Raw genomic sequence first — 72,089 nt, forward strand, 5'->3', positions numbered from 1 at the left:
GCATGTGCACCATTGTAAAAACAAAATAAAAGTTTTGCAGTTTTATATATGCAATTATCAAAGAAGATTAGGACAAACTTACGAGAGTTGTAAATAAATACTAATGATCCCAATATTTCTTCCTCAGTATCACCTCTTCTTGGGGCACATCAGGTAAAGAGTTCCATCAATTACCCACATAGAAATAGATACAACTCCTTTCGTTGGTTCTGTGGCTACTAGGTAACTGGGTATGTCTCCATTCATAAAGTCTGTCAAATATTAAAAAATTTACAACTTGTTTTAGAACCTCCTAGCATAGGCACGTACACAATATCATGAAAAGGAAGATTTATTTAGGTTTCAGAAATAGTTTAGATAACTTTCAAAGTACTTAGCAAACTATTTCACTTACTTCACGTAAAGCATGGTAAGTCATCCCATTTGAGTCTGCCTGTTGTAGGTACTAACGCCCAAGTAAAATATGCCGTTGTTTAATATCAAGTCAATGTCAGATAAACCCTCAAGGACAATAGTTTGCCTTTTATGCAGAAGATTTCTTTCCAAGCTATAGGTTTGGACAAAATATTTGCTTTTTCTATACTGCAGGGCTACTAGCCATAGTTGTCCTCTATAGATGAAGTGCTAGAGAAAAGAAGCCATAGGTATGAAATGTTCAGTCATAAGAGGCTAAACGTATTTTTTGCATTATGAATTAACTATCCATTAAGTTACGAACATGAAATAGGCAAAACCAAAATGAGATTTTGTCATAGAACTCCCCTCCCCTCAAAGTATAGTTGCAGTACCTTAACCTTCACAGCGACTTCATTTCCATCCACGGTAGTCCATACATTGAAGTAATGGTTATCAAATTTCAAAATGATCAAGCTTCCACTGTACGTTGCTAATATCAGCAAGTCATTTTCACGATGTCCAACAGACGTTACTGCAGATATATTAAATTTAGACAGAGGGTGGGTCCTTTCAGACTTTGCATCTTTCACCATGTACTGATCTTCCTTGATCACTAAAAAAGATTGAATAATTGTGAAAAGACATTAGACAGGAAAGAGGTTCACAAAATATAAAAAGTCAACACTACAGATGTTGTCACAAGACACGCATTTTAGACTTTCTAAAAGAAGTACCAACCCATTGAACAAACAAACATTCAGAAAAAGCAGTTCACGCAACAGACATACCATCTCTCGCGGTTATTTCATATAAAGCATCAGCACTTCTCTTATTTCTGATCCGGTCTCGTTCAAAAGCCTCGTGTAGACCAAGTTTTAGCTCGTTTACTTTAATTTTCATGTACTCTTCCAATTGCTGTACAAGTTCACCCGTGGCTGGCGTTGTGATGGGCAATAAGCTACCAGAGATCCTCATTGTTAACGTCAGAAACACTAATGGCAAAAGTGCAACTCTCCCCATCGTGAAGAGAAGACTGGAAAAGTTAAAATATCGTACATTACATTCACACATCTATTACGAACAAGACACTAGAAATAGAGTCTAGCCACAATACGATATCCCTTCAACAATTATTTGAAAGCTCATATTCTTCAATTCATACTCGCAAGCTTGTATACTAGGTAGATTTGACGAAAGTAACACGTATTCAAAATAAAAAAAAACAGTTAACTCATGAATGAATAGCTACTTCTAGCGACAATTCAGGAAGTGAGGAATAAAGCTTCCTCAGTACGTAAAGTTAGTTGGGAACTTCCAACCACAGTTTACCTAACACTATTAACCAGAAATTTATTTCCGCCCCTACGAGACACAAATAATAAACATGTCGTGTTAAGATATGAAACATAATTGAATTAATAATCTTTCTCTACCTACATCAGCCGTTTTTACATATGTAATGCAATTAATAGTCGCAATTACTAGCTAACGCACGCTTTAAAAAAATCCAACTCTTACCCGTCTGTCGATAACAAATAACTTTGAAAAACAAAATAAATTAACACTTGACACAAACCACTAATTACAGTTGCGTCGTTTGCTTGTTTAAATACCTTTAATCTCTGAATGACCATGACGTATTTGTTTCACGTGCATTATGATCTGCATGCAAATTACGTCCATATTCGTATTTACCGCTGCTATCAGTGCGCCACCTTCGAAACTCGAATGGAAAGGAAAGGTCATGATACTATTGCTTTGTTCGAGTATTTCGAAAAGATACTGCGTAAATAATCCGGAAATTCAAAAAAAGCAAAATGAACTAATATGCAAATAACTTAAGGAAACCTATCCAAAGACAGTCAGCAACTGTTAATTCCTGGCTCACGCCAGTATCTCTATATATTTTGTTTTAAAACTTCATATACAGTTTTGCCCTTTCACAAATTTCCATTTAACATTTTTCCACATTTATCGAATATGCTTGTGTTATGCTTAAAACTTAAATTAGACAAATTTTTTCAGTATCTCTTCACACATGAAACATACGCACGGAACCATGCTAATCTTTTGACATTGGTGTATATGGAATATTCAGAAGGTATTTGACAAAGTTCCACGTAAACGGCCTGTCGATTGAATGACTGAGTGCGAGACGAACGTTACCTCATTGGATAAATGAAAGCAGGGAGTTCAGCCAAATTGGATTAATGTCTTATTTCATCGCTCAATTTTATGAGCGTTGCTCTTTATTAATGTATTTATATCGATAATATTGATGAAGGAATGCCTCAGCAAATCGTTCAAATTTCCTAATGACATTAAGGTTTGGGATGTTGCTTTGTTTTATTTTTTTACGAAACCATTTAGACTATTTGGAATGGTAAATCTCTTTTGATTATATTAAATGCAAGGTAACACATGTGAGATACAGTAATTTCTATTGTGTTATTAGTGTAATGATTTGTAGGAATAACCTTATTAGAGTTACGGAAGAAAAGTGACGTTTCCTTACTATTGTGTTATTAGTGTAATGATTTGTAGGAATAACCTTATTAGAGTTACGGAAGAAAAGTGACGTTTCCTTACTAGTGGGCCCGGCATGGCCAGGTGGCACTCGACTCGTAGTCCGAGAATTTGAATCCCCGTCCCACCAAACATGCTTGCCCTTTTAGCCGCGGGGACGTTATAATGTGACTGTTAATCCCACTATTCGTCGGTAAAAGAGTAGCCCCAAGAGTTGGCGGTGGGTGGTGATGACTAGTTGCCTTCTATCTAGTCTTACACTGCTAAATTAGGGACGGCTAGCGCATATAGCCCTCGTGTAGCTTTGCGCGAAATTCAAAACAAATCCTTACTGGTGGCAGAATATTTTAAGTTATGTATTCATAAATAAAGGATTTATAACTTTGTTGGCTAGTCTCACATTTAGAGTATCGTGTTCAGTATTGGGATCCGAACCGTATCTGGTATTTCAATGACTTCTCTACGGTGGACTGAATGAGAATCTCTCGAAGGAAAGAGATAGATGGGATCTGATTGAGTTGTTTATGGCTGCTGAGGGTACTGACAGTGTTCATGCATCGTCTTTTGCTTATTATTTGATAGCGATAATGGGAAAGAAATACAAATTTTGGCTGACTGGGAGCCATATTCACCTGAGATGGTTTTTTTTTTTTGTTGTTGTTGTTTCAGCGAGGGACTTATGGAATGGACTGTTTTCAGACGTGTTTGATGCGGTTCATTTAACTAGCCGTTGAAAGAAGGCTCGACAACAAGCAGAATTGTTTAATTTTTTTTTTAATTGTACCATTGCATCAAGGGAATTAGATAGTATCGTTGCACCAGTTTTTATATTGAGATGAAAACATAATATGAAATGTTGTTAGTGCTTCATTCACAACATTATGGTTACAGAAAATATTAAAAAGACGCACAAAAATGAATGCGTTACAGTACGGAGTAATACTAACAAATGTTCGATGTGAACGTCTTATATACAAAGGTGGCCCATTGTGTGAGATTCTCTCTCTCTCTCTTTCTTTTGCCTCACATGTTATGCAATATCTTAATAATCTCTTATGTGGTGACTAACAACACTTTTCGTGTAAAATGTTTTTGGTGATGTGTAATTTTTTGGTTATCCTTTCCATGTGAGTGAAATGACTACACACTGTATTTCACAAATGAATCCTTCGTTATATCTATAGTAGCGTCATATAAGCGAGATTATTTGCATTTGACCTCTGACCCAGAATGGTGAAATCGACTCCCTTCTTCAAGGTAACTACTGTGTCTAACGATGTCCACAGAGAAAACTACTTCTACTGGTAATAAAGAGAATCGTTAATTTGTGTAGTGCATATTATGGTATACAAGACGTATCAATACTAGTGAAACAAAATCAAACGGCTTTATAACACCGGTTGTTTTCATTCAATTAAACACTCAACGTTTCAATTTGCAGCTTTTTCGGAAGCATTCACTTAAACGCAACCTATACTCATAATAATCATTTCCCTTCGAATCTCTAGCGTGCATTTGTACAGCGTGCTTATTGTTGAAATAATTCACTACTTCTTGTAGTAAGCAAACGTTCCAAAAAGGTTACAGAGTGAAGTAACAAACAATATAAGTTTAAAGTAAAATAAAGTTATTGTATTTCCTCATTCTTTGTTTCTCTTATTTATGTTCTCCTATCCTTGTGTGTAGTGTTCTTCCGATTTGTCGTATGGTACGTATTGATAGCAGATGTTACAAGTCAGCTGGTAAACAACACTGGAGACAAGGCACCCATCACTAGATTGCAAACACGATTTTCTAAGACAGTTAGATTTATTTGGTCGAAAGGTAGTGTACTGAGATTTTTAAAGCCTTTTATATTTGTTAGGTTATACCTGTCCGTTACGTAACTTAAATCGGCATATCAGATTTCCTGATTATGGTTCTTATATTCTTGGTTATAGCTTTGGTAATTATAGGTGTTACCTTTAGAAATATCGTGTTTTTTTTTCTTTTTTGTTTATTTGCATTTTCTCATGTTGAAGTGCGATTCTGATGTTTGCACATCATTGTCCTGGAAAATTTGTTCGATGTAGAACAATGGATATTCGTTGCTCAAAAACGTGAATTTAGTTCGGAGCGGCACGTATTGTTTGTTTCACTGAAGTTGCGATCGAATCTGCTTAATTCCCCAATAATTGCACCTTTCTTGGAAGCTTTGGGATGATAGGAGTTGAAGTTAAGGGAGAGGGGATTTGTTATTAGTTTGTAAAACAACGATATATATATATATATATTCTTGTAACTGTTGATTTTCAAGATAACGTCAACCAAACCTATGTTCTTAGTGTCATAGAATGATTCAGGGTAAATTGGATGTCAGGTATATGGAATTTAGAAAGACTAAAAGAAGATAGATTGTGGTTCCATAAATATTAGAGCATAAACACTTGATACTCTATTACCCACTGAGTTGGAGATACAGTTTCTTGTGAAAACGAAAATATCCATTGTTAAGGATGAAACGTAAGATTTCTGTCAGTGTCTACTGTCAACCTGTACATCTCAAAATATTTGTGATTCGCTGTGATTTCACGCAATGTATTAAAGCCATTATCCGCTTGCATAGATGAGTAGATAGTTACGACATTCAACATAAATAAGTATTGTTGTGTTGGCCACTAATTGAGGCGCATCTTTCATTTGCGATAGCAGGTCTTGTGTTTTATTTAAGTGGACTGGAAGGTAATTCGGTAACGGCACTGAAATTGTATACATAAGCCAAGACAGAATTTCAGTAGCCCTGCCCTGTGCTGAGACCACAGTTCTAACTGGTAAACCGTACAATTCTGGTAATGCGGCTAAGTTTATCCAGAAGCTTCTATAGGTAGGTTATTTCTTTTGTAAGTTCATAAATACTCTTTTAGTTTTAGTGGGGTCGTTGTTGAGTATTTGAAATTTATTTTCTTCTTTCATTAAGACGGTCACATATTTTTTGCTCATAACTACTAAATCTTTACTTTTATCCGATTCTTTCGTGATGATGTTTTAGTTTTTCTAAGGCCTAGTTGTCTCGGGCATGTAACTTTGACTTATCTTGATCATTTCTATGAAAAGTTAGGCTTCCTTGAATTCTCCCATGTCTGATCTTCTTCCTCCCACCCGCGATTTTAATTTCAATACCTTTGTCAGCGCGAGTAAATTGTCGCTTCGTGATATCGAAAAGGTGTTTAGTGAGTATGAAAGCTACATGAGTTGGCGGATCTGTAGTTGAACAACTGTTAGAAATAGAATTAACGTCCGAATCAGTGTTATCAGTTTCAATGTTGAGTGTGGTAGAGGTGAGTTTGTGATATTTTTGCTGGGTTTCAGTAGCTTCTCTATCTTCAGAAAAATGATTCCATCGAATAGAATAAAACGTTTGTTCAAGAATAGACGACGCGTTTAGTCCTTTAACTAGTAGCTTTAAAACTGAGAACATTTTCTACTGTACAAAGGTACACGAGGGCGAGCATGTTTGGTTTGATCGGGATTCTAACCAGCGATCTTCAGATAACGAGTCGAGCGCCCTAACCTCTTGACCCTGCCGGGCCAAAACTGTTAATAACAATATCAATCGTAATTGTAACACAACATACAGTGTGTGTGTGTACGTATGTACGTATTTGTATATTTATATATTTTGTTTTGGTCAGTGAAGTAAATTTTGTATTTTAAACACTGTCGTAATTTCTTCAATAACAAATCGGTAATTAATTGAAATATTGTTATTTTATAACAACTTTACTTTTGCCATCCTGGTGTAAATATGTACCATAAAATATCTTTCGATACTATAAATTATGAACGTTGTACTGCCGCCACATTTTGAGGAATACAGACCTTTGATCCTTCTGAGACCTACATTCGGCGTCACAGTTACAATGACGAGACCGGTTTTAATTGAGCTATTTTATGATGTGATTTCACCATATTTATGGATAGCTTATGAGGTATAATTTATGCGTACATTTATCTCTTTTTTTTTTAACCCAGTCTTTCTTGCAAATATATTACATTCGAGGTGTTACATTTCAACGTGTACTAGTATTACTACTAGAGATGTTACGTTACCAACACAGGAATGATTCAAGGTACCGGTGTATTTATTCCGCTGAAGAAATAAAATAAATAGAATTTAAAACATAAACTTGTAAAAACATTCACACAAACTACATGTAAAACTAACACCCGCAACAGTAGTATAGATATGTTACGTTATATATGCAGTTTTGAGCGTCGTTCATCCAACCTACATCTGATGAGGTGACAGTTGTATACAAACTAAAATTAATAAATTCCCACAAATATTATTTCTACCGTTTTAGCTTTACTAGCTTACATTGGTCAAGTAAAACGAACAAATTGCATAAAAAGGAATGTTTTTCTTATTTGCAAGATTTTTGTTATTTTATATATTGTGTTTCAAAGTTGTTAAATTATTTCTTTCTCAATACCTATTGCGTTTTGTTTTGTTGTTGTTTTTTGAAATATAATTTTAAGTACAGCTAAGTTAAAGACAAATACTTTTAAATCTAATGCCATGAGATGAATGAATTAAAACTTAAGTAGATGTTTTCATAATTCTTGTTACACTTATAAAAACAGTTATATTTTCAATCAGACATTGTGTAGGTACAAAACCAGGTGGAATGTAACCCTTTCATTGAAGCCATTTTTTCTTGGAGGAATTATGAAAGAAACTGGTGGGTCTTGAAGAATTTAAGTTATTTATATGCAAGCTGTCTGTATCACAAGCCAGTTTGGTATTTTTAGGTATTTCCTTTAGTACATATGATACTATAAGTGTACTATCAAACCATTTCATCTGAACTTTTAATTTTCCTTTTTTTCTTCAAATTATGATAAAATCTTCATAATATTACAGTTAGAACTGTTTTCAAACGTGTAATAATATCAAAGAGTACACTAACACTAGATAGAGGAACTAGGAACATAATGTATGTGGTAAAACATCATAGTGGACAACAAAAAGGCTTAAGTGCTGTTAGAACTAATGTATATATTGTCAGAAGCGTTTATTCACAAAATGAAGAACCTAGCTTGAAGGTTGTAAAACAACAACAATAATGATTCTTTAGCAAAATAATATGTGCCAACTGCAAAGAGTCACTACCCGTCACAAAATGATGAGAGCAGTTATTTCCCAATAATGTATTCATACATTCAAACAGACGAAGTAAACTGTACCATTCATAAGGAAGTAAATGAAAGTCAACATGAAATAGATGTTTTAACTCTTCCACATGTATTTTGTTAGCTTTTGGAACATTCTAAATGTAAATGTATAGTTATGTATGAAATATATGTGGTTAATACATTTTCATCATACTTCTTTTATGCATTATATTTTTATCAGGAAACCATCCCCTGCAATGGTTCCTAACAAAGCAAGTTACATGATAGCAGATCTTAGCAGACTCGAAAATTCTACAAAGTTCCAATATATCTGCCAGAAGTATGTTTTAGAAATAAAAAGACTTTGATAATTTCCATATTTATATGTAATATCACTTGTTAATGTTACTAATGTTTGGGAATATAAACACTGGTAAGTGTAATAAAGAAATTATTAAAAATAGTTATGTCTTTCAAGATATTATTTTGTGTTTTAACTATTTCCAAGATATTCATGTTTTAATATCAACTCTGAGTGGTATATAAGTAATTCTCTTGTGCCTGAAGCTTGTGGATTATATTAATATTCTTTAAGGTACTCTAGAGAAACATTTCAGAAAGTAATTTGTTTTCCAAAGTGCATGAGATCTTATATGACCTTCAGTTCTGGTCATTATTTTTTTAGTTTCTTTTTTCATTTTCAAATTCAGATTCTTTCTAGCTAGGTTGATTTATTGTTAACTTTGATGTATTTGTTTTAGAAAGTATATGATAGGATTTACATCAAAAACACATACTTTCCAGCTTACAGTAGCATACAAAAAACTGTTCTTATTAGCAACCAACTATTTTATAACAATATGTATGTAACTTAGCATATATCACTTAACTCTGTCAAACAAACTGTTCTTGCTTACAAATGTAACAACATTACATTTCAGGATATATTTGATGTGATGTTCAAAAAAAGGGTCACTCTCTGCTCAGCGATTTCTTACAGCTGTGGACATGAAGAATCTAGAGTTCACTGAAAACCTGTCTAGAGTCTTGTGGACAAGAGTATTCCGAATGATTTGTTAAAAGGGCAATGCATAACAATTGATTGTAATTGAAGATACAGTATGATATCAAACACTTGAGCCAAATAAAATGTGAAAGTAAAAGTACATCCAGCTAATTAAAAATGAATACTTGAACAACAGCAAAAGAACTGGTTTCTGAAAACTACACTTGACCTCCACACAACTATTTGTTTTGTACTCTGTGCCTGCTTTATTTTAGGCATCCTTTGATGCTGTTGTTAACTGTTTCCAAAATGGTTCCTCCCTCTTCTCCCCGCCGTTACAAAGTTAGTTTCTTGGATCACAGTAACGCATTTCTATTTCAAAATTGATTAAATTTCCATACATCTCAGACATAGTTCCGCTTTGTGAGATATTATAAAATCACTTTCAAATATGATAAAAACATTATTTCACCAGAGATTACACGCATTGAATTAGTGTTTTGATTTTTATGAAGCAGAAAGGTTAAGATGATATCAGTTACGTGGCAAAATTTAAAATTATACAACCCTTTGAAACAATACAATTTAAGTTTTAAGACATAGCAACAGATACTTGTGAGAGATCATAAAGAAGTCCAACTAGCAGGCATCGCTTTCTAAGCAACAAGAAGCACAGAATTAAAAATTATAAACTGAATAATACTTAAATCTGACCTTACTGAACGTCCATTCTCATCGTTGATGATGCAGTTCCATGTAAATTAGTTATTTGGACAATGTCTCAATCAAATTGTTTGTTGTTGTTTTAAATAATTTGGCTTCTTATTTATTTGTTATTGCTTTTGTTGAAGACTTCTTGAATTTTTTTTCAAAGTGACAATGTAATTAGGTAGGTAATCGTAACTTTTATTTTTCAAAATGAGAAATTACATATTGTCGCACGAAATCGATGTCTCATTAGAAAGAAATGGTTCTCTTTGAATAAAACAATTGTAAAACAAAATTGCAGTAGGATACAAGAGACTAACGATTATGTTTTGAAACGTGATTGGAAATCACAGGAAGAAAATACAAAAAACAACATTATGATTCAATTCATGTAAAGACATACCTAGAGCAATTGCACAGAATTGAAACATTGTTTCAATAAACTTCTTGAATATTTATAAAATTAGAGAAATTTTGGTGGTTGACTTCCTTTGATTACCACATTCAAGTCTTATAAGTTTTCACGATGTATGCATTTTATGCTTTATCAAAGTAATGCCAATTTTCTGCAAACATCTATATTTATGAAGAGCAATGCAGTTTGTTTCAAAGCGAGAGTCAGTAATCATGGATGTAACACATTGTCCTGGATCCTGTATCTTGCATAAAATGTTCTGCAGCTGCATGATCCAGTTATTTTATCCAGTTATAAGTACTTTGCACATTATTAATGTTTCTGTGTGAATAAGTGATTAGTTGGCTGTAGTTTATTAGTTAACGCGACAATTAACAAGTTCCTCTAAATTGCCCAGCTCTTAGTAGCTTGTCAAATACATTCCCTTTGCTTATTCATATATTTGAAATTGAGCTTTTATTAAACATTCCTCAAATATTTGTATATATGCTTACACGGATCTTGCTGTTGAATTCATGAGAGACAAGTATGTATACATTGATCTGTATTAAGCCATTTAATTGTCTTTCATTTCTACCACAAATATTCTTTGTACACCCATGTAAGCTACAAAAAGTTGTAGATATGCATCAGGTGACTGAATGTTACTATCTTTTCTTTCAGCATCAAGATATAACTGAACTTGAAAGTTTTGAACAGGTAAGATTTGATATTATGATTTTGTTTTCTTTGGTTTCCCTGCAAATTAATTTCACTAGTTACAGATCCTTTGTGCAAAAAGAAAAGACAACTGGGTATAACATTTTCATTTTTCACATTTTATATAGGCTGGCAAGGAAGCAGGACTAACCAATGGCATTCTTCAAAATTCGTTAGCTCGTATTGTTGCACAGGAAACCAAAGACAGGCTTACAGAATTCACTAACAAAGCTTTACAATATGGAGTAAGTCAAATGCTATTGTACATGTAAGCTTTAATAAATAAAATTACCCAAGTCTGTTGACAAGGAGGTATTTAAGCATACTAATTTTGGTTTCTAACATCTCATACTTTTTGTTCTACTCAGAAAAGAATGTTTGTAGTAGATACAGCTGCAATGGATGGTTTGTCAGTGGCACTTAATGTAGTTATTTATTACTTAAAAGAAACCATTTCAATTGAAGTTAATGGTTTATCTCTCCTGCCTCCCCATTGGTGTAACAGAAAATTAAAACATCAGAAAGGTTGACCGAAAACTTAATAATTAAGAGTAAGGATTGAATTAAGCACATGAAAGATAAACAAAATGTTAGAATGGAAGTAGGACGGCAAGCTACCTGATAATGTTGACGAGTTAAAATCAGTTTTGAATAACTGGCAATACAGAGATTGAAATAAGTTATTTTTCTACACTGATTAAAATTCCCTACTTAAGACTTCAAGAGAGTTTAAAGGCTTCTCCCCTCCTTTATAATGGTAGGGTTTTTTTTTCCGATATAGTGTGGTGAAAAAAATAGTTTACAACTTTATTACTAGCTCACGAAACCCTGGCGTCGCTGCAGTGACCTTATATGGCAATGTAGTGCGTCCTCTCGTAGAGTTCCATGGGGGTGAGATCAGTGGGCACCGAAATATTGTTTTTTTATTATTGATACCCCTCAAATAAAAAATAAACAAATATGACAGCATAGAGAAACATCCGACTACTAGCAAACGACCGCGCATTGATGACTCTGTACGGTCAAACTCACAACTTGAATCTGTCCCGCCATTTTTAATTATACATTCTTTTACTGAAAAACCCTTAGGCCAGATGTCTCCATTTTTTATTCAGAATGGTTTAGAAGTGCTCGCTGGCTCACTTAAATCAGTAAAAAAAAATTACGGTCTGGGGACATTTTAGTGGAAACAGCTTCATCACAACATTCCAAACTCCTCTTGAAATCAAAGGCCATTGGGGATATGCCCATTCAGGTTACTCCTCATTCTACTTTGAATTCTTCCAGAGGAGCTATAATTAAGAGGGGATTTAAAGACCATTACTGAATCAGAGATTCTCGCAGGTTTCACCAGCCAAGGTGTTACAGCCGTGCACCGAATTTTTACTCGAAGAGATGGGTTTATGGAGTTGACAAATGTTCTAAAATTAACATTCACAACATCACGTCCTCCTACCACAATCAAGGCAGGATATTTGAATTGTGAGGTACGGCCTTATATTCCTAACCCTGTTAAATGTTTTCATTGTCAACGATTTGATCACTCGAAAACATCTTGCCGTGGTTCCTTAACATGTACCTGTTGTGTTGGTAAAGACCATGATGCTTTTGAATGCCAACTAGAACCACATTGTGTTAACTGTAATAATACACATCCTTCCTATTTTACTTCTTGCCCCTAAATGGGTAGAAGAGAAAGAAGTACAACGTCTCAAGACAGTTCATAATATTACTTATCTAGAGGCTCAGAAATTACAATTCCCAATTCCATCTTGGACTTATGCTGCTGAAATCCGTTTCACTGCTATAGTAGGAGTCCAGACAGATCTTTCTCTGCCTCCTACAGAATTCTTAACAGCGCATCTTAATCTAGTACCCTCCAAAATCAACAAAGTTAACGAATAAATTTCTACTTCTATCTCTGTCCCTACCACATCTTACAGTTATTGTCCAACTTCATCTTGTTCACGCCCAGGTGTTTCCATGGGGTCTTCCTCTCTTGACATCTCAAAAATTAAACAACCTATTCGTTCACGTTCTCAATCACTGGAACATTTGTCTACAAATAATGACCTGCCTAGTAGATTCAGAGCAGGATCACTAAAGAGTGACCGACTCACATCCAAGAAAGAAAAAAAGCACGGTCGCAAGAAGAATGTCTCCGTACATCATTCTCCTCCAAAATAAATAAAAATGGCAATATTAATCCAGTGGAACTGTCGAGGTTTTCAAGTAAATGTGAATGACATCAATGATTTGATTGGCTTTTATCATCCCAAATGTCTTTCTTTACAGGAAACATTTTTAAAACCTACTAATGTAGTCACAATTCGACAATACTCGTTATACCGTAATGACAGGTCATATGTAGGACAAGGACATGGGTGAGTATCACTGCTGGTTGATCAACATGTGCCCACCTGGTTCTTGCCATTGAATATGCCCTGGGAGTCTGTAGCCATCTGTATCTCATTAGGTCATACTATCACTGTTTGCTCTGTGTACCTGGAAAAAATTATCATCCCTCAGACCTTGATGCCCTCATTGAGCAACTTCCAACCCTCATTTTAATTTTGGGGATCTCAATTGGCATAATCCCTTCTGGGGTGGTTCTAGTATTGATGTGAGGGGTCGTGCTAAAGAGCATATGCTCCTGAATCACAACCTGTCTCTCTTCAATACTGGCTCTTACACTTATTTTTATGCAACCAGTCAGTCATTTACTGCTATCGATCTTTCTATCTGCTCCCCTTCGCTTTTTATTTGCTTTTCTTGGGAGGTTGACATCAGTTCACGGGGTAGTGATAATTTTCCTATCATATTAAGAGATTGGCCGTGATCAATGCCACCTGACTCGTGTGCCTCAGTGGCAGTTGGACCAAGCCAACCGGCCCTCTTTCACTGCTCTCTCGGAACTTGATCCTGCCATCTTATGTAAATCAGTTTCAGTTATTCCCGTTACATCAGAATCTTCTGTTCCTACCAGTGGTATAAAGTCATCTATTTTATTTGTTTTATATTTCGAGCATTATAATAATAACAATTAAGCTTATTAGTAATTATAATTCCTATTTCCTATAGTAAACATGTCTGTCCCTTATATTTTCTTTCAATTTAATTTTTCCTGGTCCTCATTACTATTTAGTCCATTTTTAAATATTCTCTTAAAGCCGATTAAGTAGCCTTAGGAAACAAGTCAGCTCCAATCCTATTGAAATGTAAACCATCCATTCAAATAATCTCCTTATTTTCACTGACTTGATTTCATAAGTACAACCAGCCTAAGTGCTCATCCTTACGTACCAATTTTATCCCAGCATTTAGCCCTAGTGACCTATTTATAGCTTTATTCCACAGTTAGCTTTGCAGAGTATCCCTGACAAATTACCTCATGGTTTTTTTCTTTAAATTATTTTATGAACTCACGACACTTCTGGTAGTCCTCTTTATTAAATTTTTTTGCTTTGTCAGGTACATTCTACATCTGTACTTCTAGGTAGTGTAATCTTTTTTTTTCTCCTATTCACCACACTGGTTATTGGCCCTTCTTTGGGTAATCACCTATAGCTGATAGCCTCCTTGTCATCCACATCTTTCTTTGACCTTTTGGTTTTCCTTCCATCAAATGGTTTTCATCTGCAGAACCAAAGGCTGACATTTATTATTTAACAGAATAGACTTATTATAAATAATTTCATTACTTTTCACTCTAATAGTGCTCTTCCTGCCTTCCTGAAAATCATTGTCAGCTGATGTATCCCTTCCATGTAAAGTTTAAGTTACTTCTGAAATCGTGCTTTCATTTCCCACAGTGTGTTCTTCTCTTTATCTATTACCTCTACTTTATTAGGATAGACTTTAACATCTCCTCCCTCCTACATGCTGCATATAAAAATTGTATATCTTTATCACGAGCTTCCTTAAAAGTATAGGGGAGACTCGCATTTCTAAATAAAATATATCACACATTGCACTCGTTACACCGAACAAACTGTGAACATTTTACTCGTACTAGTCTCAACCACTGGATTTATACTTGTGGCTTGAAAATAAGTCGCCAGTACCAAATGCTAGTAGCCTATTTTTAACACTGTTACTGTTAAGACTAATGTTTAAGAACTAATTGCCCGGGATGACCAGGTGGTTAAAGTTCTTGAGAGTTGTAATATGAGAGTCGCGGGTTTGAATCCCAGTCGCACCAAACATGCTCGCCTTTCCAGCCGTGGTGGCGTTATAATGTGACGGTCAATTCCACTATTCGTTGGTAAAAGAGTAGCCCAAGAGTTGGCGGTGGGTAGTGATGACTAGCTGCCTTCCTTCTAGTCTTACACTGCTAAATTAGGGACGGCTAGTACAGATAGCTCTCGAGTAGCTTTACGCGAAATTCAAAAAACAAACTAAATAAAACGTAACGGAAGAAAACGATGGCGAAGGGGTAACTAATGAAACATATTCGACAAGCCGTGGTTGATTCTTTCATTTTAAAACACGTTTGAGGATTCGTAATGTTTGTACTGCAGGCAAAAGTTCAAGTGCAGACGAAGATGCTGCTGAAAAATTTCATAATGATTTTATAGAAATTATTTAAAAAGGTCAGTACACTGATAACTTAATTTTTAATGATGATGAAACATTGGAAAATATTTTGGAAAAAAAAAATGCCTTCTAGAACTTTTCTATGAGAAAATGAAAAAAAAAACACGCCAGGTCATAAGACGTCAAAAGATTGTTTGACACTTTTGTTCGGCGGAAATCCATATGGAGATTTTAAATTAAAACTTATGTTTGTGTTTCATGCGGACCCCCCCCCCTCGAGCACTCAGTGGCTGTGCAAGGAGACTCTCCCAGTTGTTTGGCGATCAAATAAAGAAGGTTTAGTCACTAAAACTTTGTTTGATGTGTGTTTAAAAAATTACTTTAGTCCTGCAGTTGAGCGTTACTGCAAAGAAAACAGCTTGGACTTTATAGATTTGTTGTTATTAGATAATGCATCAGGCCATCCAACGGGACTTCGTGACTTTAATGAAAATGTTAAAATTCATTTTCTTCTACCCAATACAACATCTCTACTGCAACCAATGGTTCAAGGTGTCATAGCAATGTTTAAAGCTTATTATTTGAGGCGAACTTTTTCTAAAGCAATAAAGGCCACAACTGGAGAAACTGCGCGATCTTTGACTGAATTCTGGAAAAATTACATCATCAGAAATGCTATCAAAAACATCAACGAAGTGTGACTCGAAGTTAACGAGAGTAGCATGAGATGGAAGCACGGAATGTTTCCGAAGATGTCGTCAAAATTGAACACAATCATGGATTCAAGTCTTTGGAAATGGCTAATGTTCGAGAGTGCTTTTGCGCACATTCTGAAGCTCTCGACAATGATACGCTCTTTAATTCAGATCAGGATAGGGCGTATCAAGAAGAAAAGTCCACAATGTAACGAACTTACTAGTGAAGAGCGGGAAAAAGAATTTCTCTAACAGGAACTTGAAAAAATTTTTAGGGCAGTGGAAACTGCTTCAGACTTAATTAATTAAAATTATGATGCAAACATAGGGCGCAGTATTAATGCCAGACGAGCGTTAGAAAATGTCATTTGATGTTACCGAGAACTCAACGACAAAATGAAGAAAAAGAAAATGGTGAAACTTAGATCAGATAGATTTTCTTTAATCAGAAAATTTTACACTTTTCATTTTTTCAATACAAAATTTTCATTGCTTTAATTCTTCAAAATAAAGTTTGTCAATTAATTTTGTTTTTATTTTATCTCATAAATGTTTGTTGTTTTTTTTCTAACTAATCAGGCTTAATTATTTCTACTATGAAGAAATTCCTTATGATAACCACGTATTATTTTTTTCCTATTGAAACTATTCCCCGTTGAGTGCTGATTCAATCAATGCGGTAGTTTTAACAACGCATTAATCGCCCTGTGCGAGTTATTCCTGTATGTTCTATTCCGTAGTTTTGAACATATCAGGAATAAGACTAGTCACGTGACCTGTGAGTTTATCGTTAGAAGCGAACTGAAATTAATGAACTTGTTAGTAGATATCCGTTCAATAGGTACTCGGTATAGAAAGTTTGTTTGTATGTTTGTTTTTGAATTTCGCGCAGAGCTGCTCGAGGGCTATCTGCGCTAGCCGTCCCTAATTTAGTAGTGTAAGACTAGAGGGAAGGCAGCTAGTCATCACCCCCCACCGCCAACTCTTGGGCTACTCTTTTACAAACGAATTGTGGGATTGACCGTCACATTATAACGCCACCACGGCTGGAAAGGCGAGCATGTTTGGTGCGACTGGGATTCAAACCCGCGACTCTCATATTACAACTCTCAAGAACTTTAACCACCTGGTCATCCCGGGCAATTAGTTCTTAAACATTAGTCTTAACAGTAACAGTGTTAAAAATAGGCTACTAGCATTTGGTACTGGCGACTTATTTTCAAGCCACAAGTATAAATCCAGTGGTTGAGACTAGTACGAGTAAAATGTTCACAGTTTGTTCGGTGTAACGAGTGCAATGTGTGATATATTTTATTTAGAAATGCGAGTCTCCCCTATACTTTTAAGGAAGCTCGTGATAAAGATATACAATTTTTATATGCAGCATGTAGGAGGGAGGAGATGTTAAAGTCTATCCTAATAAAGTAGAGGTAATAGATAAAGAGAAGAACACACTGTGGGAAATGAAAGCACGATTTCAGAAGTAACTTAAACTTTTACATGGAAGGGATACATCAGCTGACAATGATTTTCAGGAAGGCAGGAAGAGCACTATTAGAGTGAAAAGTAATGAAATTATTTATAATAAGTCTATTCTGTTAAATAATAAATGTCAGCCTTTGGGTTCTGCAGATGAGAAACCATTTGATGGAAGGAAAACCAAAAGGTCAAAGAAAGATGTGGATGACAAGGAGGCTATCAGCTATAGGTGATTACTCCAAAGAAGGGCCAATAACCAGTGTGGTGAATAGGGAGAAAAAAAAAAGATTACACTACCTAGAAGTACAGATGTAGAATGTACCTGACAAAGCAAAAAATTTAATAAAGAGGACTACCAGAAGTGTCGTGAGTTCATAAAATAATTTAAAGAAAAAAAACCATGAGGTAATTTGTCAGGGATACTCTGCAAAGCTAACTGTGGAATAAAGCTATAAATAGGTCACTAGGGCTAAATGCTGGGATAAAATTGGTACGTAAGGATGAGCACTTAGGCTGGTTGTACTTATGAAATCAAGTCAGTGAAAATAAGGAGATTATTTGAATGGATGGTTTACATTTCAATAGGATTGGAGCTGACTTGTTTCCTAAGGCTACTTAATCGGCTTTAAGAGAATATTTAAAAATGGAATAAATAGTAATGAGGACCAGGAAAAATTAAATTGAAAGAAAATATAAGGGACAGACATGTTTACTATAGGAAATAGGAATTATAATTACTAATAAGCTTAATTGTTATTATTATAATGCTCGAAATATAAAACAAATAAAATAGATGACTTTATACCACTGGTAGGAACAGAAGATTCTGATGTAACGGGAATAACTGAAACTGATTTACATAAGATGGCAGGATCAAGTTCCGAGAGAGCAGTGAAAGAGGGCCGGTTGGCTTGGTCCAACTGCCACTGAGGCACACGAGTCAGGTGGCATTGATCACGGCCAATCTCTCTTAATATGATAGGAAAATTATCACTACCCCGTGAACTGATGTCAACCTCCCAAGAAAAGCAAATAAAAAGCGAAGGGGAGCAGATAGAAAGATCGATAGCAGTAAATGACTGACTGGTTGCATAAAAATAAATGTAAGAGCCAGTATTGAAGAGAGACAGGTTGTGATTCAGGAGCATATGCTCTTTAGCACGACCCCTCACATCAATACTAGAACCACCCCAGAAGGGATTATGCCAATTGAGATCCCCAAAATTAAAATGAGGGTTGGAAGTTGCTCAATGAGGGCATCAAGGTCTGAGGGATGATAATTTTTTCCAGGTACACAGAGCAAACAGTGATAGTATGACCTAATGAGATACAGATGGCTACAGACTCCCAGGGCATATTCAATGGCAAGAACCAGGTGGGCACATGTTGATCAACCAGCAGTGATACTCACCCATGTCCTTGTCCTACATATGACCTGTCATTACGGTATAACGAGTATTGTCGAATTGTGACTACATTAGTAGGTTTTAAAAATGTTTCCTGTAAAGAAAGACATTTGGGATGATAAAAGCCAATCAAATCATTGATGTCATTCACATTTACTTGAAAACCTCGACAGTTCCACTGGATTAATATTGCCATTTTTATTTATTTTGGAGGAGAATGATGTACGGAGACATTCTTCTTGCGACCGTGCTTTTTTCTTTCTTGGATGTGAGTCGGTCACTCTTTAGTGATCCTGCTCTGAATCTACTAGGCAGGTCATTATTTGTAGACAAATGTTCCAGTGATTGAGAACGTGAACGAATAGGTTGTTTAATTTTTGAGATGTCAAGAGAGGAAGACCCCATGGAAACACCTGGGCGTGAACAAGATGAAGTTGGACAATAACTGTAAGATGTGGTAGGGACAGAGATAGAAGTAGAAATTTATTCGTTAACTTTGTTGATTTTGGAGGTACTAGATTAAGATGCGCTGTTAAGAATTCTGTAGGAGGCAGAGAAAGATCTGTCTGGACTCCTACTATAGCAGTGAAACGGATTTCAGCAGCATAAGTCCAAGATGGAATTGGTAATTGTAATTTCTGAGCCTCTAGATAAGTAATATTATGAACTGTCTTGAGACGTTGTACTTCTTTCTCTTCTACCCATTTAGGGCAAGAAGTAAAATAGGAAGGATGTGTATTATTACAGTTAACACAATGTGGTTCTAGTTGGCATTCAAAAGCATCATGGTCTTTACCAACACAACAGGTACATGTTAAGGAACCACGGCAAGATGTTTTCGAGTGATCAAATCGTTGACAATGAAAACATTTAACAGGGTTAGGAATATAAGGCCGTACCTCACAATTCAAATATCCTGCCTTGATTGTGGTAGGAGGACGTGATGTTGTGAATGTTAATTTTAGAACATTTGTCAACTCCATAAACCCATCTCTTCGAGTAAAAATTCGGTGCACGGCTGTAACACCTTGGCTGGTGAAACCTGCGAGAATCTCTGATTCAGTAATGGTCTTTAAATCCCTCTTAATTATAGCTCCTCTGGAAGAATTCAAAGTAGAATGAGGAGTAACCTGAATGGGCATATCCCCAATGGCCTTTGATTTCAAGAGGAGTTTGGAATGTTGTGATGAAGCTGTTTCCACTAAAATGTCCCCAGACCGTAATTTTTTTTTTACTGATTTAAGTGAGCCAGCGAGCACTTCTAAACCATTCTGAATAAAAAATGGAGACATCTGGCCTAAGGGTTTTTCAGTAAAAGAATGTATAATTAAAAATGGCGGGACAGATTCAAGTTGTGAGTTTGACCGTACAGAGTCATCAATGCGCGGTCGTTTGCTAGTAGTCGGATGTTTCTCTATGCTGTCATATTTGTTTATTTTTTATTTGAGGGGTATCAATAATAAAAAACAATATTTCGGTGCCCACTGATCTCACCCCCATGGAACTCTACGAGAGGACGCACTACATTGCCATATAAGGTCACTGCAGCGACGCCAGGGTTTCGTGAGCTAGTAATAAAGTTGTAAACTATTTTTTTCACCACACTATATCGGAAAAAAAACCCTACCATTATAAAGGAGAGGAGAAGCCTTTAAACTCTCTTGAAGTCTTAAGTAGGGAAACCAAAGAAAACAAAATCATAATATCAAATCTTACCTGTTCAAAACTTTCAAGTTTAGTTATATCTTGATGCTGAAAGAAAAGACAGTAACATTCAGTCACCTGATGCATATCTACAACTTTTTGTAGCTTACATGGGTGTACAAAGAATATTTGTGGTAGAAATGAAAGACAATTAAATGGCTTAATACAGATCAATGTATACATACTTGTCTCTCATGAATTCAACAGCAAGATCCGTGTAAGCATATATACAAATATTTGAGGAATGTTTAATAAAAGCTCAATTTCAAATATATGAATAAGCAAAGGGAATGTATTTGACAAGCTACTAAGAGCTGGGCAATTTAGAGGAACTTGTTAATTGTCGCGTTAACTAATAAACTACAGCCAACTAATCACTTATTCACACAGAAACATTAATAATGTGCAAAGTACTTATAACTGGATAAAATAACTGGATCATGCAGCTGCAGAACATTTTATGCAAGATACAGGATCCAGGACAATGTGTTACATCCATGATTACTGACTCTCGCTTTGAAACAAACTGCATTGCTCTTCATAAATATAGATGTTTGCAGAAAATTGGCATTACTTTGATAAAGCATAAAATGCATACATCGTGAAAACTTATAAGACTTGAATGGGGTAATCAAAGGAAGTCAACCACCAAAATTTCTCTAATTTTATAAATATTCAAGAAGTTTATTGAAACAATGTTTCAATTCTGTGCAATTGCTCTAGGTATGTCTTTACATGAATTGAATCATAATGTTGTTTTTGTATTTTCTTCCTGTGTTTTCCAATCACGTTTCAAAACATAATCGTTAGTCTCTTGTATCCTACTGCAATTTTGTTTTACAATTGTTTTATTCAAAGAGAACCATTTCTTTCTAATGAGACATCGATTTCGTGCGACAATATGTAATTTCTCATTTTGAAAAATAAAAGTTACGATTACCTACCTAATTACATTGTCACTTTGAAAAAAATTCAAGAAGTCTTCAACAAAAGCAATAACAAATAAATAAGAAGCCAAATTATTTAAAACAACAACAAACAATTTGATTGAGACATTGTCCAAATAACTAATTTACATGGAACTGCATCATCAACGATGAGAATGGACGTTCAGTAAGGTCAGATTTAAGTATTATTCAGTTTATAATTTTTAATTCTGTGCTTCTTGTTGCTTAGAAAGCGATGCCTGCTAGTTGGACTTCTTTATGATCTCTCACAAGTATCTGTTGCTATGTCTTAAAACTTAAATTGTACTGTTTCAAAGGGTTGTATAATTTTAAATTTTGCCACGTAACTGATATCATCTTAACCTTTCTGCTTCATAAAAATCAAAACACTAATTCAATGCGTGTAATCTCTGGTGAAATAATGTTTTTTATCATATTTGAAAGTGATTTTATAATATCTCACAAAGCGGAACTATGTCTGAGATGTATGGAAATTTAATCAATTTTGAAATAGAAATGCGTTACTGTGATCCAAGAAACTAACTTTGTAACGGCGGGGAGAAGAGGGAGGAACCATTTTGGAAACAGTTAACAACAGCATCAAAGGATGCCTAAAATAAAGCAGGCACAGAGTACAAAACAAATAGTTGTGTGGAGGTCAAGTGTAGTTTTCAGAAACCAGTTCTTTTGCTGTTGTTCAAGTATTCATTTTTTAATTAGCTGGATGTACTTTTACTTTCACATTTTATTTGGCTCAAGTGTTTGATATCATACTGTATCTTCAATTACAATCAATTGTTATGCATTGCCCTTTTAACAAATCATTCGGAATACTCTTGTCCACAAGACTCTAGACAGGTTTTCAGTGAACTCTAGATTCTTCATGTCCACAGCTGTAAGAAATCGCTGAGCAGAGAGTGACCCTTTTTTTGAACATCACATCAAATATATCCTGAAATGTAATGTTGTTACATTTGTAAGCAAGAACAGTTTGTTTGACAGAGTTAAGTGATATATGCTAAGTTACATACATATTGTTATAAAATAGTTGGTTGCTAATAAGAACAGTTTTTTGTATGCTACTGTAAGCTGGAAAGTATGTATTTTTGATGTAAATCCTATCATATACTTTCTAAAACAAATACATCAAAGTTAACAATAAATCAACTTAGCTAGAAAGAATCTGAATTTGAAAATGAAAAAAGAAACTAAAAAAATAATGACCAGAACTGAAGGTCATATAAGATCTCATGCACTTTGGAAAACAAATTACTTTCTGAAATGTTTCTCTAGAGTACCTTAAAGAATATTAATATAATCCACAAGCTTCAGGCACAAGAGAATTACTTATATACCACTCAGAGTTGATATTAAAACATGAATATCTTGGAAATAGTTAAAACACAAAATAATATCTTGAAAGACATAACTATTTTTAATAATTTCTTTATTACACTTACCAGTGTTTATATTACCAAACATTAGTAACATTAACAAGTGATATTACATATAAATATGGAAATTATCAAAGTCTTTTTATTTCTAAAACATACTTCTGGCAGATATATTGGAACTTTGTAGAATTTTCGGAGTCTGCTAAGATCTGCTATCATGTAACTTGCTTTGTTAGGAACCATTGCAGGGGGATGGTTTCCTGATAAAAATATAATGCATAAAAAGAAGTATGATGAAAAATGTATTAACCACATATATTTCATACATAACTATACATTTACATTTAGAATGTTCCAAAAGCTAACAAAATACATGTGGAAGAGTTAAAACATCTATTTCATGTTGACTTTCATTTACTTCCTTATGAATGGTACAGTTTACTTCGTCTGTTTGAATGTATGAATACATTATTGGGAAATAACTGCTCTCATCATTTTGTGACGGGTAGTGACTCTTTGCAGTTGGCACATATTATTTTGCTAAAGAATCATTATTGTTGTTGTTTTACAACCTTCAAGCTAGGTTCTTCATTTTGTGAATAAACGCTTCTGACAATATATACATTAGTTCTAACAGCACTTAAGCCTTTTTGTTGTCCACTATGATGTTTTACCACATACATTATGTTCCTAGTTCCTCTATCTAGTGTTAGTGTACTCTTTGATATTATTACACGTTTGAAAACAGTTCTAACTGTAATATTATGAAGATTTTATCATAATTTGAAGAAAAAAAGGAAAATTAAAAGTTCAGATGAAATGGTTTGATAGTACACTTATAGTATCATATGTACTAAAGGAAATACCTAAAAATACCAAACTGGCTTGTGATACAGACAGCTTGCATATAAATAACTTAAATTCTTCAAGACCCACCAGTTTCTTTCATAATTCCTCCAAGAAAAAATGGCTTCAATGAAAGGGTTACATTCCACCTGGTTTTGTACCTACACAATGTCTGATTGAAAATATAACTGTTTTATAAGTGTAACAAGAATTATGAAAACATCTACTTAAGTTTTAATTCATTCATCTCATGGCATTAGATTTAAAAGTATTTGTCTTTAACTTAGCTGTACTTAAAATTATATTTCAAAAAACAACAACAAAACAAAACGCAATAGGTATTGAGAAAGAAATAATTTAACAACTTTGAAACACAATATATAAAATAACAAAATCTTGCAAATAAGAAAAACATTCCTTTTATGCAATTTGTTCGTTTTACTTGACCAATGTAAGCTAGTAAAGCTAAAACGGTAGAAATAATATTTGTGGGATTTATTAATTTTAGTTTGTATACAACTGTCACCTCATCAGATGTAGGTTGGATGAACGACGCTCAAAACTGCATATATAACGTAACATATCTATACTACTGTTGCGGGTGTTAGTTTTACATGTAGTTTGTGTGAATGTTTTACAAGTTTATGTTTTAAATTCTATTTATTTTATTTCTTCAGCGGAATAAATACACCGGTACCTTGAATCATTCCTGTGTTGGTAACGTAACATCTCTAGTAGTAATACTAGTACACGTTGAAATGTAACACCTCGAATGTAATACATTTGCAAGAAAGACTGGGTTAAAAAAAAAAAGAGATAAATGTACGCATAAATTATACCTCATAAGCTATCCATAAATATGGTGAAATCACATCATAAAATAGCTCAATTAAAACCGGTCTCGTCATTGTAACTGTGACGCCGAATGTAGGTCTCAGAAGGATCAAAGGTCTGTATTCCTCAAAATGTGGCGGCAGTACAACGTTCATAATTTATAGTATCGAAAGATATTTTATGGTACATATTTACACCAGGATGGCAAAAGTAAAGTTGTTATAAAATAACAATATTTCAATTAATTACCGATTTGTTATTGAAGAAATTACGACAGTGTTTAAAATACAAAATTTACTTCACTGACCAAAACAAAATATATAAATATACAAATACGTACATACGTACACACACACACTGTATGTTGTGTTACAATTACGATTGATATTGTTATTAACAGTTTTGGCCCGGCAGGGTCAAGAGGTTAGGGCGCTCGACTCGTTATCTGAAGATCGCTGGTTAGAATCCCGATCAAACCAAACATGCTCGCCCTCGTGTACCTTTGTACAGTAGAAAATGTTCTCAGTTTTAAAGCTACTAGTTAAAGGACTAAACGCGTCGTCTATTCTTGAACAAACGTTTTATTCTATTCGATGGAATCATTTTTCTGAAGATAGAGAAGCTACTGAAACCCAGCAAAAATATCACAAACTCACCTCTACCACACTCAACATTGAAACTGATAACACTGATTCGGACGTTAATTCTATTTCTAACAGTTGTTCAACTACAGATCCGCCAACTCATGTAGCTTTCACATACTCACTAAACACCTTTTCGATATCACGAAGCGACAATTTACTCGCGCTGACAAAGGTATTGAAATTAAAATCGCGGGTGGGAGGAAGAAGATCAGACATGGGAGAATTCAAGGGAAGCCTAACTTTTCATAGAAATGATCAAGATAAGTCAAAGTTACATGCCCGAGACAACTAGGCCTTAGAAAAACTAAAACATCATCACGAAAGAATCGGATAAAAGTAAAGATTTAGTAGTTATGAGCAAAAAATATGTGACCGTCTTAATGAAAGAAGAAAATAAATTTCAAATACTCAACAACGACCCCACTAAAAACTAAAAAGAGTATTTATGAACTTACAAAAGAAATAACCTACCTATAGAAGCTTCTGGATAAACTTAGCCGCATTACCAGAATTGTACGGTTTACCAGTTAGAACTGTGGTCTCAGCACAGGGCAGGGCTACTGAAATTCTGTCTTGGCTTATGTATACAATTTCAGTGCCGTTACCGAATTACCTTCCAGTCCACTTAAATAAAACACAAGACCTGCTATCGCAAATGAAAGATGCGCCTCAATTAGTGGCCAACACAACAATACTTATTTATGTTGAATGTCGTAACTATCTACTCATCTATGCAAGCGGATAATGGCTTTAATACATTGCGTGAAATCACAGCGAATCACAAATATTTTGAGATGTACAGGTTGACAGTAGACACTGACAGAGAAATCTTACGTTTCATCCTTAACAATGGATATTTTCGTTTTCACAAGAAACTGTATCTCCAACTCAGTGGGTAATAGAGTATCAAGTGTTTATGCTCTAATATTTATGGAACCACAATCTATCTTCTTTTAGTCTTTCTAAATTCCATATACCTGACATCCAATTTACCCTGAATCATTCTATGACACTAAGAACATAGGTTTGGTTGACGTTATCTTGAAAATCAACAGTTACAAGAATATATATATATATATATCGTTGTTTTACAAACTAATAACAAATCCCCTCTCCCTTAACTTCAACTCCTATCATCCCAAAGCTTCCAAGAAAGGTGCAATTATTGGGGAATTAAGCAGATTCGATCGCAACTTCAGTGAAACAAACAATACGTGCCGCTCCGAACTAAATTCACGTTTTTTGAGCAACGAATATCCATTGTTCTACATCGAACAAATTTTCCAGGACAATGATGTGCAAACATCAGAATCGCACTTCCAACATGAGAAAATGCAAATAAACAAAAAGAAAAAAAACACACGATATTTCTAAAGGTAACACCTATAATTACCAAAGCTATAACCAAGAATATAAGAACCATAATCAGGAAATCTGATATGCCGATTTAAGTTACGTAACGGACAGGTATAACCTAACAAATATAAAAGGCTTTAAAAATCTCAGTACACTACCTTTCGACCAAATAAATCTAACTGTCTTAGAAAATCGTGTTTGCAATCTAGTGATGGGTGCCTTGTCTCCAGTGTTGTTTACCAGCTGACTTGTAACATCTGCTATCAATACGTACCATACGACAAATCGGAAGAACACTACACACAAGGATAGGAGAACATAAATAAGAGAAACAAAGAATGAGGAAATACAATAACTTTATTTTACTTTAAACTTATATTGTTTGTTACTTCACTCTGTAACCTTTTTGGAACGTTTGCTTACTACAAGAAGTAGTGAATTATTTCAACAATAAGCACGCTGTACAAATGCACGCTAGAGATTCGAAGGGAAATGATTATTATGAGTATAGGTTGCGTTTAAGTGAATGCTTCCGAAAAAGCTGCAAATTGAAACGTTGAGTGTTTAATTGAATGAAAACAACCGGTGTTATAAAGCCGTTTGATTTTGTTTCACTAGTATTGATACGTCTTGTATACTATAATATGCACTACACAAATTAACGATTCTCTTTATTACCAGTAGAAGTAGTTTTCTCTGTGGACATCGTTAGACACAGTAGTTACCTTGAAGAAGGGAGTCGATTTCACCATTCTGGGTCAGAGGTCAAATGCAAATAATCTCGCTTATATGACGCTACTATAGATATAACGAAGGATTCATTTGTGAAATACAGTGTGTAGTCATTTCACTCACATGGAAAGGATAACCAAAAAATTACACATCACCAAAAACATTTTACACGAAAAGTGTTGTTAGTCACCACATAAGAGATTATTAAGATATTGCATAACATGTGAGGCAAAAGAAAGAGAGAGAGAGAGAATCTCACACAATGGGCCACCTGTGTATATAAGACGTTCACAACGAACATTTGTTAGTATTACTCCGTACTGTAACGCATTCATTTTTGTGCGTCTTTTTAATATTTTCTGTAACCATAATGTTGTGAATGAAGCACTAACAACATTTCATATTATGTTTTCATCTCAATATAAAAACTGGTGCAACGATACTATCTAATTCCCTTGATGCAATGGTACAATTAAAAAAAAAATTAAACAATTCTGCTTGTTGTCGAGCCTTCTTTCAACGGCTAGTTAAATGAACCGCATCAAACACGTCTGAAAACAGTCCATTCCATAAGTCCCTTCGAAACAACAACAACAAAAAAAAAACCATCTCAGGTGAATATGGCTCCCAGTCAGCCAAAATTTGTATTTCTTTCCCATTATCGCTATCAAATAATAAACAAAAGACGATGCATGAACACTGTCAGTACCCTCAGCAGCCATAAACAACTCAATCAGATCCCATCTATCTCTTTCCTTCGAGAGATTCTCATTCAGTCCACCGTAGAGAGGTCATTGAAATACCAGATACGGTTCGGATCCCAATACTGAACACGATACTCTAAATGTGAGACTAGCCAACAAAGTTATAAATCCTTTATTTATGAATACATAACTTAAAATATTCTGCCACCAGTAAGGATTTGTTTTGAATTTCGCGCAAAGCTACACGAGGGCTATATGCGCTAGCCGTCCCTAATTTAGCAGTGTAAGACTAGATAGAAGGCAACTAGTCATCACCACCCACCGCCAACTCTTGGGGCTACTCTTTTACCGACGAATAGTGGGATTAACAGTCACATTATAACGTCCCCGCGGCTAAAAGGGCAAGCATGTTTGGTGGGACGGGGATTCAAATTCTCGGACTACGAGTCGAGTGCCACCTGGCCATGCCGGGCCCACTAGTAAGGAAACGTCACTTTTCTTCCGTAACTCTAATAAGGTTATTCCTACAAATCATTACACTAATAACACAATAGAAATTACTGTATCTCACATGTGTTACCTTGCATTTAATATAATCAAAAGAGATTTACCATTCCAAATAGTCTAAATGGTTTCGTAAAAAAATAAAACAAAGCAACATCCCAAACCTTAATGTCATTAGGAAATTTGAACGATTTGCTGAGCATTCCTTCATCAATATTATCGATATAAATACATTAATAAAGAGCAACGCTCATAAAATTGAGCGATGAAATAAGACATTAATCCAATTTGGCTGAACTCCCTGCTTTCATTTATCCAATGAGGTAACGTTCGTCTCGCACTCAGTCATTCAATCGACAGGCCGTTTACGTGGAACTTTGTCAAATACCTTCTGAATATTCCATATACACCAATGTCAAAAGATTAGCATGGTTCCGTGCGTATGTTTCATGTGTGAAGAGATACTGAAAAAATTTGTCTAATTTAAGTTTTAAGCATAACACAAGCATATTCGATAAATGTGGAAAAATGTTAAATGGAAATTTGTGAAAGGGCAAAACTGTATATGAAGTTTTAAAACAAAATATATAGAGATACTGGCGTGAGCCAGGAATTAACAGTTGCTGACTGTCTTTGGATAGGTTTCCTTAAGTTATTTGCATATTAGTTCATTTTGCTTTTTTGAATTTCCGGATTATTTACGCAGTATCTTTTCGAAATACTCGAACAAAGCAATAGTATCATGACCTTTCCTTTCCATTCGAGTTTCGAAGGTGGCGCACTGATAGCAGCGGTAAATACGAATATGGACGTAATTTGCATGCAGATCATAATGCACGTGAAACAAATACGTCATGGTCATTCAGAGAGATTAAAAGGTATTTAAACAAGCAAACGACGCAACTGTAATTAGTGGTTTGTGTCAAGTGTTAATTTATTTTGTTTTTCAAAGTTATTTGTTATCGACAGACGGGTAAGAGTTGGATTTTTTTAAAGCGTGCGTTAGCTAGTAATTGCGACTATTAATTGCATTATATATGTAAAAACGGCTGATGTAGGTAGAGAAAGATTATTAATTCAATTATGTTTCATATCTTAACACGACATGTTTATTATTTGTGTCTCGTAGGGGGGGCGGAAATAAATTTCTGGTTAATAGTGTTAGGTAAACTGTGGTTGGAAGTTCCCAACTAACTTTACGTACTGAGGAAGCTTTATTCCTCACTTCCTGAATTGTCGCTAGAAGTAGCTATTCATTCATGAGTTAACTGTTTTTTTTTATTTTGAATACGTGTTACTTTCGTCAAATCTACCTAGTATACAAGCTTGCGAGTATGAATTGAAGAATATGAGCTTTCAAATAATTGTTGAAGGGATATCGTATTGTGGCTAGACTCTATTTCTAGTGTCTTGTTCGTAATAGATGTGTGAATGTAATGTACGATATTTTAACTTTTCCAGTCTTCTCTTCTCACGATGGGGAGAGTTGCACTTTTGCCATTAGTGTTTCTGACGTTAACAATGAGGATCTCTGGTAGCTTATTGCCCATCACAACGCCAGCCACGGGTGAACTTGTACAGCAATTGGAAGAGTACATGAAAATTAAAGTAAACGAGCTAAAACTTGGTCTACACGAGGCTTTTGAACGAGACCGGATCAGAAATAAGAGAAGTGCTGATGCTTTATATGAAATAACCGCGAGAGATGGTATGTCTGTTGCGTGAACTGCTTTTTTCTGAATGTTTGTTTGTTCAATGGGTTGGTACTTCTTTTAGAAAGTCTAAAATGCGTGTCTTGTGACTACATCTGTAGTGTTGACTTTTTATATTTTGTGAACCTCTTTCCTGTCTAATGTCTTTTCCCAATTATTCAATCTTTTTTAGTGATCAAGGAAGATCAGTACATGGTGAAAGATGCAAAGTCTGAAAGGACCCACCCTCTGTCTAAATTTAATATATCTGCAGTAACGTCTGTTGGACATCGTGAAAATGACTTGCTGATATTAGCAACGTACAGTGGAAGTTTGATCATTTTGAAATTTGATAACCATTACTTCAATGTATGGACTACCTTGGATGGAAATGAAGTCGCTGTGAAGGTTAAGGTACTGCAACTATACTTTGAGGGGGGGGGGGAGTTCTATGACAAAATCTCATTTTGTTTTTGCCTATTTCATGTTCGTAACTTAATGGGTAGTTAATTCATAATGCAAAAAAATACGTTTAGCCTCTTATGACTGAACATTTCATACCTATGGCTTCTTTTCTCTAGCACTTCATCTATAGAGGACAACTATGGCTAGTAGCCCTGCAGTATAGAAAAAGCAAATATTTTGTCCAAACCTATAGCTTGGAAAGAAATCTTCTGCATAAAAGGCAAACTATTGTCCTTGAGGGTTTATCTGACATTGACTTGATATTAAACAACGGCATATTTTACTTGGGCGTTAGTACCTACAACAGGCAGACTCCAAATGGGATGACTTACCATGCTTACGTGAAGTAAGTGAAATAGTTTGCTAATTACTTTGAAAGTTATCTAAACTATTTCTGAAACCTAAATAAATCTTCCTTTTCATGATATTGTGTACGTGCCTATGCTAGGAGGTTTCTAAAGCAAGTTGTAAATTTTTAATATTTGACAGACTTTATGAATGGAGACATACCCAGTTTGACCTAGTAGCCACAGAACCAACGAAAGGAGTTGTATCTATTTCTATGTGGGTAATTGATGGAACTCTTTACCTGATGTGCCCCCAAGAAAGAGGTGATACTGAGGAAGAAATATTGGGATCATTAGTATTTATTTACAACTCTCGTAAGTTTGTCCTAATCTTCTTTGATAATTGCATATATAAAACTGCAAAACTTTTATTTTGTTTTGCTACAATAGTGCACATGCTAATCTGTCCTTTTCCTCTTTAGGACACGAGAAACTCGCCTACATACAAATCATTAAGTTTCCATTTCCAAAGGCAGCAAGACATTTTTCTGTAGAAAGAAACCACTATGTTGTATTTGTGGGCCAAAAGACTATTGTATATTGGTGGGCTGGTGAGCATAATGATTTGTACTTTTTCTTTGCATAACAAACTCCACTATAAACCACCCCCCCCCACCTAATTAAAAAAACAATGTTTTTGTTTTGTCTCTTCTCACGATACTACAAAACAAACATTCAATTCCCTCCATTGTCCTTATTTTAGGAGACCAGTTTTTGGAATGGTTACACTTGCCAGATTCTGAAGATGCCATAGATGTTTCAATAATGACTTTCCCAAGCAAAGAGGTTGCACTTGTTCTAGTATATCAGGTATGACTTATTTTGTCTAATCACTTGTATACTAAACCTGAGTTGCAATCAACTTTTTTTAAAATTTGCCTTTGTAATCTAAACTTGCTATAAATGTAATAGCGATATGTGCAAGTTCTTTTGTCTTTAAAATATCTGGTATTTTGCAACTTCAACTCTCTTACGTCTAAGCCTCTTGTTGTAAATGCAGAAACTTTCTCCTACCATGTTATGTACAAGTTGTAGGAATTACATGTTTAGTTTACTGAAAATGCAGTCTGGAACTTGGACCTTCATACTAGTACTTTTATCTTTCTTGCTTTCAGCACAAAATAACATTTTACATAGAAGATGAATCGTCTGTGTATACCAAAGATTATACAATACAGCTTGAACAAAGTGTGTATGCAAGAAGTATTTTCTTTTACAATGCAAGAAAATACTACTTGGCTTTCATTGTGTACGAGGCTCGACTAAAAGGACCAAGTGTGTGGAAACTTGATGTGCAGACATATGAAAGTTCATCCCTACCTGTTGTTGATCCTCTAATCAACTGTCTGAATAACTTAAATCATGAGCTTGCAACACAAGAAGAGAAGCAGAACTATGTTCTGAAAAACTTGGACAAGGTGTGGGTAAATAACAGACCCCAAAATATAACTGCAGAAGTGATTGTTAAAGGTAGGGTCATACTTCTTGTAATATTGTTAAATAAACAATACTATAGATTTGTTCCTCTTACACGTGTAGTATTTGCTACAAGATGGTGTCTTCCCTACAAATGCCTACCATGAATTGTAATCTATTTATCAAATGACTACTTTCATGAACTTTAATATGCTAAATGAACTCTCTCTCTCTCTCTCTCTTTTAAGCAACCTTTCTACTATTATATTTACCTGAATGAAACTCTTCATTTTGTTTCATAGCTTCTTAACATTGAATTTATAAATGGTGGCTCTGAAGTCTTTACATCCATTGATCTAAGAGTAACTAGCCTAACATTAGTAGCTTTTGACGTATTGCCTTCTTTTTACAGGCAATGTCATGGTAAAAGGACTTGTAAATGTTAATGAGGCATCTATAACTACAATGGAACTTGAGCATGTTCCACCATACACCTTCAGAGAAATTAAAGATCAGATTGAACACGAACAAAATGAGATCCATGCTATATTGGAGGACTTTGAAAACTTAGTTTTCAAGTCAAAAGACCAGGAAATTATAGGTATACATGTACAATAATCCTACCCTCATACTATGAAGATTATTTTGTGTGTAACCTAAACTTTTTTTTTGTCCACTTTTTAAACCTATCTAATCCCTTTTTTTTTTTTCAGTTTAGCTTAACTTGCTTGTAATTATAAATTAAAGGTTTACATTGTTTAACTATTTCAATATTTTCAGGTAACATTGAGTTTACAAAACCAGTTACTGCTGAAAGGGTCCAGATTGGGCATATCTTCAATGATGTAATTTTAAATGGTATTCCAATAACCAGGCTACGTGACTTTACCTTGAAGACAAAAGGTTCTCAGGTGATAACTGGGGATTTGGTTTTTGACAAAATATGGGTTGACAAGCTGTATGTTGACAACTTGTTAAATGGTGTAAATATGAGTGGTATGTATTGTTTTTATAAATGCGTTCTTTTCTTAAATTACTCTTCTATGACTTTTGAGCAATACTGACTCTTTTTAGCTCTTTAACTATTTGTTGTAAAACTCCTCCTTTTTTTTTTCCCTTGTAATGCTATTAACTAAATTGATATTCAATTTAGACCTACTACTTCTACATGGAAATCAAACAGTTACTGGAAATTTGAAGTTTCACAACATTATTCTGGACACTGACCTCTTTATTGGAAGTGGATATACTTTAAATAATGTGGACCCTAGAAGCTGGGTTACAACAAACCATCCACAGACTATTGGTGGTGTAAAGACGTTAAAGTCTCTAAATGTGCATGAAAACCTGGATGTCAGAACCACTACGAATGGGGTAAGTAACGTATTTTAATTCAAAGCTCTATCATTGGGTATTTGTAAGGTTTCGTATGATGTGTTTTGTTTGTAGTGTTTATTTATTATCTTGTACTACTACTTTCTGCATTCATTCTAAGTAACTAACTGGAACTTGTATGCAAGAATAAGCTTGTAGCATGTTCTCAAAGACGTTTTAAACTATTGGAATGCTTATCTGATTTATTTATAACAGCGTGATCTTTCGGAGATTGCTAGAAGAGCCGTTCGTTTAGATAGAGAACAAACTATCACTGGTCAACTAAAATTTGAAGCACCCCTCCATGTGGATGGTGACATGTTAATAAATGGTAAAATAAATGGCTATATTGATGTCCACGCTCTACAACATGGAACTGTAGACAAAACAAGTGAACAAGAGATAAAAGGTTTGTTTCATGAACTTGCTTGCTAATCTTTTCATTCCTGTTTAAAAGTTGAAAGGGGAGGTTAGTGTCAAGGCCTTGTAGCTTCTAAACTGGTTGAATGGAGCATCTGCTAAATAGCTTCTGTTTTCCCTTTTACTTGACACCTTAATTTCCTTCCTTACATAACTGTTTAAAGCAGGCTCTAATCATTACATTACTTCAGTCCTAATATAAGCTACTTAACAGAACGTTTTTTCTATTGTAGGTGAAAAGGTATTTCTTGCTCCAGTGTATGTAAGGGGTAATGTGGAAGTAAAGGGAAGAACCAATGGAATAAAATTGGGAACAGACGTTGTTACTACAAACACTCCCCAGACAATTTATGGTAACTTTAAATTTCAAGAATTGGTCTCTTTTGGGGAGAACTTGGAAACTGGATTAGTGAATGGAATAGACTTGAGTGAAGAAGTAATACTGCAGCATGGTCATCAGGTGGTGAATAGCTTTAAAGTGTTTAAAGAATCTATAGTTGTGGAAGAAGATATAACCATGGAAGATGGTATAAAGATAGATGATGTAGACCCTTCTGAATTTGTGAAGAAAATAATCTTGCCAGACAACTTGACTGTAACTGAACCTGTCGTTTTTCAAAACCTGGTTATTAATGGAAACCTCTGGGCAAGAGAAGGAATAAATGGCTATCCAATTTGGGATCTGAAAGATGCATTATGGTTAAAAAGTGAAGAACAAGTAAGTTTGAATCTAATATATGCACCCCTTTATAGTTGTGAAGGGGGTTAGAACCCTCATATTTAAATAGATTAATTAGTGACTTTTCTGCTTAAATCTAAATTTCTCCTCTTTAATTCAAATGTTCTCTAAAACGTGCACATTATTCAAACAGAGAATCCCTGTACCTGTAACTTTCCCTGGGGCTGTTATGTTTGAAAAGGAACTTCTAGTTGATACGATCAATGGGTACCATATGGATGAATTTGTTTACACGTATGGTGATGAAGTTATTACAGCAGAAAAGACTTTCACTGGCACTGTCTCTGTAGAAGGGGAAATTTCTTTAGAAGATGGAGTAACTTTGAATGGAATAGATATCTCTGAACTTGAGAAAATTGTAAGTGCTTGTTTTCGGCAGCAAATAGGTTCCAATTTGGTTCACTTTCATTTCTTAAATGACCCAGTAAATAATTGTCTTCTCTTTAAAAGCACTGTTGTATTTGTAGGTTGTTCGAAACAAAGGAAATTATACCATCCATGGAAGAAAAACTCTAAAATCCTTGGAAGTTAGAGGAGACATAATAGTCAAAACAACTGTGAACTCCATTGATTTGTCGGAAGATGTGATGTTAACAGACAAAGAACAAGTTGTTACAGGTAAGTTTCAGTAACTGCCACAGAAGCTTGACCCCGTTTGTATCGGTTGACCTGTATATGTGAACATTGGAAGAGTGAATTTGTTTTCTATGAATGTCCTTTTTACCTGAAACTTTCTCTGGCCTTTTTTTTTTTTTTTTAATTTCTTCTACAGGTCACCTCAAAATGACTGAACCTGTTATAGTAAAAGGAAATGTCTTTGCTAAAGAAATTGTAGTAGAGGAAACTGTGAATAATGTGGATATCTCTGACTTTGCCTCAAATGTTGTCTTCACTGATGAGCCCTTCAAGAAACCTTTAAGGAACAAGGCTTTTGTTAATGGATTTAAAGGTATTTTCCTATTTCATTCATTAATTTGGCAAGTGATCAATGACTTGTTGTGACACCTTAAGTAATTAATTATATATGCTTTTGAGGCCACCTTGACTTCAACTAAAAGTTTTTAGATCTTTTTATTTACTATACTAAGGAATCTTTCAACACCTTGTCTACTTGCTTGCTCTTAATTTGGAAACTGAAACGTGGTGTCCCTCTTTGAAACAAAAGTGCTTTTTGGTAAATGCTATGACTTTGCCATTTGAAAATGAAAGAATCTATGCACCTTTTTGATCAAGAACCAAACTCTTACTTTTTAACAACTATTTGCTTTTCTTCTATAGCAAAGAACATTCAAGCAAAGGGAACAATAGACATGGTGAATATAGATGAATTTGCGAAAAGAGTTGTAACTATAGACACTCCTCAAAGAATATGGGCTCCTAAAAATTTCACTGGTAATCTTGAGTTCAAAGGCCAACTTCATGCTCAGACAGTCAATGGTCTGAACCTAAGAGACCATGTGGACAGAGTAATATTCAAAAATAGAGATGAGGTAGTACGTGGCAAAAAAACTATAAAAGGGTGAGTTTCAAATTTTCTTTTACTTTTGTCATGTAACTAGGTCCGAGATCGTATTTTCTTTTTAACTAACCTCCTAAAACGCTTAACAACATTACTCCTGCTATTTCTTCCTCCCCAGGAGTGTTACCATAGAAGGGAATTTGAATATTGATGGCTACCTCAATGATGTAGATCTTCCTAAACTACAAAGAAAAGCAATGTCCAAAAGCAGACCAAACAACATTAGTGCTCCAATGGCTTTTGTAAACAGTGTAAACATTGGTAAGTAATACTTGGAATAAAACCTCTTGACTTTTGTGTACATCACTCTTCTAAATGTAACTATTCCTTTTGAAACCTCTTCCCCAAAATAAAGGCTTGTCCTTTCCAACAGGACATCTAATAGTTAAAGAGCCTGCCACACTAGATGGAGTAGATCTTCGGTTGGTGGCTTTCTTGGATGAAGATGTTCTCTTCACAGACTTGAATACATTTACTTCAGTCGTGGAATCCCATGGCGACATTACTGTTAATGGCCTAGTAGATGGATGCGACTTGCGATGGGTGAGTGCTGCAACATTTATGTGGAAACGTAATTGTCATGTACCTCCTAAACCTGTTTGCAACTATATTGTTGCACTTAAACAAGAATGTTATTTACAGTCACCTTTTTAAACTAAGCAGTGTTTTTTACTGAAGCTTTTTTATATTCAATAGCTGGCTGAACATGCCTTGTACTTGAACAGAACTAACAAACCTATAACTGGGCAAAAGAGATTCCATCACCTTTCTGTGAATGGAAGCATGCATGTTGGTGGTACTATCAATGGCATTGACATTCAACTTTTGGCAGAAAAGATGGTAACAAAATCGGATCGGCAAACAATTACTGGAAAAGTTCACTTTCAGAAAGGCCTAGAGGTGAAGGAGCTTGAACTGAAAGACTCTGTTAATGGAGTGAACATTAACTTCATTTTCAAAGATGCTGTTAGAAAATCTGTTCCACAAGTGAGTGAACGCATTTTTTTTCTAGCATTATTTTGAGATAGCTATCTTGTTTGTAAAATGGTACTCTACTTCCATCCTGACAATTTCTACTTCCATCCTGACAATTTCTTGCAATTGCACTTCTTTTTTGGGTGGCAACAACAACATAGAGGTATATGTAGTAAGTTTCTAAAGCTTACTTGTAATACTTATGTGCATATAATAGCTCTTAGTTACCTATTTCTTCTCGTCTTGCAGGTAATAACTAGTTCCAAGAAGTTTACAAATGCTGTTGGAATAGTGGTGAAACAGAACTTAATGGTGGAAAAAGATGTGAAAGTATTTGAAAAAGTGAATGATGTAGATATCTCTGAATTGAGTAAAATTACAGTTCTGAGATATGGGGAACAGGAAATTTATGGAAGGAAGACCCTCTCAAACATAATCATCCATCAAAACATGTATGTGGGAGGTAAGTTTGTTTGTTTCCACACCCGTCATGAGAAACGGAATTCTCTAATTTTGTACTTATCTCCAACTAATCTTGACTTTTAGATTTCTTCATGCAGGCTTGGAGCTCTGGCTGAATCTTTCCTTTTTAAATGATATTTTCTGTATGCAAACTTCTATACACACAAGATTTCCTAAATGTCTCTCTTTCTCCAGGACATGTAAATACAATAATGATCCCACAAGATCTGATTGCTGTGAACACAACGGAAACAATCTATGGTCCAACAATCTTTCTGGCTCCTGTCCATGTGGAAGGAAACCTTTTTGTGAGGGGGAAACTTGACAAAACTGATCTAAACTCTCTGCTTGAGAATCGAGTGACGCTGTCGGGTAATGAAGAAATTCATGCAGACTTCACGTTCAAAAACGAAGTTCACGTGAACAGTAAGTAGTATATAGCCTCACTTAGACTTGTTTTGGAAAGTAGGAAGGATTAGACAAGGAACATATCTTCAGTGTTTTTTAAGCCAACTTTAAGATTAGTAACTAACTGTGACCTTGCATGTCCATTTTGTTTCTTCTATTTAGATCTTGAAGTGGATAAGATAAATGACGTATTGGTGTCTAGTATTGTAACCACAACAGGAAATCATGAAATCAAAGGTTTGAAGACCTTTTCAGAAGATCTGAATATTGGTGGAAGTCTCCAAGTTTGGAGAATAAATGGAATAGATTTGCAGTACCTTGATGAACATGTTGTAAGACACAACCGTAGAGAAACTATTACTGACTTCACTGTAAGCAACACATGGCGTTACCTTCCTATTACTACTTTTATCATGCAAATGTAACTTTTTTTTTTAGCAGGTTTGGAAAAAACCCTTTTTATACAATTACTCTTGTCCACGTACACTCATTGAGTTTTTTATTTAACTTGCAGGTCTTCCATGCACCACTAGAAGTGGTTACATCTGTTAAGGTGGTAGAAACTGTTAATGGATTGGATATCAGTGAAATGGCAGAATTCTTCTTTTATGAGAGTGACCAATTAAGCCAAGAACTACGTTATTTGGACAGACTCTCAACAGAACAACGTAGAGCACTAAACCACCAGTTTGAGGCTCATAAATGTAAGTGAATATTGTTTGAGGATGGGAGTACTGTACCCTACTCGCCGATTGACCCTTCCCCTATATCAATCATGCTGCACTTTAAAAGATCTTTTTAACTGCAATTAGTTTGAAGTATTAATACAAATCCTCTTGTTTCAGACCAAATCTCCGAGTTGGCATACTTTGAGTTGGTTCAGGAAATTGATATGGTATCCACAAAGTTCTTTTCAATCCCAATGTATACTTACTATAGGTAAGTCTTTTGTTTGCAAACAATGCAACTTAAAGCTAATCTTCCCTGTTTACTTTAGCAACATTCACACTAGCAAAGGTGTTTGTTTTTAACCAGAATTTTCGTATTTTACTCTCCAGGGATGTATATCATGTCTTTCCTATAAATTTACTGGTTGCTTGGAGAACAGAGCGAACCAACTGTGACTTTTCTGAGGATCACTGCTGTGAAGTCTCTTCTACCCTTATATTTAATGTTGCTGCTAATGGAACACTTGCACTATACAATGGTCCAATAGACAAAAGGCTCTTCCCATTTATCTTCCATAGCTCTGTATCCAATCTTGGGTACACCTTGTGGACAAATACCACCAGTAGCAGGAAACGGTAAGTTTCTATTTTACATGCTTATCTTTTATCCCGTTTCTAAATGGGTGGGTTGTAGCTTTGATACACTAAACAAATTTCTGTGACTGAATATTGACTTTGCAAGTGCTGTTCTAAAATCCAACTTTGCTTTTTACAATGAAGCACTAGTACATTTATCTTAATGTCTCTTTACTTTGACCTAGTTGTCATCACAAAGGTGTTGAAGAAACGCTTGTTACGCCTGTCCATGGGCAATATTGGCAGCCTGATCAAAATGGATCCTTAAATATAAGAAATTCACCTTATGTTTCTGATGTCAAGATCTTCAAAGTGGATGACTTCGTATACCTAGCAGTGTCATATTTATATGACAAGAAAACTAGTAAGATCTGGTGGCTTGTTTCCACAAGAATTCTTTCCTAATAAGTAACTTATATGTACGTCTTTTAGTCATGTGAATGCTTCAGGATTGTTGCAGTTTGTGAACACACTTTTTAAATGCAGCAGTCTGCTCATTATTCACATATTTAATTTCTATGCAGATACAACTGGGAATACTATAATCTACAAACATGACTCTCTCTTGAATAAGTGGTCCATACATCAGACACTACCTACCTACTATGCTGTGGCCTTGGATTTAGTGGCCGTAAGAGATTCTGAAGAACCAACTATTTTACTTGCTGTAGCTAACAGATTAGCACCAGAAGGATTATCTGGAAGTTCTGTAGTTTACTCATGGAGTTATAATATGCAGAAGGTAAGTTTTGGAATACCACTTGGTTTTAAAAGACCTAAACAGTTTGAGGATAGGTCTAAAGTTGACCTTTTTAGACGTGTAAAATTGCAACTGGCCTAACGTAATTATAGGGATGTGCTACTACACTTGTGTAAGCAAAGTGTATTTCTAAAACGTGTTACTTACATTTTAATTCTGCAATGCAGATGGTACTAACTTTAACCCTAATTTAAACTCCGGCTTGGATTCATCCTCGAATATCTTGTTGAGGAGAAAATAACAGCATAACAAACTCTGATACTAACTTGTGGAAACCTGACAGCATCTCCTTAAGTAAAGTGATTTTTGCGAGATGTTTATGTACAAATTTTTGTATAATTTCAGTTTGAGGTCCTCAAGGAAGTGCTCACATCTCTCCCAAGTTCAGTGCTTTGGGTTGATACAGGAGACTACTTGTTTGTACTATTTGCTAATGAAAAGACAATGCTCCATCAAAATTACAACTGGAATAACTTGTACCTGGAGCCTGTTAATGTGTATCTTTATCACTACCACAATCTTGAGTGGGTCCAGAGTATTAATGTCAGAGGTGTTCACTCTTTGGCCACATTCAGATTAGCAGGTAAGATTTAACAATTGCTTGTTTCTTGGAAGTTGTAGATCTCAAGATCTCGTTAAGAACGTACTGACTTTTCCCTTGCCTGTTTAGGTGAAACCTATGTAATGGCAGCTAGCAACCACCTTCAACTTGTATATCTCCTTCAGTGGCGTGGATTTGCAGGCTTTAAAGTAGTACAGGAAATCCCATCAGCTGGGGTGGAACATGTACATGTGTATTGGTCGGCTAATGAAGACCTGATGGTTGCTGTTGCATCTTCCACAGGGCATACTAAGATTTTGAAGGCAGTTATTCGTGGTACAGCTGTAACACCAATAGAAGGCCATCCAAGATACACGGACCTAGAGTACTTCACTAATGTTTCATATTTTAATAATTTCTTGTTAAAACCTTAACCAATTATGCACTAACCTTGGATCAAAAGACGAACAACAATTCTCCCACAAGCAACTCCCTTTTGCAACTAATGTTGAGTTTTTGTATGTATATAACTGTTATGAATAAACTTTTTTTTATATAACAATTCCTACCATTTCAGAGTGCATACCACTGTACAAACAATGCACAGTGACTTTGCTTCCATGACCTTATCAGCTCCTAGAAACTTGGTGCAACTTTATGCAATCTATTTTAAATCGTTTTATTAGACCTGAGGCCTAATGTTCATTTTGGTAATGAAATGTAGTAATTTTGTCACTTGCTTACATTTGGTTACTAACTGAACTGGTAATAACGTTGCACACTTTTCCTCCACACTATCTGAACAAAAAACACCCTACCCTTATAAAGGAGGGGGAGAAGCCTTTAATCTCTTGAAGTAATTGGGGAATTTTAATTAGTGTACAAAAATAACTTATTTCAATCTCTGTATTGCCAGTTATTCAAAACTGATTTTAACTTTAAGTGGTAGTTGCTTAATTTACATTTAATAACAAACTTCATTAGTGTACTTCCTCGTGACGACTTGCAGGTTGAAACATGTGGATGAGGACCTTCCCACTTCTCTCCTGGATAGAAATAGAGGAAAGATGAACTGTTGTAATTATACTCGATGTACACCTAACTTGATTTTGAATAATATCTTTCACTATCTGCCCTTTCGTAAAGAATCGTAACATGTTAGAATGATCATAAACAAAGATAATGGAAGTGTTTCAAAGGTACTAAAGCTCCCACTATTAATACATTAAACTTTATCTAAATGCTGCTATTAATAACCTGCTTGTAAACGTAGATTTAAGTTCCATCGTGGTTTTATTAAAGCCATTTCTTTTAAAAGCTAAATCTCTTAATACTACAGACCAACAATATTGGTATCAAAACTTGCCTATGACATTAGCAAGAGCCTCCATCTGATCACAGCCAAAACAACTTCGTTTTTTTTTTTTTTTTCTCTAATATGGGCAACAATTGTTTTGAGCTCCAAAAGCCTATGAGAAATCCAAAATTTGGATTAGTGTGTTTTTGTTCTTTACACTGCACCATACCATAATTCGTTTTAAGAGAAGTAGCAAAGTGCTGTTAATATCTTCTGTATCTTGTATCAAGCTGTACATTGTGCTTTGATAACATTTTGGGACCATTTGGAGATCTCGTTATTCCATCTTTTGTTGTCAATGTAAACTCGATCCTCTTTTTGTTTTTCTTTTGTAGGAGGGGGGGGTTAATTCGGCTTTTGTAAATTAATTGCCTCTACAACATTGGTAGGCAACCGGTTCCAAAAACTAATTGCATTGTCAAAAGGGACATACTTTAGTTAAAGATGATTCATACCCTACCACCATTTAGACATGATTCTCCTACTATTCTTTCCTTTTTTTCAAATCCAAAAATGGATGATTCATCAGTACTGTTAATTTCAATACAAGCCTAAATATTTAAAACAGATTCCTTCTCCCCCCCCTCTCCATCCCAGGCACCTTTTTAATAACCCTATGTTTTTCTTAAGGTAAGGAGCCAAAGAGTGGCCACAATATTCCAAGTGTTTCTTAACCAATGACCTGTATTATGTAATTATAGCATTGTTGGGATACAACCTTTAAAATTCCTAGCAACAGCATACTACTTTTAGAGTGACTCTTCCTTTCCTTTTGTAACATTTTAAGGTTATTCCCATCCAACTTCTAATAACCCACATATAATAAATGCAACTAAATTATCTAAACCTTCTCTTGTAAATTGGGAACCTCCTTTGCAGGGCTAACAAGACCTGCATGTCATCTGTAAGTTTACATAGCTTGTTGACTATTCCGTCATCTGAATCATTTAATGCAAATGTTCTACAACCGAGTGCATATGTACCCCACTTATGACATTTAATCTAGATTGAACTGACCTCCAACCTCTGTGATGACTTATCTTTCCCCCCCCCTCCAAATCTAGTTTTTGTTTCAATAGAAGCCTTCTTTGTGCTGTCTTATCAAATACTTTTTACCAAAATCTATAAGTAATGACATTATAGAAGATGTGTAAGGTATGAATTTTCCCCTGAGCAAAGCCATGTGGACTATCTAAGGCAGTTCTTAAACTTTATTAAACAACTTTTTGTAAAGCATTGTTTTGAGAGAGACCTTCCAAAACTTATCCTACAACTGACGTAAGGCTATTGTGTAATTAGTGGGACCGTTTTTAATCCTTTCTCTTAAAGGGTTGCATTATCCAACGTCTAGGTCTTCTACTACAATGAGAGTAGTCAGTGGCTTACATATCTAAACATTAAAGAAAAAAAAAAATCTGCAACATCATCTAGCCCAGGAACCTTTATTATATTTAAATTTTACATGTTTTTAAGCAACCAGCTGAGAATTACTGCAGTCATTTGTATTTAATCTCGTTTACATTTGTGAAGTGGTCAAGATGTGGGATGCTGCTTACACAGAAGCAAAATTTGATAACCCAGCCGTCTCGTCAACATTATCAGATAGCTCGCCGTCCTACTTCCATTCTAACATTTTGTTTACCCTTCGTGTGCTTAATTAAATCCTTACTGTTAATTATTAAGTTTTCAGCCAACCTTTCTGATGTTTTAATTTTCTGTTACACCAACGGGGAGGCAGGAGAGATAAACCATTAACTTCAATTGAAATGGTTTCTTTTAAGTAATAAATAACTCCATTAAGTGTCGCTGACAAACCATCCAGTGCTGCTGTATCTACTACAAACATTCTTTCCTGAGTAGAACAAAAAGTATGTGTGATGTTAGAAGCCAAAATTGGTACGTTAAATATCTCCTTTTCAACAAACTTGGGTAATTTTATTTTTTAAAGCTACGTGTACAATAGCATTAGACTTACTCCATATTGTAAAGGATTTTTACTGAACTCTGCAAGCCTGTCTTTGGTTTCCTGTGTAGCAATACGAGCTAACCAATGGCATTCTTCTAGATTCGTTATATAGAAACGAATGTGTATATATATATATATATTCGTTTATATAAAATGTAAAAATTGAAAATGCTATACCCAGATTTCTTTTCTTTTTGCACAAAGGATCTGTAACTAAACTTAATTTTCAGGGAAACCAAAGAAAACAAAATACTTTCAAATATATGAATAAGCAAAGGGAATGTATTTGACAAGTTACTAAAAGCTGGGCAATTTAGAGGAACTTGTTAATTGTCTGTCGAGTTAACTAATAAACTACAGTCAACTAATCACTTATTCACGCTGTATCTTTAATAATTTGCAAAGTACTAATAATTAAGTAAGATAAACTGCTTTTAACTAGCTAATTAGTTTGTGAGTCGTATAACACAACCTGTTAAAGCCAAACAATCTTGAATTACTTAAATAATGAGAGATCGTAATGGTAATATTGTGATTACTTGGACGGAGTAGCAAAAAGCACACATTTTGATTAGTTAATTATTTATGTGACATTAACTGACGTTTGTAAGTATCTGATTAACTCCACCAGCTACTAATATTTTATTAGGCTGCACAAAAATATGCGTGTCCAATGCTCTGAAAAACTACGTTTATATTTCAATATTGTAGTGAAATAATTATTATACGTACATAAATAAATAAATATATATTTTACGGAACTCCAAATTGAACGAGACCGTGCAGCTGCAGAACATTTTATGCAAGTTACAGGATCCAGGATTACTGACTCTCGCTTTGAAACAAACTAACTTTTGATATTGCATCGCTCTTCATAAATATAGATGTTTGCAGAAAATTGACATTACTTTGATAAAGCATAAAATGCATACATCGTGAAAACTTAAGACTTGAATGTGGCAATCAAATGGAGTCGACCACCACAATTTCTCTAATTTTTGTATAAATATTCAAAAAGTGTTTTCAAACAATGGTTCAATTCTGTGCAATTGCTCTAGGTATGTCTTTACATGAATTGAATCATAATGTTGTTTTTGTATGTCTTCTTGTGTTTTCCAATCACGTTTCAAAACATCATCGTTAGTCTCTTGTATCCTACTGCAATTTTGTTTCACAATTGTTTTATTCAAAGAGAACCGTTTCTTTCTAATGAGACATCGATTTCGTGCGACAATATGTAATTTCTCATTTTGAAAAATAAAAGTTACGATTACCTACCTAATTACATTGTCACTTTGAAACAAACTTTCAAGAAGTCTTCAACAAAAGCAATAACAAATAAATAAGAAGGAATATTATTTCAAAAAAAAAAACAATTTGAGTGAGACATTGTCTGAATCTCTAATTTACATGGAACTGCATCATCAAAGATGAGTATGGACGTTCAGTAAAGTCAGATTTAGGTATTATCCAGTTTATAATTCTTGAAGTCTGTGCTTCTTGTTGCTTAGAAAAGTAATGCCTGCTAGTTGGACTTCTTTATGATCTCTCACAAGTATCTGTTGCTATGTCTTAAAACTTAAATTGTACTGTTTCAAAGGGTTGTATAATTTTAAATTTTGCCACGTAACTGATATCACCTTAACCTTTCTGCTTCATAAAATTCAAAACACTAATTCAATACGCGTAATCTCTGGTTAAAAAATGTTTTCAGCATATTTAAAAGTGATTTTATAATATCTCGCAAAGCGGAACTATGTCTGAGATGTGTGGAATTTTAATCAATATAGAAATAGAAATGCGTTACTGTGATCCAAGAAACTAACTTTGTAGCGGCGGGGAGAAGAGGGAGGAACCATTTCGGAAACTGTTAACAAACAGCATCAAAGGATGCCTAAAATAAAGCAGGCACAGAGTACAAAACAAATGGTTGTGTGGAGGTCAAGTGTAGTTTTCAGAAACCAGTTCTTTTACTTGGCTGTAGTTGTTGGTTGTAAAGTATCAGTGATTAAGTATGAGAATCACAGACGGTGGTGGAATAAATTTAATAAATGTAATATTCAAAATATTATTAAGACAGACAAGAAAACATGAATGAAACAATTTCTTGGAAAAGTGTGTATATAAATTGCACCTGTTACATAATTCTGTATTTTATTTATTTTACTCTAACTTTAGTTATTTGTCTACCAAATCTTTATAGGTTTGTTACGCATTCTTTCGTAGTTCAAATAATATTAAAACCATAAATCTGAATAAAAACAAATTCAAATTGTCACAAGTCTGGAACTATTTAGGATAAATAACTTATTTTCTGTCACAATGTGCAGTTATTCTAGAATGAAAAATGGTAGATTTATCTTGTATTTTTTTGGTCATTAAAAGGTTAGGAAAATGGGTCAAACTTATACAGAGTTAGGTTAGAAAAATAACAAAAAATATGTGGTTTGATTTTTGAAATATCGTATTGAAACTTCCTTAGGAAATTTTTGTTTGTTTTTGAATTTTGCGCAAAGCTACTCGAGGACTATCTGAGCTAGCCGTCCCTAATTTTGCAGTGTAAGGCTAGAAGGAAGGTAGCTAGTCATCACCGCCCACCGCCAACTCTTGGGCTACTCTTTTACCAGCGAATAGTGGGATTGACCGTCACATTATAACACCCCCACGGCTGAAAGGGCGAGCATATTTGGCGTGACGGGGATGAGAGCCCGCGACCCTCAGATTACGAGTCGCACGCCTTAACTCACCTGGCCAAGGAAATTCTAAAGGCTACCCTAATGACATGTAAAAATTGTAAGTTGAAAAACAAAACACAAAAAAAAACCTTAAATGAAAACCACCTTGTAATCAAACCAGTCAAAGTTTGAGTAAATTTATTACTTGACAAATTAAAAGATAAATCTTTAGTAAATACACTTAATTAAAAAAAGAGTTACAACTTTCACTAAAAGCTTGGAAAATTTTATGAAGATATACTTTTTGCATTTAAAGTTATTGTAGCTATAGCTTCCTGGTTACATGTTGGTTAAAGTGTTAATGAGTAAATTAACTTGCAGTTTGATACAAGCTTCTAATAATCAACAAAATAAATACAACAATAACTTATATCGTGCGATACTAGAGAACTTTCTAATAGCCATCCAATTATGTGTGAGGAGAATGGAGGATCCTACTAACAAGACAACTGATAAAAAGCCTTATAAAATTTTTAGACAGAAGTAAATCTACTTTTACTGTAATGAAAAATCTTAATTAATAGCTAAATAAATAAATAAATAAAATAATCACCTTGATCGGAAATCTAAAATTTAAGCTATACAAACATTAAACTGATATCAGTTCTCAACAAAGTTACAATCTGGTAACAAGACGGTTAGCTGGAGAGTTATTTTACGCTTACTCAAAGTCGAAGAAAGTTTTATATGTATCATATATAACAGTTTAAAACATTCCAAATAATATCTCTATAGAAATGTGCTATTACTATAAACAATAAGCACAGTTGTAATGTACACACTTGATTTATCCATTCTTCCTTCATTGATGGAACTGCTGCAATGACAGAAAAGTAAGGATTCATATAAGACGTTGAAACAAAGACTGTTGTTCACAGGACAAAAGTGGATTTAGTAATGACGGACAACCTCAGCGAATCATGTACTAGATAGTAAAGAAAACTTGTGAATTAGAAATTCTTAAACAGAAAATTGGGGACTAAAACAATGTAGAGTAGTGGAGGTTTCAGTTTGAAACGGTGTGGAAGCTAAGGGCAAAATGAAGGATTGATTTTGGGTAGCCCCAACTTGTGATTAAATTCAATTAGAACTACCACAAAAAATTTGTGGAAAATGAAACACAGGGAATGATAATCACCTAAAAGAATTCTATGGGGCATGGTACAGCACATCAGACTTTGGTATGGAGATACTTTGGTAAAGTACGGTTAGAAGAATCAAGCAAAGACAAGAATACTTAAAAATAGAAAGTGAAACTAATACTAAATAGTATCACCCCATTCTCCCATAAACAAACCCATAAAGAGAAATTCCAATTGTGAGAATCAAGAAGAGGGAATTCAGAATAATTAAAATTGAGGATATAAGAATCAGACAGACGTGCATGAGACTTGAACTTACAAGAACACAGTTGGTCAAGGAAAGTTAAAACAAAGATTATTTATGCTTAGAATTAGGAAGAAGAGAATAAGACACAAAGGATAAAGAAAGAATGATACATAACCACGAAGCAATAAAGTTTGAAGGTTTTTTTCCGACAGTAAGAAAAGTTTCCAAAGCATAATTAGAAAAAGAACACACTGAAATCCATCCGTCTTCTCAAAATGCAAAAAATCAATACCTGAAGAAGGTATCCTCCAGATTGCATACAAAAACACACAAACATATACACAATGGCTGCTACATTACTTACTGTCAACATACTTAAATAAGCCACATATAACTTGTATGAAAAAATTATTCACTTATACAGGTAGTAAATGTTACATGCACTAGTCAAGCTCATAGTTTGTATACAAAAAAAAATTGAGCAGGAAGATCCTTAAACATCACAAGTCTCATTAAATTAAAATTGAAAAACGCATCTAATGTGTTTAGTGCTGTGGAAAAAGAATGAAAATTAACGAGTGAAAATGCACAAATGAAGTGAGTACACAAGATGTATCACCCTATTATTTGTGAAGAGCTTTTGTTTCATAATAATCTCATTATGAAGTAACACAATTCACAATACAATCTTGTAAGATTAGATGGGAGTTCATTGAAGATAGTCGAACCATAATCTGTATAACAGAAGCATAAGGGAGATATGCTACATGAGGGCACCCGACCATCACACCTATATGTGCTTGTTGAACATCTTATTCCACAACCATGTGCATTAATATGGAATTAGTTCCCCCTTTGCTTCTTTTACAGCCTCCACTCTTCTGGGAAGGCTCTTAACTGGCTTTTGAAACATGTCTGCGGGGATTCGCTCCTATTTAGCCACAAGAGCATTAGAGTGGTCAGGTGAGAAGGCCTGCCCTGAAGTTGGTATTTCAATTCATCCGAAAAATGTTCAATGGGGTTGAGGTGAGGGGTCTGTGCAGACCAGTCAAGTTATTTCACACCAGCCTCGGCAAACCATGTCCTTATGGACCTCTATTTGTGCATGGGTGCATTGTCATGCTGAAACAAAAAAGGGTCTTCCCCAGACCATTGCCACAAAGTTGGAAGCACACAATTCTCTAGAATGTCACTGTATGCCGTAGCATAAAGATTTTCCTTCACTGTAACTAAAGGGCCTAGTCCAAACCATGAAAAACAGCCCAGACAGTTTTTCCTCCAATACAAAACTTTACAGCTGGCACCATGCATTCAGGCAGGTAGCGTTCTCCTAGCATCCGCCAAACTCAGATTCGTCTGTCAGACTGCCAGATAGTGAAACATGATTCATCACTTCAGAGAACGTGTTTCCACTGCTCCAGAGTCCAATTGCTGTGTGCTTTACACCACTGCAGCCAACGCTTGCCATTACGCATGGTGATCTTGGGCTTGTGTGCGGCTGCTCGGCCATAGAAACCCATTTCATGAAGCTCCTGACGAACAGTTCTCGTGCTGATGTTGCTTCCAGAGGCAGTTTGGAAGTCTTTAGTGAGTGTTGTAACTGTGGACAGACGATTTTTACACGCTATGCGCTTCAGCACTCGGCAGTCCTGTTTTGTAAGCTTGTGTGGCCTACCGCTTCGTACTAAGCTGTTGTAGCTCCGAGACATTTTCACTTCACAATAACAGCACTTATAGTTGCGCGGGGCAGCTTCAGTAGGGCAGAAATTTGACGAAGTGACTTGTTGGAAAAGTAGCATCCTATGACAGTGCCACATTTAAACTCACTGAGGTCTTCAGAACTACCCATTCTACTGTCAATGTTTGTTTATGGAGATTGCATGGCTGTATACTTGATTTTATGCACCTGTTAGTAAAGAGTGTGGCTGAAATAGTCGAAACCACTAATTAGACGGGGTGTCCACGTATTTTTGGCCATGAATTATAACTTAACCATGTGTAGAGGTGTGGTATTTTCTCAAAATTATTACTCAAAAAATTTGGATAAACTTAATCATTTAACAACAACTAAGGCAATAACACTTTTATAACCGATCTTAATAATGTAGTGTTTAACTTTTCTGATTTTGTTTAGAATAAAACAGAAAACAGTATTAAAAACAAGTCTTAAGTTTGTAACTCCTCCTTTAAAATATAAGATTTAGGATAATCTGTCATCTTTCAAAAAATATTCAATGAGTTTCAAAATGAAAAATATGAGATGATCGTAACAAATCATTTAATAGTTTAGTGTGAGTTTTGAGCAGTGAAACACTATAAAGAAAGCAGCTAGTCATCACCACTAACTCTTCTACCAACAAATAGTGAGACTGACCATCATTTAATAGTTTAGTAGATAAACAACTGAAATAGTTCTGCTATTGTTTATCATTAATAAGTATATGGATATAAGAAATGTATTAAAGAAGAGTTGTTTTTAATAAGGAACATCAATAAAAAATGATAAAAGAAATGAAATGAAAAATGACAAAAGTAACATAAAGTTCTTCTGAATAAAACAGATAATTCTAAAATTAATAATAATTTAAATTACAGTACAAAGATTACTGTGTTAGAAAAGAATTCTACAAAGAGTAGAGAAATATTATAGAGTTATTTGTGAAACTACAAATTATTATAAATTATATTTATAGTCAATGATAAGAACATTAAACAACCATATGGCTACATCCTATGGAATTATTTGATATGATTAGTAGATTGTATGACATGAAAAGTGATTAAAATGTAAATGTTAAGAAAAGGGAAACAAAGGAATTCAAAACAAATAAATAAACATTATTTTTTACAGATAATAAGTATTAAGAAAGATCAGGGTTAAAAAATAAAAAACTTGCACGGTAACTCAATAACTAATTTTCCAAAATATTGTTTTTCATAAAGGCACATGAACAGATCAGTAAATGACAAGCAACAGTATCCGTCTCCAGTGATGGGAAAAGTTGAAGTTAATCTATCAATTTAAATTATTTTCTCATCCTTAAAAGTGTTCCATTATATCACACTCTTGGTTTTACTCAGAACCAAAGCTCTAAGCTACTTATACCATCCACCAACCAAGAGAAGTAAATTTTGAACATTTCGGACATGTTAAGAGCTACTGAACAATAACATGTGGTAAATCTACATTTTTATTATTTCAGTTACATGATATTTTGAAATGTGAATGATAGTTTGATTTTTTTCCCAACAATTTAGCGCAGAATATCTTTCTTGTCAAATAAAATTTGGCATCAGCATTATTCTCTTATCATTTTAAAAGTAAAGGTTTAGCTTTGCCTGTGTGTAAATCATGTTAAGTGTAGCATGGGAAGTGGCTGCTGTAAATGGGAGATAGGTACATGCTCAATCAGACAACATGGATTGTAATATATTTAAGATGGTGCTAATACACATAATCACGTGAATTTGGTGATATGTTGTTATTAAATTAAAAATTAATCCCTTGGCAACAAATAATTATAATATCTGAAATACATGTTTCAGAATTACCTTCTTTATGGTATAATAATTAATTGTTAAAGTCTTCACTAAATTAATGTTAATGCACAAAGAATCTACTTCCAAATGTCCATAGGAAGTACTTTTACTAAACTGTTTTCCATTTCACGAGGAAATTAACATTTGTTTTTAACTGTACACTCATTCTGAGTGTACTGTTCATGTTGAAAAACTTAAATAGCAAATTAGCTAACTCATGTTACAAAAATCATATACTATCTATTTATAGTCTCTGAGAATTTCCACAGAATGTAACTATATGGTTGACTATAAATATATTTCATAATATTTTGTAGTTTCACACATAATTCCATAATATTTCTCTACTCTCTAAAGAATTATTTTTCTAACACAATAAACTTTGTATTGTACTTTAAAGTTTTATCAATTTTATAATTATCTGTTTTATTCACAAAAATCTTGTATTACTTTTGGTAGTTTTCATTTGATTTGTTTTATCCATTTTTGCTTATGTTTCTTATTGAAAGCAATTACTCTTTATCAATAATACATTTCTTATACCCATAAACTTATTGATGATAAATAACAGCAGAGCTACTCCAGTTGTTTGACTGCTAATACTATTAAATTATGGTCAATCCCACTATTTGTTGCTAGAAGAGTAGCCTGACAGTTGGTGGTGTGTGGTGATGACTAGCTGCCTTCCCTCTCATCTTTCACTGATTAACAGATGGCCAGCACAGGCAGCCCTCTTGTAGCTTTGCACAAAATTCATACCAAACTATTAAATGATTTCTTACAATCGTATCATATTTCTCATTTTAAAACTCATTGTTATAATTTTTTGAAATATGGCAGATAATCCTACATTTTACATTTTAAAGGAGGATTTACAAACTTGAGACTTGTTCTTAATACTGTTTTATTCTAAACAAAATCAGAAACGTTAAATACTACATTATACCACACCTCTGTACATAGTTAAGCTATCTCCCTTATGCTTCTGTTTTACCGATTAGAGTTCGACTAATCCTTAATGAACTCCCACTTAATGTTACAATACCTTATTGTGAATTGTGCTACTTCATAATGAGATTATTATGAAATAAAAGCCATTTACAAATGAGAGGGTGATGCATCTTGTGCGCTCACTCCTTTTGTGTATTTGCATTCATTAATCTTCATCCCTTTCCTCAGCACTAAACACATTAGATGTTTTTAATTTAACGAGATTTGTGATGTTTAAATATCTTCCTGCTCAATTTATTTTGTATACAGACTATAAACTTTGTCAGTTCATGTAACATCTATTACTTGTATAAGTGAATAATTTCATCACACAGACTATGTATGGCTTATATAGATATGTTGACAGTAGATAAAATAATAATCATTGTGCATATTTTAGTGGGTTTCTGTATGCAGTCTGGACTTTCAACTGTGGTCCTTTTTTCAGGTATTCCTTTTTTGCAATTTGAGAAAATGATTAAAGAGGACGAATTTCATTGTCTTGTTTTCCTGATTATGTCTTAGAAACTCTCATTTTTGAAAAAAATTTCTCTATCTCTTATGTCATGGAATTGTTGTTCACTTTTTCCTAATCCTTACCATAACTAATCTTTGTTTTATTTTTCCTTGATCAGCTGTGTTCTTGCAATTTCAAGCCCCACTCCCTCATCTGTCTGATTCTTAGTTATTTTAGTTGATTCTCAATTTTAGTTATTTTGAATTCCCTTTCATTGATTCCCACATGTGGAATTTCTCTTGCTAGGTTTGTTTATGGGAGAATTTTGTCAGACTGTATAGTATTGGTTTCACTTTTCAATTCTCAGCATTATTGTATTTGCTTGATTATTCTAACCATACTTTACCTCTCCTCTCTATGCCAAAATCTGAGATGCTGCACCATGCCCAAGAGAATTTTCGTAGGTGATTATCATCCTCTCTACTTCTTTTTTTCACAAGTTTTTTTTGATACTTCTGATTTGATTTATTCACAAAGTGAGGCTATCCATCATCAGTCTTTCATTTTGCCCTTAGTTTCCACACTGTTCCAGACTAAGTTGATTCCACTTTCAGTGTATGTTATGGTGAAAAATAAATAACTTTAACAAGTGTACCTTATCAATACATCGTAAATGCAAAATAAAAGAAGTTATGGATTTTTTTTTTTTTTTTGTTTCAGTATTTTTCAATGTCCAAATCCTTCATTTTCTGTCATTGCAGCAGCTTCATCAAGGAACTAAGAAGAGATACATTAGGTGTGTACATTACAACTTTGCTTGTTATTTTTAGTTGTAGAACATTTCCATAGTGATATGATTTATATCATTTTAAAATATTACATATAAAATATATAAAATTTTATTTGACTTTAAATAAGTGTAGAGTAATTTTCTAGCTCACTTCCTTATTACCAGATTGTAAGTTTCTCGACGACATATATAGCTTAATTTTTAGATTTTCGATCATTGTGGTTGTTTCTTCGCTATTGATTAGGATTTTGTTCATGACAGTAACAGTTGATTTGTTTATGTCTAGAAATGCGATAATCAGTCTTATTAGTAGAATTAGTCTGTTATTAGTAGAAAACAGTTGGCTTTAATCATTCACTCGAGAAGTTTAAAGTGGCAGATGAAGTCAGTGATTCAGAACAATGAAAAACTTGGGAATAATCCATCAGTGATTATTGGAGAGACAGAAGAAGTAGCCAGGGGAGGTTTATTAAATTCAGGGGCATTGCTGGCATTGTATGTCTGTCTCAGATAAATGTTTTGTAGAATCGCAATTTTTATGCAATGACTGGGTAAAAACAAAATGGGAGATAAAGTAAAGTTTAAATGACATCAAGCACACTACCATGGAAATGTGGAACTGTTTTGAGTAGCTTTTTCTGAAATTGATTTCACTGTCGATGAGAGACACATCATTAACAGAATGACCAGTTGGTTTTTTTAGGTGTTAATAAAAGACTTATGGTTGTTGAAACGCTACCTAGAAGACCTTCATGTCTGTCTTACATATTAGTGATTGAATTTTTTTCGCTGTAGGAGGTAAACGGTATTTTGGGTTGTGTAGTAATTTTTTAGAAATTTTAAAGTGTTTCCCTATCCTCAAAGACAAACAGACACATGACAGAAATTTGAAGTTACTTCAGTGAACTTTAGTGATGTTAAAGATTCACGATCTTTCTATTAGAGATTTACTCAAAATTTTTAGACATAGTTTTTAGTCTCTTTGTTTAATTTGGGTGAAAATATTCAAATTAATCAAAGATATTGACCGTGAGTATAAAGCAAATATAACTGAGTAGTGGTGCGATATAAACATTCCAACGTAACATATTTATAGTTTATATTTATAAATATGACTTGCAATTTAAAAGTGAAACTGTTTATAAACAGAAAAATTCTATTATATAATTTCGCCTATCACCATTAAAATTTCTTGTACAAACATACGGAGAAGAATTTTTAACGATTTTCAGTAAAATGGTTAACTTGGCTTTTTTACAGTTTTATTTAATTTTTTATATCAATTTATTTGGAATCACATAATAGCATCATCTATCTGTGTGGATACATTGTAGGGAAAAGTCATTGCTGTAAGTTGTGAATACTAATTTTATTCTGTTTATCTATTTATGTAAAAATTAGAGGGAAAGATCTGTTTTATAATAATTTAAAGAGAAAACTCTTAATAAACTAGAAGCACACTTGAAATTATCACAAGTTAAAGGCATTTGCTGAAACATTATATATTTTTTCGTTTGTTTATTTTTTAAATACGTTTTCCACAAGAGGGTGATGAAAAAAATGACTGAATTTTAATTTTCTCTACACAGAGACACAAAGTAAGTTGGAACAAATGAATAGCAATATGTTTTAAGTTAATATGCAGAGTTAGCAATACATGTAATAAGCTTTTTGTGACTTTTAGTTAAAATGAAATATTGCGATACGAAAATACCTGTACTAATTACATCTTCACACATAAGTTTACTAGTTAGGTAAAATTTCTATAAGACTTCCAAGTGTACTATATGTGGTATAAATGCCAGATGTAGCCTTGTGGTTAACATTGTGGGCTACTAATGACATGGTCGCAGGTATGAGCCACAATATGTTGCTGATCATGTTCCATGCTTTTCATTGCAGGATATTTCAACTACTTCAGTCACTCTTGTTATTGATAAAAAATAGCTGTATGTGAGCTGTAACAGCTGTATTGTTACATTTGTAAATTGTGGCACATTAAGCCACATGCTTAGTACGTTATTACTGGAGATCTCAAAAAAAAAGTTTTAAAAGAGAAATATTTTTATATCATGGTTAATTACGAAGTAAAGGCAATATTTTAAGAGTGGAGATTCAATGTTTCACAGAGAAGCAGAAAACACTTGAGGATTAGTCAGATTAGAACAGTAAGGGGCTCTAAACTGTCCTGAACAATGTCATCACCTACAATGATTACTAAAGAGATCTCTTAGGAGCTAAAAAGAAATAGAAACAAATGAAAAACAACAAAATTGCGACGAAGCTGGACACGTTTTATTATTGTTTACATCAACTGGGCCTGTCATGGCTAGGTGGTTAAGGCACTCGTCTCGTAATCTGATGGTCGCCGGTTCGAATCCCCGTCACATCAAACATGTTCGTCCTTTTAGCCGTGAGAAGCGATATAATGTTACGATCAATCCCACTATTCGTTGGTAAAAGAGTAGCCCAAGAGTTGGCGGTGGGTGGTGATGACTAGCTGTTTTCCCTCTCGTCTTACACTGCTAAATTAAGGACGGTTAGCGCATATACCCCTCGTGTAGCTTTGCGCGAAATTCAAAACAAACAAACAATACACCAGTTGTGGATCTCGAATACAAATATCTCAATACCGAATTAAAAACCAACTTAATTTCAGTTACATATCTCTTCCAAAACAAACACAAAAAGGTTTCTCACACAATTTCATTTCAAAGACAAAAAAATGCAAAATTTTCAACATCTGCATATGGTACATTTCACATTAATACAAAAGTTCCTAAAAATAAGCTTTGTCAGTTGTTTTATCTAAAAACGAAACAAATAGATCACATTTACATAATAAAACAAAGAAAAAAATCTTCTCGTCAAGTTGATCCGAGTTTCGTTTCAAACTTGTAATTAATCAGCCTACGTGTCTTGATAGTCACACTAATTATCTACATTTTACAGAGGGTGTACAATTTTCAGTATCATATCCAACAGGATGGAATAAATCAACAAATAGGTTTAAATGATTTTATAGAGAACAACTGTTACAACAACATTCCACTTCTGGCTGTAATGTAAAAACATCTGACCAGATTCTTACCAAACCGTAGCTAGTTAAAAAGGATCAAAACGTAGAAAACGAGCCAATTCATCCCAACTCAACAATTTTGAATAAGTAATTCTCTCACAATCTAGCAGTGTCTTCTCCTCAAAAGAATTGTAACCAAACCAAAAACGATTTGAAAATATATATTCTTACTGAACATGAGCTATCATCACCTTTTGATAGAATATAAAATAATCTGACAACCGCAATAGCCAACATATAGACCAAATAGGACAAAAATCGAACTTTACATTATAATCAATCAATTACGCAGTTGTAATTGGATCATCAGTTCGCAATATTAGGATTGGTTAAAGCAGGATTAAAGAAAGTGTAAATCATAAGAGAAATCATTTACATCACACTTTCTCCATAGAAGAAGTGCATCTCAACGAACATTCAAAGAAAAATTCGCATTCACTACTTCAAATGATTATCCTACGCTAAACACAAAACAGTGGTTTGTGAGTACCATGTTATATTTTTACACAACCTCTGTAATTTATAAACATTGCGTACAGTCTGTAATAGGTACATTTCAGATTAAAAATTATTGAAGATCTTGACATATTCTTACAAAGAAAAGCGTTGGATCTTTGTCTCTATTTCAAAATTCAATATTTGTTTCTTTGTTATTTTCAATGGTTTATAGATATAATTGACTCTAATACCTTACGGTTAAGCCAACAATGACTACTTTTCTCACAGTAATTTATATACTCTTTTTTTTTTCTTTTTTTTGCTATTGCCGGGTTTTCAATCTTTTTATTTTTTAGGCATGTTCTTCTTACGATATTTTAAATAACGTTCGTTGTGTCCAATGTAGTTTTCTTCCACCTACGCATTCAGTTTTATAAATTTCAACATTTTCCAGTAGTTATGTGTATTACCTAGAATTTGCTTTATCTTTTATTTTGGGGTTAGACCTCTAGATAGCGCTACATCCTGTAAATTGTTCAATCTGTTAGTCTTCTTTATGGGTTCAAAGTAGCATAAGCATGACTAAGGTAGGGGAGAATATTTATTGTGACAGGTTAGGGTTCGGTCTTATGTGTGGTGCTATGCTGATGACGTGGGTTTTTGTGAATATTCCAATGGTTACTTTATTGTTTTTCTTTCTATTTCCGTTAATATACTCTTCAAAACAAGAAACGCAAAAGGGATATTTTTTTTATTTTAAAGAGAAATATGTGTAATAACGTTACAAGCTCAGAGTATGTGATGTTACACGTGTTAAGGCACTGATTGTCAGACCAAAATGACAATAAAAGTTGTGCACTTTGAAAACAGAGGAAAACATCGGATTTTTCGCAAAAAACGCATGCGTGTCCATTAAATTTGTTTGAGAGATCTGCATGTTCTGCAAGTGCAACATGTGAAAAATCCCTATAAAAGTGACGGGTTCTCTGTTTCCATAGCTCAGTGTTAAGCCACCGACACGCAATACAGTTACGCCAAGATTGACTGAAGCACAACGCAACAAAGCCATTGGTCACTTGGAAGCAGGCGAATCTCGATCAGATGTTGCCAGAGCTGTGAATGTCCACCCAAGCACCATCACAAGGCTATGGAATCGTCACCAACAACATGGATCATCTAGTAACCGTCCACGATCTGGCAGACCTCGTGTGACCACGCCCGCACAAGATCGCAACATCCGGTTACGTCATCTTAGGGATAGGACCACCACTGCGACGTCTACTGCCTCAACCATACCAGGGCTGCGTAGGATTTCCGATCAGACCGTACGCAACCGTTTACGAGATTCTTAGGCCCCATGTGCAACCCATCATGGTGAACGTCAACGACGTTTTTCAACATGACAACGCCCGTCCTCACACAGCCCGACTCACCACTGTCTTCTTGAGACACCACAACATCAACGTTCTTCCCTGGCCCTCCAGATCACCAGATTTAAACCCCATCGAACATCTTTGGGACGAGTTGGACCGATGTCTGCGACGGCGACAACCTCAACCGCAGACTCTACCTCAGCTTGCAGCAGCTTTGCAGGCTGAGTGGACAGCCATTCCACAGGATGTGATTTGTCATCTCAGCGCTTCCATGGGCAGGAGATGCCAAGCAGTTATTGATGATCACGGGGGGCATACTCGTTATTGGCGTTGAGTGACGTTAAACTTCACCTAGTGATTGTGGACTTCGCCTTTGCAGACTTTGGATGTTTAGCAGTGAATGTGCAAAGTTTCACACATGTCATATAGAACTACCCGGAATGAACTTGTTAACAATGTGTCTCATATTTCGCCTTTTGCGTTTCTTTTTTGAAGAGTATATATAGAAAAACAACTGTTACATACTACTTCATGTGTGAAAATTATAACATTAGAAATTAAGGATTTTGAAAATCAATAAAAAAATCCCAAATGCCATATTCTAAAAATATGGTCAAATTATTTTAATCAAATTTCAGGGGAGTTAAGTATAAGCTATTACTGATGAATTATGAAAGATGTTGGAAAATAATCAATATTTTACTCCAAATAGATACTCTGACTATCAAGGCAAAAATGATACTACTTTAGTCAGGACTTGCCATGTGACTGGAGATCAAAGGATGCTACCTGAGGTTATATATGTATTGCGTAATATGCCATCACTAGAGGGTTACATTACTAAGTAATATATACAGCTGACGATTACGTAGCTGTTACATAATAAGCAAAAGACGTATTTTGAGTGCTACTCGACAGATGACACGTTGCTTGGGGCATGTTGCTAGGTTGTCATGGCAGCTGGAAGTTGTCTATAGTGCAAGTTGCCATTGCTATGAAGACTCACCACAGGGCATTCAGATAGTTCACAAGCAAACCTCCAAATGGTGAAAATGTGTTATTAACATTATACTGAAAATTAATAACATTGTGCTTAACATTTTGTGAGTAAAACAACCTGTTTGTTTAACCTTATCAATATTTTCCCCCAGTGGCACAGCAGCATGTCTGCAGACTTACAATGCGAGAATCCAGGTTTTGATACCCTTATTGTTGAAATCTCAAATAGCCATTGTGTTGTTTCGTGCTTAACTTGAAACAAACGAACTCATAATACATAACATAGGTCTTACAAAGGGAGTCTGGCATATCCAAGTTGGTTATGGCACTCCATTTGCACTGAGAAGGGAGGCAGTTTGAATCCTTCTCCCACCAAATATATTCGATATTTTTTTATCAATGAATATAATATTCCCATGGCTTAAAGGGCTAACGTGTTTGGTGGGAAGAGAATTCAAACCGTGACCAGCAGATTGCGAGTTAATCATTTGCTGTAATCACCTGGCAATGCCTGGTCATATTCAGTAAAGATAAATATTGAAATAAAACTATAAAGATATGTTAAACAAATTGAATTCTGCATGCATTCCAATGTAAGTATAGAAACATGATCCACCTTTGTAATATGCTCACATACAATACAAGTAATTGAATCATCTGCCAATAGTGTATGTAAGAAAGAACTATAAAGTTGGTAATATTACAATAGCAAATTGTGTTACATAAAAATAGAACCTGTAGTTTGTCATTACTGATAAGTGTAAAGTCAACGCTATATAGAATGGATTAAATTACTAATTTTAAGATTTTGATTGTTACTATAAACTTGATAATGTTGTTACCCTCATGTGGTTCACTCACAATCTATCTAGTGCTGTTTCCTGTCCCTGGGTATGAGCTCTCTACTTTGTTAAATGTAAAAAATGATAAAACAAATAAAATGAAAAATGACAGAAGAAATAGAAATTTCTTGTGAATGAAACAGATAATTCTTAAATTAATAATATTTTAAATTACAATACAAAGATTACTGTGTTAGAAAAGAATTCTACAGAGAGTAGAGAAATATTGTGGAATTTTTTGTCAAACTACAAAATATTAGAAATTATAGTCAATGATAAGGCCATTAAACAACCATATGGCTATATTCTCTGAAAATTCTAAGATATTATTAACAGACTGTATATAATTTCTGTAATATGAGCTAGCTAGTTTGCTGTTTAAGTTTTTCAATATGAACATTACACTTAGAATGAGTATACTCTTGAAGACAGTTATTTTTCTAATGAAATGAAAAACAGTTTAGTAAAAATACTTCCTATGGACATTTTGAAGTAGATTCTTTGTGCATTAACATTAATTTAGTGAAGACTTTAACAATTAATTATTATACCATAAAGAAGGTAATTCTAAAACATATATTTCAGATATTATAATTATTTGTTGCCAAGGGATTAATTTTTAATTTAATAACAACATATCACCAAATTCACGTGATTATGTGTATTAGCACCATCTTAAATATATTACAATCCATGTTGTCTGATTGAGCATGTACCTATCTCCCATTTACAGCAGCCACTTCCCATGCTACACACGATTTACACACAGGCAAAGCTAAACCTTCACTTTTAAAATGATAAGAGAATAATGCTGATGCCAAATTTTATTTGACAAGAAAGATATTCTACGCTAAATTTTTGGGAAAAAAATCAAATTATCATTCACATTTCAAAATATCATGTAACTGAAATAATAAAAATGTAGATTTACCACGTTATTGTTCAGTAGCTCTTAACATGTCCGAAATGCTCAAAATTTACTTCTATTGGTTGGTGGATGGTATAAGTAGCTTAGAGCTTTGGTTCTGAGTAAAACCAAGAGTGTGATATAATGGAACACTTTTAAGGATGAGAAAATAATTTAAATTGATAGATTAACTTCAACTTTTCCCATCACTGGAGACGGATACTGTTGCATGTCATTTACTGATCTGTTCATGTGCCTTTATGAAAAACAATATTTTGGAAAATTAGTTGTTGAGTTACCGTGCAAGTTTTTTACTTTTCTAACCCTGATCTTTTTTAATACTTATATATCTTTTTTTACTTGATTTGAATTCTTTCATTTCCCTTTTCTTAACAATTACATTTTAATCAGTTTTCATGTCACATTATTTTACTTTATAAATGCCCATTATAATTTAAATTTTAAGTTAAGTGTTTTGAATAATACCTTTTTATACTCTTTATGTCTAAAATTGTTGTTTCATAGTTTATTCTCATCTAAAATCCCAAATAAAATTCGTCACATACATAATATTCTTTCAAAACCTAATCAAAACACTTCTGATTTGTCATGATAGTCTGCTTTTTATAACTGTAACATACTATACCTTCCCTCACACTTAATTTAGTAATTTCCAATTTTCCCACAACAAATAATTGTCTACCTTTTGAAAATACAAAGATTATGTGGTTTCTTATTTTTGTTGTTCATTGTTTTTTTTAAAAGATATATTTTCTGAACATCATGAGCAAGAAGCCTATTACAATCAAAGGTGTGATTATGATACATTTGTTATAATTAATTATTCTCAACAGGTAAGTCAGTTCTTACAGTATCTTTATAATCAACTTTAAAACAACAGTGATTCTGTGTCATAAGAAACATTTTACAAATTTGTATTATAAACCTTAAAGATGAATTAATTTAAAATAAATCTGATGAAATTGTTAATTTATAACTCTCATAAAAAAACACTTCCATGTATAAAAATATTATAACAACCCTTTATCTATCTGGCTAAAATATATTATGTCTTTTGGTCTTGTAACACCAAATATGCTCTCAGTGAATGAAAACAAAGGTTTTGGGAAATATCTTGTAGTGTTATATTTGAAAAGTAATACCATTTGTCACTAATAATCACAAAGATGCAATGTGTAAAAAAAGTTTATTTTCTATAGTAATTTGGACATTATAAAAATGGCATCCACATCATCACGCACGTAAGTGTTCAGAACGGATAAAACACAAAATAATATAACAAATCGCAGTGATGATGTACAACTACTAAGCTTCAAAATCAAGAACAATGTGGTTCCTGCTACTGACTACAAGGTAGATACCCTCAGCAACTTAGAACTGCCACAGCACTATCCACAACCATGTAAATAGTGACTTACAAATTGAAGAGGATGGAGAGGTGAAGTTCTGAAGCATGCTCAAATGCCTATTAGTGCTGTATAGAGAGGAAGAGCTGACCAGCTGTAGCAAGTTTCTGCAGTTTTACCACAGCCCCTTCAAGTGCAACAACCTGCAACTGATGCCCAAATTGCAATTGATAATTAGATCTATCTGAAAATGAGTGGTTACGACAACATAACATTCAACCTGTTGATTTTTTTTTATTTTCGAGCTGGAGCTTTCTAATATATTTTTGAAAAGAGGAAAAGGTGTGCCAAAGACTGTTTCAACAATCCAGTTGACATTGCACCAAACTAAAAGCTTATGTAGCATTGCTGATTTTAGTGGGAATGTGCAAGAAGAATCAACCTGCAGTCTAATGGAAACCTTTTAGTTCACCTTCAGTTTGTTCAGTAATGTCTACAAATAGTTTTGAGCTGATAACTTCCTTTCTCTACTTTACAGACAATGGTCTTCACAAAGCACAATGAGGTCAGCTTCGATTTTATTTTCTCCATAATATATATCCATTATTTATATCAGTAACAATTAATTTTAGAGCATTGAATTTGGTCCTGGTAAACGTCTATCTATCGATAAAAGAGCTGTGTATTTTCTAAGCAATAATTGTTATCTAAACCCATCAGCTTGGGAATAAAAAAGTATGCATTATGCAGTAGCAAATATAGTTAAGCTTTGAAACTTATCACTTACTGTGCTAAAAGAACTGTTATCACTTGAAATGTTTTTTGTTTCTGAATTTATTTGTTCAGAATTACTGGAAGGATATGAATACAGAAATTCAGTAATGTACACTGAAAGTTTTCACAGTCAAGTATCTGTTTGTCTGTTAAAAGTAAAATGCAATGTCAGTATGTGAAAAATTAGTTGTCCTTAGGTAATCTTTATTTTAGTGTCAAATGTAATATGACAACAAATGTTGGTACAGTTATTTTAGAAACTAAGACAACATATTTTATAATGAATATTATGTAGGATAAAATACATATTCGCTCATACACAATATATCATTCTAAACTGTGACTTAACAATTGCATCAAAGATTTCTCTAAATACAGCTCACACATGTGTTTAAATCCAAGTCTTAGCTGATTTTTTGTAACAGCATATAAACAAATATAATAACTGAAATTTGACTGAATATTAAACATTTCCAGGTTACAAAAACACAGCCATGACGAAAAACCCAAAAGATCAGTTTTATCTTACTGGATAAGTAACAGAAGTGCACTTGCACTGCAAGTTATGTAATGTTAGCTTAGCATGACAGGAAGGCCAATATAATAAAAAAATAATAAATATATGTAGTGTTATGAGACTTAAGCTATACAGACAAAACATTTGTATTTTCATGTTAAAACATCCAGTCATTCTTGCATGAAAAAGAAAAGCATAATTTACCTTTATTTCCTAATTTTTATGATGGTTACAAATTTGGTCAATTGAAAAACAACACATAATTAGAATATAGAAAATAACATAAAATATGAATCCTAACTAACAACAAATGTTTGAAATGTATTTAGATTTCAGACATTGCACATATAAGATTTGAGATTTTTTGGGATGAGGAACAGTCTTCTATATCATAACTTGAAATAACTTTGCACTTAGAGTAGTAACAAATCAGACTCTGGTTTCATAAAAAATCTTTAGTAAAAATATTTAATTGAACAATCTGATTTTTGCAAAGAAAAACTTGTAATCTTTACAAAAATTTTGAGAAGATGCATATGCTTTATGAAAAGTTATAGTGTAAATACTTAACATGTGCAAATGAGTAGATGGACTTGTGTATATGATACGGAGCCCATCACAGAAGGATTAACTGAGTTTGTGACTCCAAACTGACCTCTATAGTTTCTGTAAAATAACTTCTAATAGGTTTGTGTATCGTTACTAAATTTGACAAGCTTTCAGTAATCATCAAGATTTAATTGTAGATAAAATTACAGAATTTTTAAAGAAGTATTTTGACTAAATGTTTCAATATGAACATATGGAGTCAAAGTTGACTGCTTGGAGTGCAAAATGATTTTTTATAATAAAATTAAAAAGTTTTCCCGTTCATGTTAAAAAATCTGTGATTTCATTTCCAAAATCTCGAAAATCTCCAAAAAAAATTTGTAATGTTTTTGTTAGGAACACATTATGTAATACCTATTATTTTCTCAATCCTGTCTTTATATGAGGTTGTTCCATTTGACTAACCTTGTAACCACCAAATGAAAAATCAAAATATGTCCAAGTTAAATTTTTCTTTCCAGAATAACTTCAAATTGTAACATGGAACTACATTTCTTTATTCTAAATAGCTTGAAATGCATAACAGTATAAAACTGTTTATACTTGTAGTTTTATTGCCCTCTGAATTATGTTTAACTGATATTTCCACCATAAAATCTGTGGTATACTCGGTATGTGTGGAGACCAAATTACCCTATTGAATCACATAAAGCTACTTGTGAGTTGCTCACAAACATATTCCCTAAAATATAATTATTATTTATTTTACCTCATCTAATCTTAAAAAAAGTTATTTTTTATTATAATATGTAAAAATTAAATGGAAAAAACAAGAACCTAATTACCTGGGTCTTTTCCTTTTTTGCCATCAATTGGTAATAAAAATTAACTTTACCTTTTGACACTAATGGTGAATAAATACTTTATTTAGCTAAATAATGCACTAAAGAAAACAGAAGAATAACATAAAAAACAGACAATGTCCTGTGATTATCCATTTTACTGCGTTCCTGACTAGCAATAAATGCTATTAAACTCTTAGGTAAGTTCGTTGGGAATAAAGTATGAGGTGGAAGTGAAAATAAGCCATTCTCTACATGGAAAACAATGTAATATAGCTTCCTAATTATTATAAAAATACAGTATTAAACACATAAAAAACTATTATAAATTTCTGAATAACAAGATTTGACTGGTCAGGATGAAGGTGGGGTATGATTATCTATTTTGTACCACTGTAACTAAATAAAATTGAAAGCTATAAAAAAATTATTTTTTGTCTGAACAATGGTAAGATTAGGATAAGCAATTTACTTCAGGCTTAACACTTCTTGGAGGGGTGGTAAATAAATTAGTGAAGCGAGATGTCTAGGGAAAAAAATGCCACAATTCTCACACTAGGAAAAGTCCATGGTCTCTGTTAATTAAGAACTCAAACCTCATGTGCTATTAAAATTTGGATTATTAACTATGTTTCTATAACAAAGTTATTCACATACCATGATAAGAAACTAATTCAATTAACTTTAAAATGCAACTCAAGAAAACATCATCACTTACACAAAAAAATAAACAAGGGTGGTATATATATACTTACAGAAAAGAGTTAAAACTCTGGAGAAATTTTTGGAACAATGTATGCCACTCTTTTCAAGAATTCCTGAATCTTGAATTCTAAGCTGTGATTGCATTGCACAGTGGGTGAGTTATACAGGCTGCAGTAACTATAGAATTAAGATGATTTATTGCAGAATTACTAACTTGACAACAGGAAAACAATATCTGATTCACACAAAATATAAATATTTACTAATACACACACAATCACAGTAAAGCATCTTATGCTGAGTTTAAAATACATATCTCTATTACTCACTACTTTTCTATCTGGCTCTGAAATACAATGAGCAACGTTACTTAACTTTGAAATTAGTGTTGCATGAATCTTTGATAATCTACAACAAGACGTTTATTTCTCTTTGAAACTCATACCAGCCCAAATAACAGCATTTGCAGAATATAAAATGCTGAAGAAAAAGAAACCAGAGGTGTGTAAAACCCCTTTAATGGTCTCTCAACTACAAAATTAGAACATAATTTTTGTAAGTTAGGTCATTATAAAGCTCTGTCAGAAAGAAAAAAGAATCCCAGAAAACTTTGAGGATGGTCTTGGAAACAGTACATGCAAAAATGTATCCTATATTAATTTATAATATGTTTGTAAATTTGTTGATTTGCCCACAAATTCTTCCACAGGTTTGGAGAAAGCAAGACAAAACATTTGAGTGAGATTCAAGATGACTCAAATGGGGTATTTATCTGTATTGTGGAACCAACATCCCATCACTAAGAGGTGTTAAAATGCACCAGAAGGTTAAATTAAATCAGGCATAATAGTGGTCTAGGAACAGGTTTTGAACCTAAATCTGATATTGAATTTTGCTTTCCTAGTTCTCTCATTGATTTATATGACCCACACAAGTTAGAGAGGCTAAATGTGGGGCACTTGCTCAAGAATCATAGGTGGGTGTCCAGGCAATATTTCTTCATGGGTATAATGCCTACTTCAAGTAAGATATAAATATATCTGGAGATAATATAACAATTTATAGTACACTAAGATCTCTGTAGATTATAAGAGGGCTTTTGACCAGATATTTTATACTTGTTCTAAAAACTTAGCTAAATTTATGGGTTTGTTGAATTTTCATGAATTATTCCAGTGGAAAAAGTAATTCTTTACACAGTTACTTCATTTTCAAACTAGATGTATAGAAACAAATTCTATACTTTGGGAAGAGCAGAAAATTCCTAACATGTTGATAAGTGTGGAATTTTAATGAGAAAGGTGCTTTATTTTGTGGAGCTGTTATTCTCCCCAGAAATCTACTCATTGAAGAATATACAAGTAACACTGTAAGAACAGTAAAAAGAGATAAACAGAATTACAAATTTTGACTGTTTAACATATTTTAATCACATGTACCAAAAGTGGAGATTTATAAAAAAAATATTTCCCATGAGAAAATTAAATGTCAACAGGAAGTTATTGCATAAAACACATTTAGTGTGTATTTTATCTACCAACTTTTGGATCACCACAGCAAGTGCTTTGGTGTTTGGTTGTAATTTCTGTTAGTTAATTTATGGCAATCCTTACAGAATTTTCTTGACCAGTTATTTTTTATACGTTATACATTAACATTACATATAAACCCCTGAGTCTGTCTGTGTCGAAACACGATTTAAATACCTATTCAGTCCAATAAATAGCGCCAAAATACATAAATATTGTAAGCTGATGTAAGAAATTTAAAAAATAGTCAAAAACTTTATAAGCATTTTTTATGAAACTATTTTTTTTTTCTTCCTCAAACACTTTGCTTTTGCCTTCACATTTAATAAATCACAGTATCAGACGTTTGAATATGTAGAAACATTTATTTTAAGAAAATATGTTAAGAAAACATTTATTGAAATTTACTTTTTAGGAAACAAACTAATCGGTATTTATTATAAAAGGTTTTGGTTATTTGTTTGATTTATAATTAAGCACAAAACTACAAAATAGGCTATCTATGTTCAGCCCACCAGGGATATCGAAAAGTCGTTTTCAGTAGTGTGAGCCCACAAATATTCCACTGTGCCACTGGGTAGGGGGATGGCGCTATAAAAGGTAGAAACTATATAATATTCCAGCATATCGTAGTTTTTAGTTTTCTCCTTTTCATGCCTGTCCTCAGTTACAACAGTTAAATTTCACTTAAAACCAATCATCTAAATTCGTGACATGATCAAGATATACTTTTTTTATTCCTAATACAATCCAATAGAAACACAAAGCCTTTAACAATGAAATACAAGATAACCACAGCAAGTGCTTTGAAGTGAAGGTCATAAAAGAAGCCCATTACTCATTCAACACAAGATTACATTGCTTATTTATACTTTAGTAGTGTTTTTTTTACAAAGTGTGAGTCACAGTCCAGTCATGATAGAAGTGTTTTTCTTAACAAGGTAGAACATATTAGAAGTACATAAAATGGAAATCTTCAGTAAAATAGCTCACTATTCAAAACTGTGACATCTTATCTAGTAAATTCAATTTTTTGTCATATTTCATGTAAATGTGATTTTACTGATATTGCTCTACCAGTTGTTTTGTTTTAATGACATCACAGACCATCAATTAAGTTTGGTAGTGTAATGTTGTTAAATGTCAAGAATAACAATTTTATTCTTATCTTCTCATCTGTGTTTAAATAGTTCTATAATGATGGTGTGAATTTCTTTCTTTCAAACGAATTTTTAAAGCTTTTTTATTTATTGAAATTATTTATAATTACCTTTTGAACATCAGTGAACTTAGATCCCAGTCAATTTGCAAGTTACCAATTTGGTATTGAAGCCAAAAAATTGTTATTTAAGAGTTTATTTTGAAAATTTGTCTACTTTCCTTTTAACTTGAGTATTATAGAGTTAGAATATTGTGATCCTTCCCAGAGACAACACAAACCTTCTAGTGGATAACAGAATGTAAATGTGAAAGAGAATTCAGTATGGACCAGGACAATCATTACTCTAGAACATGTGCACTAACAATTAAAGGTGAAAGCAATGTCTGTATTTTATATCTATTCTAAAGATCATGTTTGTTTGTTTGCTTTGAATTTCGCACAAAGCTACTCGAAGGCTATCTGTGCTAGCCGTCCCTAATTTAGCAGTGTAAGACTAGACAGAAGGCAGCTAGTCATCACCACCCATCACCAACTCTTGCGCTACTCTTTTACCAACGAATAGTGGGATTGACTGTCACATTATAATGCCCTCACAGCTGAAAGGGCGAGCATGTTTGGCGCGAAGGGGATGCAAACCCGCGACCCTCAGATTACGAGTCGCACATCTTAACACGCTTGGCCATGCTGAGCCTCTAAAGATCATGAGATTGAAGGTAGGCAAGGGATAATCTCTGATGCTGTACAAAGTTGGTTTCTACTGGCCTTTCCCATAGGTAGATGAGTGAATAAATCATGACATCAGTGCACCAAACTAAACCCCAAACCTAAATGCTGTAATTGTGGGGAAGAACACACTACTAATTACGAAGGATGACAAAAACACAAATCTATTAAGGCACACTTATATCAGCTTAAAAATCTGAACATGAACAAGCCTCAAACAAACATCCAAGAACAATCAAAATCAACTACTACTCATATACCACAAAACACAAACACACAAACAAACTCATATGCTGCAGTAGTCAAGAAAACATCATTCATGGAGAAAAATCATCAACAAGTAATGAAGATTTACCTAAAACAACTGAAGACACACACAAAACCACTCCAATGAATATTGAAAACACACTAACTAATGCCATTACTTTCACCTTTTCTGAAATATTCACAGAATACACAAATCCTAATAATGAAAACAACCCAACAGATATAATCATTAAAATAATTATGAAAAACATCGAAAAATACCTAAACCTAAAATACCTTAACATACATAAAGAACTCTATTAAACATGGATAAATTCACAGTATTACATATCAATATCCAGAGTGCTATTGCTTCCAACGCCTTTCCCCGTTAAATTTGTATATCTGATAAAATCAAATTTAAATAATATTAATTAATAAAATATGCTAAAGTACAACAGCCACCTACGTAATATACATAAAAAAGAAAAATATAAATGGACATTGCCCTGAAAAGGACCAGTCTAATGTTAAAATTGATCCATAAAATTCAGTCAATTCTAACAATGCAAGGAAAGGAGGAAGAGGTATCGGTGTACCTGACCCTCCTGGGTATAAAAATTGTATATACCCAAATATCAGAGAGAGAGAGACTCTGGAAACAGGGTTACCTATATTTCCGATGGACGGAGCACAGGTATGTTTTGTAGCTTTGTGCTTAATTACTTGTAAAATGAACGTCTTCACTAAAACTGACTTATTTTTGTTATTCTGAATTATAGTGTACGATTCCTTCTTCCCATAATTTTTGTTAAACAATTAATTTACGTTAGTTTAAAATTCATCTACTTTGTTGAAATTTGTTCTTAAATCACAAAATAATATTTGCTATTGTAAACTAATTAACTTATATGTATATATTAAAGAGATCCTCCAAGTAAGTTAAATCAAAATTTAAATGCATAAAACGAATTGATTACGAGGGCTGTTCAAAAAATACGCGGACTGTTTGAATTGCGCGGCTCCAGTTGGTTCCAGGGGAATCCGCTTGATGTCGCTAGGTTTGCACAGATCTGCTGATTACTACGCCATTTCCCGATTGCAGATATCTTCATTTGTGTATTAGCTACGCGGTTTTAAGTGAAGTGCGATTTTTTCGTTTGGCGGATTTCAGAATGAATGACCTGAAGGAGCAACGACTTGCTGTGAAATTTTGTGTTAAACTTGGAAAATGTGCGACTGAAACTTTTTCTATGCTTAACACGGCTTACGGTGATGTTGCTATGAAGCGTACGGCATGTTTCAAGTGGCATGAACGTTTTAAGGATGGTCGACAGTCCATTGAAGATGATGAGCGTCCTGGACGTCCTTCCACGTCAACTGACGACCCACACGTCGACAAAATCAACACCCTGGTGCGAGCAAATCGATGTCTGACTGTCAGGGAGCTTGCTGAAGAGTGTGGGATATCAGTTGGATCTTGTTACGAGATTTTGACCGAAAAATTGAAGAAAGTTGCTGCGAAATTCAGCCCTCAGAACTCGTGAGTTTTGGCCAAACACTCGATCACTGTTCTTCCCCACCCCTCTACTCACCTGACCTTGCTCCTTGCGATTTTTTCTTGTTCCCCAAACTCAAAAGACCCTTGAAAGGAAGAAGATTTGAGACGATTCCCGAGATTAAGGCAAATGCGACGAAGGAGCTGGAGGACATTACAAAAGAAGCGTACCAGGACTGTTTCAACAAGTGGAAACACCGTTGGGATAA

At 34.0% G+C, this 72,089-nt stretch overlaps 2 protein-coding genes across 2 annotated transcripts; one reads left to right on the forward strand and one right to left on the reverse strand.

The window, feature by feature from the left end:
- Positions 1 to 414: 414 nt before the first annotated feature.
- On the reverse strand, positions 415 to 1,416 carry LOC143223847 (uncharacterized). Its single transcript, XM_076452326.1, has 3 exons — positions 1,185 to 1,416; positions 789 to 1,009; positions 415 to 624 (listed from the first exon to the last, which is right to left on the reverse strand). The coding sequence occupies exons 1-3, from the start codon at positions 1,414 to 1,416 to the stop codon at positions 415 to 417; spliced, it is 663 nt and encodes a 220-aa protein (XP_076308441.1).
- Positions 1,417 to 29,584: 28,168 nt separating this feature from the next.
- On the forward strand, positions 29,585 to 41,668 carry LOC143222822 (uncharacterized). Its single transcript, XM_076449899.1, has 30 exons — positions 29,585 to 29,658; positions 30,147 to 30,393; positions 30,570 to 30,790; positions 30,958 to 31,187; positions 31,331 to 31,503; positions 31,611 to 31,739; positions 31,892 to 31,998; positions 32,304 to 32,658; positions 33,017 to 33,205; positions 33,385 to 33,600; positions 33,758 to 33,978; positions 34,195 to 34,387; positions 34,632 to 35,116; positions 35,271 to 35,495; positions 35,605 to 35,755; positions 35,910 to 36,086; positions 36,416 to 36,656; positions 36,775 to 36,917; positions 37,030 to 37,199; positions 37,353 to 37,643; positions 37,881 to 38,094; positions 38,289 to 38,519; positions 38,664 to 38,872; positions 39,016 to 39,205; positions 39,347 to 39,440; positions 39,560 to 39,805; positions 39,991 to 40,169; positions 40,330 to 40,547; positions 40,911 to 41,148; positions 41,236 to 41,668. The coding sequence occupies exons 2-30, from the start codon at positions 30,162 to 30,164 to the stop codon at positions 41,538 to 41,540; spliced, it is 6,273 nt and encodes a 2,090-aa protein (XP_076306014.1). The 5' UTR covers positions 29,585 to 29,658; positions 30,147 to 30,161; the 3' UTR covers positions 41,541 to 41,668.
- The last annotated feature ends 30,421 nt before the right edge of the window (positions 41,669 to 72,089 follow it).

The sequence above is a fragment of the Tachypleus tridentatus genome, chromosome 8, assembly GCF_004210375.1.
Source record: "Tachypleus tridentatus isolate NWPU-2018 chromosome 8, ASM421037v1, whole genome shotgun sequence".
NCBI lineage: Eukaryota > Metazoa > Arthropoda > Merostomata > Xiphosura > Limulidae > Tachypleus > Tachypleus tridentatus.

What these genes read in the sequence shown, in the direction of transcription:
- LOC143223847 (XM_076452326.1), bottom strand. Translation starts at nt 1,416, where the DNA reads ATGGGGAGAGTTGCACTTTTGCCATTAGTGTTTCTGACGTTAACAATG. An exon ending in TGAAATAACCGCGAGAGATG is followed by an intron (nt 1,010 to 1,184) that starts GTATGTCTGTTG and finishes AATCTTTTTTAG; the next exon opens with TGATCAAGGAAGATCAGTAC. An exon ending in AAGTCGCTGTGAAGGTTAAG is followed by an intron (nt 625 to 788) that starts GTACTGCAACTA and finishes TCTTTTCTCTAG; the next exon opens with CACTTCATCTATAGAGGACA.
- LOC143222822 (XM_076449899.1), top strand. Translation starts at nt 30,162, where the DNA reads ATGGGGAGAGTTGCACTTTTGCCATTAGTGTTTCTGACGTTAACAATG. An exon ending in TGCAGAAGTGATTGTTAAAG is followed by an intron (nt 32,659 to 33,016) that starts GTAGGGTCATAC and finishes TTCTTTTTACAG; the next exon opens with GCAATGTCATGGTAAAAGGA. An exon ending in AAATGGTGTAAATATGAGTG is followed by an intron (nt 33,601 to 33,757) that starts GTATGTATTGTT and finishes TATTCAATTTAG; the next exon opens with ACCTACTACTTCTACATGGA.